The sequence below is a fragment of the Citrus sinensis genome, chromosome 4, assembly GCF_022201045.2.
Source record: "Citrus sinensis cultivar Valencia sweet orange chromosome 4, DVS_A1.0, whole genome shotgun sequence".
NCBI classification, from domain to species: Eukaryota; Viridiplantae; Streptophyta; class Magnoliopsida; order Sapindales; family Rutaceae; genus Citrus; species Citrus sinensis.
Genome location: NC_068559.1, coordinates 25,135,383 through 25,194,538, shown reverse-complemented (window position 1 = coordinate 25,194,538; position 59,156 = coordinate 25,135,383). Strand labels below are relative to the sequence as shown.

At 37.4% G+C, this 59,156-nt stretch overlaps 6 protein-coding genes and 1 non-coding gene across 22 annotated transcripts; 3 read left to right on the top strand and 4 right to left on the bottom strand.

The window, feature by feature from the left end:
* Positions 1 to 3,783: 3,783 nt before the first annotated feature.
* On the bottom strand, positions 3,784 to 10,766 carry LOC102610800 (YTH domain-containing protein ECT4). Of its 2 annotated transcripts, none has more exons than XM_006484046.4 (8): positions 10,354 to 10,766; positions 9,743 to 9,819; positions 9,518 to 9,650; positions 7,622 to 7,698; positions 7,023 to 7,526; positions 5,859 to 6,392; positions 4,988 to 5,200; positions 3,784 to 4,368 (listed from the first exon to the last, which is right to left on the bottom strand). In XM_006484046.4, exons 1-8 carry the CDS (start codon positions 10,388 to 10,390, stop codon positions 4,051 to 4,053), a joined length of 1,893 nt encoding a protein of 630 aa, XP_006484109.1. In that variant the 5' UTR covers positions 10,391 to 10,766; the 3' UTR covers positions 3,784 to 4,050. The 2 variants fall into 2 exon arrangements, with proteins under 2 accessions (XP_006484109.1, XP_024957001.1); XM_025101233.2 differs by lacking the exon at positions 10,354 to 10,766 and adding an exon at positions 9,914 to 10,207.
* Positions 10,767 to 20,136: 9,370 nt separating this feature from the next.
* LOC102611103 (ranBP2-type zinc finger protein At1g67325) lies at positions 20,137 to 25,752 on the top strand. Of its 4 annotated transcripts, XR_003066233.2 has the most exons (11): positions 20,137 to 20,302; positions 20,778 to 20,823; positions 21,469 to 21,584; positions 22,323 to 22,596; positions 22,915 to 22,988; positions 23,411 to 23,462; positions 23,568 to 23,677; positions 23,937 to 23,961; positions 24,037 to 24,188; positions 25,315 to 25,426; positions 25,569 to 25,752. XR_003066233.2 is itself a non-coding variant. In XM_025100472.2 (10 exons), the coding sequence occupies exons 1-10, from the start codon at positions 20,294 to 20,296 to the stop codon at positions 25,321 to 25,323; spliced, it is 867 nt and encodes a 288-aa protein (XP_024956240.1). In that variant the 5' UTR covers positions 20,137 to 20,293; the 3' UTR covers positions 25,324 to 25,752. The 4 variants fall into 4 exon arrangements, 3 of the variants coding, with proteins under 3 accessions (XP_024956240.1, XP_006484111.1, XP_052295195.1); XM_025100472.2 differs by having other exon boundaries at positions 25,315 to 25,752; XM_006484048.4 differs by lacking the exons at positions 25,315 to 25,426; positions 25,569 to 25,752 and adding an exon at positions 24,464 to 24,802.
* Positions 25,753 to 27,060: 1,308 nt separating this feature from the next.
* On the bottom strand, positions 27,061 to 33,369 carry LOC102611597 (squamosa promoter-binding-like protein 2). 9 transcript variants are annotated; one of them, XM_025100468.2, is made up of 7 exons: positions 33,200 to 33,369; positions 32,845 to 33,103; positions 30,661 to 31,418; positions 30,305 to 30,441; positions 29,324 to 29,593; positions 27,688 to 28,076; positions 27,061 to 27,346 (listed from the first exon to the last, which is right to left on the bottom strand). In XM_025100468.2, exons 3-6 carry the CDS (start codon positions 31,353 to 31,355, stop codon positions 27,736 to 27,738), a joined length of 1,443 nt encoding a protein of 480 aa, XP_024956236.1. In that variant the 5' UTR covers positions 31,356 to 31,418; positions 32,845 to 33,103; positions 33,200 to 33,369; the 3' UTR covers positions 27,061 to 27,346; positions 27,688 to 27,735. The 9 variants fall into 9 exon arrangements, with proteins under 9 accessions (XP_024956236.1, XP_006484119.1, XP_024956235.1 ...); XM_006484056.4 differs by lacking the exons at positions 32,845 to 33,103; positions 33,200 to 33,369 and adding an exon at positions 31,701 to 32,024 and having other exon boundaries at positions 30,661 to 30,868; positions 30,962 to 31,418; XM_025100467.2 differs by lacking the exons at positions 32,845 to 33,103; positions 33,200 to 33,369 and adding exons at positions 31,602 to 31,720; positions 31,871 to 32,018.
* A 2,230-nt stretch (positions 33,370 to 35,599) lies between these two features.
* LOC102624997 (4-coumarate--CoA ligase-like 1) lies at positions 35,600 to 38,103 on the bottom strand. Its single transcript, XM_006484281.3, has 6 exons — positions 37,514 to 38,103; positions 36,835 to 37,419; positions 36,536 to 36,734; positions 36,282 to 36,427; positions 36,041 to 36,108; positions 35,600 to 35,940 (listed from the first exon to the last, which is right to left on the bottom strand). The coding sequence occupies exons 1-6, from the start codon at positions 37,955 to 37,957 to the stop codon at positions 35,718 to 35,720; spliced, it is 1,665 nt and encodes a 554-aa protein (XP_006484344.1). The 5' UTR covers positions 37,958 to 38,103; the 3' UTR covers positions 35,600 to 35,717.
* Positions 38,104 to 47,939: 9,836 nt separating this feature from the next.
* On the top strand, positions 47,940 to 48,042 carry LOC112499103 (U6 spliceosomal RNA). The gene has a single exon (XR_003066629.1). It is a non-coding gene; the product is annotated as a U6 spliceosomal RNA (small nuclear RNA).
* A 4,489-nt stretch (positions 48,043 to 52,531) lies between these two features.
* On the top strand, positions 52,532 to 56,838 carry LOC102613477 (F-box only protein 6). 4 transcript variants are annotated; one of them, XM_052440041.1, is made up of 3 exons: positions 52,825 to 52,973; positions 53,524 to 53,609; positions 55,377 to 56,838. In XM_052440041.1, the coding sequence occupies exon 3, from the start codon at positions 55,432 to 55,434 to the stop codon at positions 56,620 to 56,622; it is 1,191 nt and encodes a 396-aa protein (XP_052296001.1). In that variant the 5' UTR covers positions 52,825 to 52,973; positions 53,524 to 53,609; positions 55,377 to 55,431; the 3' UTR covers positions 56,623 to 56,838. The 4 variants fall into 4 exon arrangements, with proteins under 4 accessions (XP_006484121.1, XP_052296001.1, XP_052296000.1 ...); XM_025101100.2 differs by lacking the exons at positions 52,825 to 52,973; positions 53,524 to 53,609 and adding exons at positions 53,642 to 53,887; positions 53,995 to 54,045; XM_006484058.4 differs by lacking the exon at positions 53,524 to 53,609 and having other exon boundaries at positions 52,532 to 52,973.
* A 670-nt stretch (positions 56,839 to 57,508) lies between these two features.
* Positions 57,509 to 58,792, bottom strand: LOC102613771 (uncharacterized). Its single transcript, XM_006484059.4, has 3 exons — positions 58,605 to 58,792; positions 58,043 to 58,199; positions 57,509 to 57,712 (listed from the first exon to the last, which is right to left on the bottom strand). The coding sequence occupies exons 1-3, from the start codon at positions 58,605 to 58,607 to the stop codon at positions 57,666 to 57,668; spliced, it is 207 nt and encodes a 68-aa protein (XP_006484122.1). The 5' UTR covers positions 58,608 to 58,792; the 3' UTR covers positions 57,509 to 57,665.
* Positions 58,793 to 59,156: the final 364 nt, after the last annotated feature.

The window sequence follows — 59,156 nt, the reverse complement described above, 5'->3', positions numbered from 1 at the left end:
CGTGTCGTTGAGCTTCCGGCTCTCGAATGCTATGGGGTGACCTTCTTGCATGAGTACTCCGCCTATGGCAAAGTCGGAGGCATCCGTTTGAACCTCAAATGGCTTTGTATGGTCTGGAAGTGCGAGGACGGGCTGTTCGGAGGTAGCCTTCTTCAATTCTCCGAAAGCGCGTTGGCATTCCTTGGACCAATGCCACGTGCGGTTCTTCTTCAGCAGCTCGGTCAAGGGTGCCGCTTTAGCCGAATACCCTTTGATGAAGCGGCGGTAATAGTTTACCAACCCAAGGAAAGACCGGAGTTCGGGTATATTGGTAGGAGGTTGCCACTCAAGTATAGCCTTTACTTTCGAGTCCTTCATCATAAGTTTCCCGTCCGCTATCTTGTGACCAAGAAACTCCACCTCTCGTTGGGCAAATGAGCACTTCTCCAGCTTGAGGTAGAGTTCATTGTTGCGTAGTACTTGGAGAACTTGCCGTAAGTGTTGGGCATGTTCCTCGAGTGTGGTGTTGTACACCACAATGTCATCCAAGTACACCACAACAAAGCGGTCGAGAAACGGTTGGAGGACTTTGTTCATGAGAGTGCAGAATGTCGCTGGTGCATTGGTGAGACCAAACGGCATAACAAGAAATTCGAAAGAGCCATACCTGGTCACGCACGTCGTCTTTGGTTCGTCACCCTTGGCGATGCGCACTTGGTAGTACCCGGATCGTAGGTCGAGCTTGGTGAAGTACCGCACGCTGCCAAGTTGATCGAACAAGTCCGCAATCAAGGGGATCGGATACTTGTTCTTGATTGTAATCTTGTTGAGCGCCCGATAGTCGATGCACATGCGTAGAGATCCATCCTTCTTCTTTTGAAAGAGCACTGGTGCACCGAATAGGGCCTTGGAAGGGCGGATGTAGCCCGCGTCGAGCAAGTCTTTGAGTTGCCTCCGCAACTCTTCTAACTCGGGTGGCGCCATGCGGTAAGGCGCTAAGGCTGGCGGCTTCGCGCCTTGCTCTAGCTCAATCTCATGTTCCACCTCTTGACTTGGTGGGAGTTTCTTCGGGAGCTTCAGAGGCATGACGTCCTTGAACTCGTCGAAGACGGCTTGAATGAGTGGAGGAGGTTGGCTTGACAAGTCTTCTCGACCTTCTTCATTATTCACCTCCCGGATGGAAACCAAGAAGCTAGGGTCCTTCCGAAAAGCCTTTTTGAACTGCATGGCGGAGAGCGCCTTGTCCGCGATCTTCGAGCGCTCGGCTGGAACCATGCACGCCATACTCCCATCGAGGATGCTTAGGGAGTTCGTGGCCGGCAGTGGAAACGCATGGACTCGGTCGAAGAACTCCATGCCGAGGACCATCTTGAAGTCGTCCATGGGCACGATCGAGAAGTCGAGCTTTCCGCTCCACGTGCCAAGAGTAACGCGCACTTCTTGTGTGGTGCCCGCAATGGGCTTGGCGGGTGAGTTTACCGCCTTTATTGTGCCTCCGTCCTTTGTCACCTTTAGGCCTAGGCGCTTAGCCTCTTCTTCCGAGATGAAGTTGTGGGTGGCTCCGGTGTCGAGCAATGCCCGAACAGCTTGCCCATTAACTGTGGCGTTCACATACATGAGTCCTTTCCTTGTGGCTGTGGGTGGATGGCTTTCAAGCGCTCCAAGGCGTTTGAGGGAACCCACTCTAGGTTGGGATTCTTCCGGTGTCGATGGAGAGTCGCCCTTGAGCTGAGCGGCGAGGGTGCTAAGCGACTTTTTCTCCGGACAGTCGCGCACCCAGTGAGGGCCATTGCAAATGAAACATGGGCTTCGAGGCTTTGGCGGCTGCTGTTTTTCTGTCTTGCCTTGCCCGCTCTTGCCGCTTGGAGGCTTTTTCTGTCCCCATTCCTTGCGGTTGCGGCCTTTGTCCTTTCGGCCCTCTCCCCCACCTTTGCCATGGCTAGGTCTCTTGTCTTTGGGCTGGGCGGAGTAATCGGAGAGTGATTCCGCAATGGCAATGGCGTCGTCGAGAGTTTTCACGCCACGCCTATCAAGCTCCGTCTTGGCCCAATCTTTAAGGCCGTCTTGAAAGTAGAAGAGAGAGTCCTTATCGGACATGTCGGGAATCTCAAGCATAAGGGTGGTGAAGTCATTGATGTAATCGCGGACGCTACCCGTTTGCTTGAGCCGACGTAACCACGCTCGTGCTTCCTTCTCCGCATTGCTTGGGGCAAAATGCTTGTGAAGTTCCTGCTGAAATTCGGCCCATGTGCTGATGGTGCAAATGCCCTTGCCCATCTCACCGTGTTTCCGCCGCCACTATAGCTGTGCGGAGCCTCGAAGGAATGTAGGCGCGGTGCCTACCTTTGACGCATCATCTCGGACACCCATCGCGTCGAAATATTGTTCTAGCCCAAACAGGAAGTTATCCACCACAATGGCGTTGCGTGCACCATCATAAGTATCAGGCTTGGGCACGTCTATGCGGTGCGTATCACTCGAGCTTGCGAGAACCGCAGCCGGGCTAGGCGTGAGTGTGCGCTTGTGCCAAGCCCAATCCGAGCGGACCTCGTCAACCTCCGCATGGACTGCACGCAACTCATTTTGCACAAAGGTACGCAAACTGAGCAGCTCGTCATGGAACGCTCGAAACTCCCCTCGGAGAGAGTCGGCTTGGTCTTGCATGAGGGCTTTGGTGGCTACTGTGAATTCGCCATATTCACCCTCAAGGCCATCGACTCGCTCCTCTAATGTATCAAGGGTGTCTTGGACAGCGGCCATTGACGTTTCAAGCATGGCAACACGAGGTTCCAATGCATCCATAGAAGGGGCTTTGGACTTACCTCGGGACTTTGGCTGTCCGCGTCCTCCCTCCTCGCGGCCACGAGCTTGCTCCTGTACCTCCGCACCGAGTGCGCCCTCTTGCAATGTGCTGGAAGGATTGGCCATCGTCTATGAGCTAGTTTGCGTGTGGGCGCAAACCGTAGCTCTGATACCACTTGTCACGGGGTGATAGTTTTGCGCAGCAAGTTCCCGTGCGGCACTTGAGCGACCTTAGCGTGTGAGTCGCCAAGTAAGCCTAGATTATTCCCTAAACAAGCCAAGCACACACACTTGGAGAAAATGTTAAGGGAAGTAAGAGTGGAATGGCCAAAGATGATTGTATTACACTTTGAATAATTACAAGAGTGTTTGTACAAGAGAGCTTGAGAGCTAGTGTGCTAGGTGTGTTGGTGGTTGTGTGAATGATGAGTGCTCACCCATATTTATAGGGGGTGGAATGCCTAAATCTAGAGAATTCTATTACAAGTGGCAAAACACTAAGGGACCCAAGTGGTGAGTCCTAGAAAGTTCTAGTGAATGGATAATATGTAGAGAGTTCTAGACCCTTGGGCCTTGGTTGACTTTGGGCCTTGGTGGGGGTTTTGCTAAGTGCACCCCAGCTAGTTAGTTGTCTTGGTGGCCCAATTTCTAAGTTAACCCCCACTTCTAAGTGTATCCCCCTTGAGTGCCAAGCGAGCCCGTGACATGTCGCTTGCTTAGCCTTAAGAAGAATTTTCGACATCTTAAAAGATTGTTTAATCGCGCCCCCAATAAAATTTTGAACACAAATTTTAATAACCAACATAAAGAAGTTTTAGAACACCATCGGATACGAAAAGATTATCGATAACACCCACACATATTCCTTCATGAAAGCCGAATTATTCAGGTCACAACATTTCACTTGAGTTTGCAAAGCCGTGCGGATATTTCCGGAGCAAATTACTAATATCTCAGTTCATTTGATATGGAGGCTTTGATTAACCACAGCAAGAAATTAACTGCTCTAAATAAAACACCTATGAATATGATATATAAACCTATGATTTTAATCTGAACAAGTTCTTATCAATATTAAGAAACATCGAAATGGATATCTGTGTAAACACCATTCAAACCTATGTATTAAGGCTATCATCTTAAGCAGAATCTTCCATAGAATTGGTGATAGATAAACCAGCAAAGAAAAATAGGAATATACGGATCATGGCAGCTAGATTCAGGTTCACTTCCTACCTATCTGCTTAGTTTGATTTAAAATTTTCCAGCTTAATCGCCGTGAGCCACAGCTGCGGTGGAGACAACATTCCTCACTGATGAATGTTCTTTCTGATGCTCAGTCAACAACACAGCTTCAGCGAAGCTCTTGGACATTGTCTTTATGAAATCGTTTGATAGTGAAACTTGATTCTGTTTTTCCCCGCCTACTGCTAACGGGGGAGCCACTCGGTTTGCTTGCTGTCCAGCCTTCCTTTCCTGCATTGCTTTCTGTCGCTGCTCGTAGAAGTGAAAGTCATCAAGAATGGATGAATAACTTTCATAGTTCTTAAATATGTTCAACATCTCAATACCCTGTTCCAATTCCACCTGCAAAATTGAGGCAGAATAGTCAATGTTAATGGAAAATTTTATCCCAAAAAGGAAAACAAAACTATACTAGGTTTTACTCATAACTAAGTGGAAAGATCTTTGATGTAGGGAAAAGGAAAACAAAACTAAACTAGGCTTTACTTATACTGAACTGGAAATTTCTTTGACGTAGGAAATCGACAAATAGCTTCATGCATCAGGCTCACACCTCTAAGAAAATTGCATGGAGTAGAATCCACTTACAAGCGACAAGTTTATTATGAAGATACCGATTTCAGGTGAGTAATAGAATATTAAACGATGGACCTATTCAGAAACCATAATTCAATAACCTTAGCTCACTCATGATGGGTCAACGCATTTACAGTCAAATTCTTTAGATTGTATAGATATTAAAAGCCAAAGGGAAGTCTCTACTTTGCATGCTTTAAAACAACAAACAAACTGAGAGTGAAGCAGATTGAGCTTGTCACGCGTAATCAATTAAATATAGCAGCAGATAAATACTAAGACCAAATGTGGTGCAAAGTTAAGAGCACATGCAAATCAGGACAGTATCAGTTTCCATCATTACTTGCCAACTGAGAGTAGATCATGAATCCCAATAAATTCTTACCTCTTGAGTATCTCTACTATTTGTAACTGGCTTGTTGTCGTTTTTTTCAAGTATAATGTGTCGAAATTGACTGTTGGGGACATCCTTAATTATGTGCCACTTGACTGGGAATTGTCCAGACCACTTATCCTGCAACCAATAATCGACACTCTTGTCAAAGTCTACTGGCCCTACCATCTCTGCCACCCCACAAAACTGGGCACTAGCATTTACCTGTGCACAATTGTAAACATCCAAAGATTAGCCCATACCTTCAAAGCTCTCATTTTTAGTTTTCAAATGAAGCTTCTCATGGATGATTAAACAAGTAAAACAAGAGATTGATCACAGAAGAAATGCAGGCGACATAATAGTGAGAACTTCCTTGCAAATGCTAGTATGACTGATCATCAACAAAAAAAAAAAAAAAGCTAACTCTTTTCTACGGAAGAGAACATGCAATTTATCAATAAGAGCAGTAATGTAAAAAAATAGACCATGTCCCATTGACCTAATTGCCTTCTTATGATAATAATCAGTAAAGGACAATGCATTTATCAATCAGAAGCTCTTATAATCTACATAAACACATATGTGCAAGTGCACTGTGTTACATGTCTGCAAGTTTGAGCCTGGCCAACCTACTACAAGAGTTGCAAACCACAATTGCAGGAGCTGCACCGACATGAACCCTGACAAATTAGAAAATATTATTGAGAAACACATGCAACATGACATCCATTCCTCTGCCCCAATTGCCATTCTTGTTAGGACTCATCTAATTGCTCAAATTAACAATCCTAGCAGACTCAATGAGATTTTAGTTTAAACTTATACCGACTCCTATGTAACTATGTACTCAACATTTGGATCATCAGACTGGATAAAGTACCGAAAACAACAGAAAGATCGGGCATGTCCCATGTTTCTCCTTTGCTTCGCGATAAGCAGCATCCAACTTTTTGTTGCCATTCGGGGTGCTTGCCCAGAGACCATACTTTATGCTTTTGTGAACATTATCTTCACTATAAGATTTGATGATGAAGAACTTTGCAACTTTATAGTTGGTGACAAAATCCAATTGGTTGTAAGACCCTTTAAGAATATCATCAAGGGTTCCATTCTTGCTATTATCAACAGCAAATCCATAAGCTGTTGTCCTAACTTTTGGCTTAAATGCCCTAGGTCCTCTATTGCGCTCACTTAGAGTATCAAGAGTGACAGTACAACTACATGAGAAGTTATTACATCTTCCTCCTTGTCTGGCTTCAGTGAGCGATGGCCAGTTCTGACCATCCATCTCCATACTAGAAGTGGAGACACATCCATATTCAGAGCCTTGATCACTTAGACAATGAGAGTAGCCCCTGTATCTGGAGCCTGTACAAGATCCAAACCCAAAAAATGATCCTCTCCACTGTGAAGCCTGCATAAGATTTCATTGTTAGCATCTCCATCACTTCCCATTGAATCAGGAATAATGCTCCAATACAGTATTAAGAAAGAGTTTAAAGCCAAACACATTTATCAGGTGGGTTCGGCTATGTTGGAGTTCACCTACAGTGGAGCACAAACTTCAGCCACACACACAAAGTGATAAATAATAAATAATGAGTTATAATGAGCTTTTTACTATTTATCACTTTGCATGTGTGGCTGAGATTCGTGCTCCACCGTATGTGAACTCCAACATAGCCATGGCCTTACTAGGTATAAGAGTCGTTATTAGATGACTCTGACTCAAGACAATGGACTTCTACATTTCTGCAGCACATCATCTGTAGATTAACCACTGGTATAAAATACAGTTTGTAATCAGGTATACAATATCATTATTAGATTACTCTGTGGAGATGTTGGTGTTGTGGGGCTGCTTGGCTTAAGTAAGCTTTCGGAAAAATACAATGATCAGTGTATACAAAGAGTTTATTGTCAGCAGAAGATCCTGAAACACAGTTTAACTGATTTAAATTTGAACTTGCACACCTTCTCTCTTTCCAGAAAAAGATTGATTCAAAGATGTGTGAACAAAAGAAGCATAGTTAAGCACTCTAACCATTTCAAAATCATCCCGAGAAAATTCAAGTGACCTAATTGGAGTAAGAGAAGCTGCTGCAGATGACAACTGAAGCAAGGAACTCTTTCCATTCAATGGTTTTGACCAATTTGACCATAATCCTCCAATTTCACATCCCTCAGAACCTTGATGGAAGAAATCAAGGCCATCAGAGTTTCCAAGAAAGTCACCTCCCTTACTGGTAGATCCCAATGAAGGTGCATAATTGGGCTTCAGACCAAATCTTTTGCTATCACCTTGCAGATCAATATGTGCTGGCAACTTTCCTTGAGAAACTGAAGTTGACGAAAGAATGCATGGTTTTTTTGGAGAAATGGGTTGCTGGAAACAAGACGGATCAGAGGCTGAAAACTGTTGTGCATGATACAAATGGCCATGACCCCTCACAGAAGGCAGCTGTGTTGTGATATAAGGTCTATGCAGCATTTGAGGGTTGTATCCATAACCATGTAAAGCAACAGATGGAGATTCATCCTGGATGCCCTGCATTAGTAAATATGTAAATGGACAAATCTACTAGCACCCACTAAGAGATGAAAATACAACAGCACTAGCAAAAGGTGAGGTAATTTACACACATGAGAACCATTTTCCAGGCTTTCGGCATTAGCATATGGAAGGCATGTAACCCCCTTACTAGTTGCATTATCATAACCTGAGTGACAAACAAGATAGGAAATAAACAATATAAGAACACAAATTCTGCTTGACAAAGCAGCAAAATGTAGAAAAATTCTTACTCCAAGAAACTGCCTAACTCCAAACCAACCACAGCCCACACAGTTCTAATCAGCAGGCTAAACTTCATATTCTTAAATTCCTTTAAATGTATTATTGAACTTCCATAAATTGCTTCTATCATTGAACCCCACCAAAAGCATAACTATTACTAACTAAAAGAATATAGCATAATTCTACAAGCAAAAAAAACATGAGTACTGAGTCAAAACCAAGGAGTCTACATAATCACAGTATGATGTCCATGCAGTGAATTTCACCATTTCAAGCAGAAACAAATGATAAACTATGGTAGTTAGCTTCTGTTTCATTTTTTTGATACATATATAAAGATAAACAATAAAAGGAGTAAAGATAAGGAATCTAACAAAGGTGGATTCTATCTGTGTTAATAATCTTGAATGTTGCCAAAAGCATGCCTATTCATTCCTCCAAAGTCATCAACCTTGTTTTGTCTCCAAAAACTCCAGTTCCCCAAATTTCCAACAAAACCACAAGGTCCAGAACTGGTTGGTATGACCCATCCACCACCGATAAGCTAATCACAAAACTAATAATTATGATGCCACTTACACAGTTTCCACATCTTCATTGCAAAGGTATACCTGCTAACAATAAATTTGCCTCTTTTGAAGAGTAGCAATCTCTACATAAAAATAAAAGCTCTCTGAGAGGCGGGAATAACCAAGGGAAAACTATTTTTCCTCATAAGTATACACAAAGTTATTTGACCTTAAGTGTTGTACTCGTTATATGTTATCATTCTGAAAACATTTGTATCCATCTCCCTCAGCCTTTATCTCTACAAAAGATCAAAAGAATCAATAGTATTGATTATTCCAGATCATTTATTGCTCTTACCAATTTGGGATTTCAATTAATCCTCCTTTTTTTGGGCAAAATAATTAATCATCTAATTGGAATAACAAAAGTAATCTGCAAAGACACGTTATTGTCTTCAGCTATACTACAGAGAATAGGAAACGCAATCATCAAAGGTCATCATCTATCTCAACCAACATAAAAACATGTTTAATACAGAAATTCCAGTCCGCGCCAACATGTTTAACAGTTTACTTTAACCCTTAATCTGCAACCCATCTCAAAAGGCTCTTTCAATAGCATAATGCCACAGCAGTTTACCAAGTAAAACCTATTACAAGATATTTCAACCACCACACCTATACTCCACATTTGAGAAGAGGAGAGTGAAGTACATCCCAATAGAAAATTTGATTTTTAACATATTCCTAAATGACATATGTAATTATGCCTACCCCTTCCAAACATTAGAAGGAGCAAAACAAAAAGTCTGTACGCAGCTTTTCCAACGACTTGATCATCATAACTGGAATGACAAATGTCAAAAAATAAATCAGCAGACTAGAGAACTTCTTTTTCCCTTTTTTTTTTTTTGGACGCATATCTTAACTCAAAACTGAACCCTTTATGGGGTTCAAATAGAGCCAACAATAAATTGTAAGTTGTTCATTATAATATCTTCCATACTGATAGACAACCAAACTGCACAATGTCCACCATCCTCTCAGCCAAAATAAAACAGTTACACTCTTTATGTTTTGAATTGACTGCAATAAGATATACAATTTGCAAAAGAGTTTTTTTTTTTTTTTTTTCTTTTGAGGGAAACCCATACAAGTACATACTTACGAAGTACACAAGTAATGTGCATCAATTACACCTCTTAAACGTCAACAGACATAAAAGGAACTAACCTCCTCCATTGTAAACTGATTGTGCCTGAGAGAAATAGGCATTGGACAAACAACCACTGTGATGGTATCCAACAGCATTTAAAGACCCCGGCTGATCTACATTATCCCTCCGAGGATCAATTATCACCTGATCCTGTGAAAAATGTCAAAGACATATACATTAATAGCCAAAAGGAACCAATAATTAAATTCAAGAACTCATAGATCGACAGAATTAGAAATTACCTGAGCATTCAGCATGCTAGGATTATTAGTCTTTTCCTCAGTATCCAGCATCAAGAGGTTCAAAGCTTCAGCAGTGTCTAAAAATTCATAAAATATGATCAATCGGCCAGCCTAACAAATAATTTAATTAAGAATAAAAATAAACAAATCAATGAAAATGTAAGCACGAACAAATGAGCAAATGATCACAGTCTTCCATTATCAGCAAAATCACACGAGTATCACGAAATCTTTAACAAAAACTTGAACCGAAAATTCTCAAAGTTGCGCATTTTATCGGGAGAAAAAAAAAACATAAACTGTGAATTGCAAGCCACGCAAAATGCACACAAATGCTCCATCATATTTTTAACTAAAAAGTAGATAAAGCTAATGAAATGGTCGACGCTTCTTTCCAATAAATAAATAAATGAATAACACGATATAAAATCAACGAATAAATGATCCTTACTCCATTATGAAACACAACCACTGGGATCGTCATATATTCATTAAAAAAATACAGTTCCATTTTTTTTTTAATAAACTAAAAATAGAAAAAAAAAATTTTAAAAAAGCTCAGATGACATCCATTATTCTATATAATTCTTTAGCGAATTTTATTTACATACCAGCAAATTTAAAGCGATCGGAGGTTGGCTGTGCCATTTTTTTTTTAATAAAGAAAAACAATGTAATGTGAATTTTATTATTGTATAGTAAGGTATGTTTATTCGCGATCAGTTTGGGCTCTGTTTGGGAAATAATGGTTGAAATTATGGTTAGATTTTTGGTGTGTGGATTTAATTTAAAACAAATTACAAATTATATGAAAATAATAAAATAAAAAACAGAACAGGACGGGAGGTGCGGCCGAGTGGTAGTGGGTAGAGTTGGAGTGGATAGAATTTAGAAAGAAGTCTCTGCAGCGTTGGGAGAAGTGAGACTGTGAGTGACAGTGTGCGAGGGGCAGAAAAATGGAAATGAGAAATAGAAATATCTGGTTCCAGAGAGCGAGAGCTTCATTTTTCGGTTTTGTCGAGTTGGCGGAACCTCACTCGTCCACCTGCTCTTCATGCACTCCCCCCCTGCCCCCCCCCCCCCCCCGGTTTCGCTTCTGCTGACGTGTATAATTTATTCATACGTTACGATCACGATCATGTGTGTGCCTTGTCTCTGATCGTTTCGTTTGAGTTCAAAAAAATTAAAAGGACTGAAACTCTTCTATGTTAATATTTACCGAGGAGTGTACGTCAATTTGATATAAATATTTAATATTCGTGATCGGTTTGGATTAAGCAAACCCCGCTGTTGAAAGTGATTGTGAGTTTTAAATAATTAGAATTATATATTTGGTAGATTTTATTAATATAGTATTAACACATAGTATATGGATTTAAAAATATTTTACAGTTTGCTTTTTTTGGTGATGTCTTTCTAAATTAAGTTTATGAAGTTGTCGGGAAACATTTTCTTTTTCTTTTTTAAACAAAGAAAATTATATGAAGTGAAATAAATAATTAGTTAATATGTAATAAATTTTATAATTTGTTAATATAAAATATGATAAAATTTATAATAGTATACATAAATCTAAATAAAATTAAGGGTCCAGCTATCGTACTCCTGCGATAAGGTACCTCGACTTTTTGACCTCATTTATAACAGTCGTTGGATTTCAACTTTTACAATACGAAGGCTATAATATTTTTTTTTTAATTCTGTTATACACAGATTGTTACTAATATTACATCAGATATTATAATTATAATATTTACAATCGTACTAAATAACTAAGACCACCGCCATACATTAACCCACTGAAACATTTGCCCAGATATTTTAAACCCTCTCTAATATTTGAGGAGTGTATTCCACTCATATTTCGTAAGGGAGAGACTGTTTTCACTTAATTAGTTGATAATTAAGGAAGAACTGAAACTAACCTCCATAATACTCTTATGGAGACTCAAACCCTTACAATCAACATTATAAGTGCAAAATTTCTCCCATTAGACCAAATGCCCATTGCTACGAAGACTACAATATTAAACGTGAAACACACAGTAAAAATGGGTTACTATTTGAGTCGGTTCGTTTAACGAGGACGAAGATAAATTCATAAAGAGGGTGAAAGAGTCAAAAGATGATGTATTATTGGTTGTTATTTGTTAGACACTCCAAAGTCAAAGATTAATTGAAAATGCACAAGAATAATTTTTATATTTAACTGAAGGAGATAGCAAGAATGGCTCCTAAAAAAGTCTGAAGTGGTTATCAGAATTGCAAATACGGACAAAAGATTGGAAATGTCCAGTGCAATTAAAATTTGGCCCGTACCAAACAAGACTTAATGAGTAACAACTAATAAAGTAAAAATTTGGAGACAACAAGGAAGCTTAAGCTTAAGCTTAACTACGGGTGGGCATTTCCATTTTCGATTTGGGTTGCAATCCATTCAGGATTAAGAATTCAACCCAAATAAGTTGAAAAATAATTTCAGTTTAGTTTTAGATTGTTAGTTCGGGTTTAAATATGGTTTAGATTATTAATTCGGGTTGGATTGTTAATTCGAGTTGCAACCTTCTTATTGTGTCTATAAGAAGAATACCCGCCTTTAATTACGTGAAACAAAAAATGGCTCTCTTAGATGTGGCTATGGCTAACCGATGCTCCACCAACTCATGAATCATATGCCCCTATTCAAACTAGATCATAATACATATAGCATTTCATTCTTATTTGCTCCCATCAATGATTTCTAGCTGGGACCAAGATTTTCCCCAGCATTCTTCTCAGCTTTGATCCTCAATTTCGCCACATGATTCCTTCTCTCATGAGCTGCTATGGTCGATTAAGGCTGTTGTGGTGCAGCTATGGTGCGACTGTTGTGGGCTGAAATGATGTTGATGTGAGACAGGAGAGATGAGAGCTATTGTGGCTGTTGGGGGCTATTTCATGGTGCTAAGCTGTGCTATTGTGCTTATATAGGGTGGCATGACGATAGCCATGCAGTAGCCAGCCGCTTTAAACTTGAAAAAAGAAAACTGAGGATTTGTTTTGAATTTGATTTTGGGAATCAATTTCACGCATGTGGATATGTTGCCACGTGGTTATTTAAACTTTTTTTAAATGTAACTTTTTTTTTTAATTATAACCTTATCGATCTTGTAAATTTAAACCGTTTGATTTAAAAAATTAACTTAAATTGAACCAAAAACTAAATTAAAATACAAATTCAATTTAGTTTAGGTTAATCCAAAATGAACGCCTCCAAACTTAACCATGAAAAACATATGGCTATCTATTATTTTGAGTGTTCGAGATTATATCGATTTAAAAAATTGAAGGCAAGACCTTAGTTTTTTTTTTTTTTTGGAGACAACCCTTGGGTTGCTGATGGGTTTGGGTTTTCCAAAAACTACATGTGGAAATTTGGCGCTCTTCCCGTCCCTCTCAACTCACCTCCATTAACTTGCTAAGCAACTTGAACTATAACTATTAATTTGGCTATACGTCAACAAGCTAACTTGCCAAACTAATTCATAAGCATTAGTTCATGATGATTTCAAGGAAACCGAGTTCTGAGACAACAAACAAATAATCGTTGAACTAAATTTCAATCTAATCGCTCATGATAGAAGCAATGTTAATTCTCCTTTAAATTATATTGGTTGAGTCTTAACATCAATGGGTTGCTTTAGAGTTGCTTTTTTTTAAAATTTTTTTTTTATTATAAACAATAGTCGTTGCTCCTAATAACGGATGACTTGTTGAGTCTCTTACATTTACTCTCATGCTGCACTTAAATACTTCTCACGAGTAATATTACAAACCATAAACTTGCTCTTTCTATCTTAATTATGGTTACGAGCTGTTAACCAGTTTCTTGCACTATCTAATGGATGATGTCTTGTTTTAAAACTTTTAACTGGATATTTACTAAACTTACAAATTAAGCTTGACTCTTACGTGTCAGTTTAATGGCCGTTTCATATCCTTTCATTTCAATTGACTGGTCTCTTTACCACAAGACCAATTAAGGGGTACAACACAGACTAATGGACGTGACTTAAAATTAAAAGTGATACATGTTTAATAAGGTGGCTACCTTAGATATGCTGTGAGGTACGGTCACCATTACACAGTAAAATGAAAAGTGAATCCCACTGAAGCCTATAGCCATTTTTGTGAGAGTGATATACCTTACAACATCTGTAAGTAGCATCCTTTCGTATTTTTTTTTTATTACATGAGACTATTGCTTAAATTACAACTTATATTATATGAGATTATAACTGATATTTATAAATCAGACTATTACTGAGACTAATTTATATCAATACTAATGAAGCGCTGCCCAAATTTTAACCTTTACAGATATTCAAAGAATGCCTACTCCTCATATTTAAATAAAAAAAAAGACTGACTTCACTCAAATTTAATTTAAAAAAAAAATAACCCCACAATGCATCCTCCCGTTTTTAAACTTTGTACAATAATATTTTTTAAAAATTTCATTACTTATAATAATCAGTATTGCTTTGTTGGGCCACGTCTAAGGTGTCCCTTGGGCACCGTACCCCTCGATTTGTCTTCTGGCAAGTGCGCCGCCGGAAGAATAACAAGATAAGCATGTGGTTGTAATAAGCACACGTGGCATGTAAAACAAACTGGTGATGTCGGCAAAAGTTTTTGTAGCAACAATGTAGTTGCAAGGAATGAGTCTTTTGTTGATCTATTGTAACAATAATAATTGTGAGGTGAAACAACATTATTCATGAATCAAATGATTTGTGAGAAAACAATAAACTTTACATTGAAAGCAATTTGTAAGTCGACTTGGCCAAACAGATGTTGTAGCACAAGAAAATTGGCTAATCTTTACAAAATTCAAGGCACTGGCAGCAAAGAAAGCCAAGACAATCTTGATTACTTGCAAAAAGCCAACAAGAAGCACCGTAGAGATCAACAACAACCCAAGAAATTAGTTGCCCCTGCTCCACCAATTGGCATGCAGCTAGCGTCACGAATATTGATTTTAAATATTTTGTTGACTCTCTGTCTCTTTTTTTTTCCCTTTCCCAGTTTAAATAAAAAGTCAGTTCATTTCTTTTTTTGTTTTAGGATTGTGGGATAGGTTTTCGATGCCGATAACAGTGCAGCAAACGATGGAGACAGTGGAGAGGATGATAGAGGACCGATCTCCATGGTAAGGCAAAGCTGGATCCGTTCGGACGACATCTATGTTGCCTGGCAGGCACAAGCACACTTCTCTGTCTTTTTCCAGAGCTACCAATAGTTAAAATTCCACATCTAATTTTGAGACGCGCGGCCGCATGAAGCAACCTGACCAGCGAGTAATGGGCCAGATAAAACATGTGTTAGTTATAATTTTGCAACCTCTACGTTGAAAATTTGCTATGAAAGCAAGTCATGGTTGGAAACTAATTTTGTATCATTGCAGGTGAGGGTGACTTAAATTTTAGAAATTATACAGCATTTTATTGTCTAAGTAGAATGTGGCCAAAACCCATACTTTGGTCCCAAATGTAATAATGCATATGCTAGCAACTAATAAGGCTATAGCCATTCATAACGAAAAATTAAATTGACCATAAAAGTTAACTACAATCTTTGATTATTTTTTTTAGAATAGAATAATATTGATTAATAAATGAATTAATAGTTTCAAAAAAAAAATTTGAAGCCGGTTTGAAGATTTGTACTTTCAGAGGGGGATTGTATGAGAGAAAAATATAGTACATCCAAATTTGGAAAAAAAGTGTTAATTTGGTATTCAAAGATAAAGAATGAATAATTGAAATGTTCAGGTATTCAAATAAAAAATTTTCAGTGTTATTAAACTATACATTTTCGTTTTGTTTAATATTTTATCCCTAAACGAATAAATTGCGGTTGTAACTTTTTGACTAAACAATTTCCTTTTTTAATATTAAAAACATTACAACCAATTGTACGATTAAGAGCCAACATTCCAAAGTCGAAACCTAAAATACACAATTGAAGCACATTGAAGTCAATATAAAAAAATTACTTATTTAATTATTGGGTTAGAAAATTACTCATATAACTATCGGAAAAAACTCGAATCCTCTGCATTAAAATACAGGAGAAGTGCGACTAGCTCAACCAAGGGATTGTTAACTCAATTAAATAAAATTTAAATATCTAAAAAATTAAAATATTTGGGTTTAATATAAAAACCATCATTTTATTTGATATCTTATATTTTGAACAAACGAATTATGTATTAATGTTTATGCCCAACCAAGTTTAAACCATATCTTAAAAAATCATTAATAAGATTTTTTTTAAAAGAAAAGAATTAATTTTGACCATTAGAATTCATCAAATTATATCCAGAACAACTCTATCAAAGCAAATGCACAAGAGCTCATCAAATTCAATAATCTCTCATCATTTGGCATCTCAAAAGTTATGAACTTAACAAAATCTCTCTCTCTCTCTCTCTCTCTCTTTTGAAGAATTTAACAAAATCTATCACAACATAAACAAGCAATCACTAATTTTTGGGCAAAAAATAAGCAACCCAAATAAACACACTTCAAGAACATTCAACATTATTATTTTTTGCTTCATTTACCTTTTTTTTTTTCTTTAATTTAACGAGAGATTATGTCTCTAACGACAATAAGATTGAACATGAAAATTCATCTTCAACTTCAAAAGAGTAAACAACCTCAAACTTGCTATTCGCCATCGCCGACTACTTCAACTCTTTTTTGTTACAGGACTTTTGTCAAACATAAGAAATTCACAGAATCTCAATGTAGTTGCAGAGAACATGAAGACATCACGAGAACCTAATTACAAAGAAAACAATTTCCTAAAACCAAAACCCACTACTCAAATCTCGCAAAAGTCATCAGAATTTAAGGACCCCACCAATCTCAAAAGAGAAAAATACGTCAAGACAAGAATAAAACACTTGACTATCGTTAAGCAAGCGATTATCCCAAGCACTGAGCAATGTTTCTCGATCTATTCTCTTTCTTCTTCAAAACATCCCATGCCAATGATTTCAAACACACATACCCGTACCCCATTAATCACGCTTTAATGCCATTGCGTTTTGTCGCCAACCAAAAATCACTTTTTTGATACCGCACGATTTCGACCCAAAATTGTACTGATATCGGAAAAGCTAGTAGCCCGTAATATTCTATTTCAACTATTCAATCTTAGCCGCTGGATAATATTAATTCCAATCCAAAGACAATTTCAGTAAAAGACAAAATCACGGGATTATTTACCAAACCATACAGTTCGTTGTGATTATCAACTTTTTTTTAAAATTTATTTTCTTCTACTCTTGGAATATCTAAAGTTCAAATTTAGGAGATTACACACCATAAAATATCAATTCATTGAAAGAAATCGTCACTTTACCATTCGGTAAAGCCAACCATAATGGTGAAAGTGATGTGAAAAAGCTAAGGAGAATCTTCGATAGGGCATAAATTCATATGGTGCACATTATTTATTAATAAGCTATTTTTTGCAAATGTGTGTCTCTTATGCATAAATTATTTATTAAAAATTTGAAGGTAGATTCGATTATTACTTTACCCAGGATATCGTTCGCCATTTTTGTCATTTTGTAGAAGAATCATTGGATTGTAACCAAGATCTAATGGCTGTAATTTTTTTTTTACAACTAATATTTCATCAGATATTTACATCGTACAATTCGATATATGATAATAATTATTAATATTTACAATCAAATAAATAATTGAGATTACAACTTTACATTAAATTATATTAAGCATTTGCCTAGACAAATGACCCTCATATAAAATATTCAAGGAATGTATCTCTGTTCTCGCATTTCTAATTAGACAAACAATTAGGATTACAACTTTACATTAAATTTTATAAAACACTTATCCAAACAAATAACATTTATAAATATTCGAGAGATGTATTTCTCCATTCGTATTTTACAAGCGAGAAAGACTATAAATTGATCCAATTCAATAATGCTTAATTAAAGGAGAATACTCAAACTGCTGCAGTTTGGCCGATTGGCTGTAATTTAAAACTGAAAAAAAAAAATTAGTTGTGGGCTATCGTCCGCGCTGACAATGGGGGATATTGACACTGACGGCTTAGGGTTTTAGCGATAGATTTTGTACGATTAATTCTGAAATTAATGGCACCTGCAGTTGGTGCCATTGTTGTGCTTGCAAGAAAGTTTGCGGACATCAATAAGTGGAATCGAAAGGACTGGCGTGGAGCTCGTAATTTTGTAAAAATCTGAAAGCTCCTCATTGCGCTAGAGAAGTGGGGGTAAGATGACAACAAAAATTTCAATTTCAATGTCGACAACTAATATTCAATTAACAAATGTAGCTCTAATTTATTACAAAATTAGATTATATTTTTTTTGGTCATGTAGGATGATGATAGCTTAAGATGGAAAGACATTTAGAGGAGAGACAAAGCTCTTGGCTGAATCTCTGGAATTGGAATTTTTTCTGTTTTTTTGCAGAGATTGCAATTTGAAGGTAATAAAAAGTAGGGGTTGATGAGATATATCGAAGGATTAAATGGGTCCAGCTATGGTACCATAGTGATGCCATACCACAGCTAGATTCAATAGCTATGGTACCACAGTGATACTATACCACAGCTGAATTCAGGCATTAGATCCAATTATAATGACAAATGTGGGCTGAATCCAGCTGTGGTATGGTACTACTTTGGTACCATAGTTTTGCCCGGATAAAATATGATTATTTTCATTATTTCCAATTGTCGCCGCCAAAAAAAATTGATAGTTACTTTATTATTATTATTAACTCACATTCACATTAAAGTTCGAACCTAAGACTTCAATTTAAAAAGACCGCTCCATACGACTATAAATAGATCTTAACTTTGAGATTGATAGTTGAAACATATAATTACACATACCTAGTAGTCATTGACCTTCCTTGTCCTACAGGGAGTTGTCATCAACTTAACAAATAATAAGTTAAAATAACAATGATTCGTATGCCACACAAACATCCTTACTCTCATTTAAACTCTTTATTAAAGAGTATTTGATGCAGAGCAAGAAATTGAAGAAATCCTAATTATATTTAAATGTATAATATTTAGGAATATTTTAATTAATTTGTATTCTAGTTTAATTTGGTTTCCTATTTAGAGTCTTATTGTTTAGGTATTGCTTATTTGGGTAATATTCCTAATTTAGACATAAGTCTTATTAAAATAGGTTTTCTAATTATATTAGGATAAGTCTTACTTAGTATAAATAAGTGTCTTTTGTAGCTTTTACAAGGAGAGATTTTTGAGTTTAATAATATTTCAATTTTCAAATCTCTTTGTGAGTATTTGAACAGTTAATTCTCGGTATTCTGCGGAATCAACGAGTCTTAATCCCTAAATTCGCGGTATTCTTTTGAATCAACGTGAATTTAGTTGTTCTTTTGTTCCGGTATTCTCTAAAATCAACGGAATATTTTAAACATTAAACTTCCGCTGCATCAGTATTAGACATTAATTTTAAAAAAATTACAACATTATGCTCCCACATATTAATCAGAAATTTCATTTCACCTAATTCACTTACCTAAATTCAGTGCTACCACTTTTCATCTCATGTGAAGCAGATAATGCTTTTAACTTACTACGTCAATGATATATTTATTCAATCTTCCTCATTGATTTTTTCCCTAAAGATACCTCATTAAACCATAAATTAAAATTATTTTTAAATTTATCTCTAAGAATTTTTTTTGGTAATATAGCCAAAATCTATGGTAAAATGACTTGTTTACATTGTTTGGGATTTGGACTAAATTTAACTGACTGACAATATCTCATTGATATTGGCAAGACATTTGAAATGTTTTATCGAACTATACTTTACAAGTTAATCAACAAAAATTTATTGACATACGACAAAAATTAGAACCCCAACAATCTTCATAAATTTATTGTCTTATATTTTATAATCACGTGCATTAAAGTTAAGACCATACATCAGTTTTTGAGCATATGAATTTAATAAGTATTCATCCTAAAACTGTTGGATAAATCGATACATGCATGGGTGCGCCGCGCGCGGTTGTTACCCATTTGCTCTATGTTTTAACTGAATAGTTGTCTGTCAACCGTGAACCGGTACATTACGGACTTAGCAAGTTATTTCTCAAGTTGCTGTCGTGTGTCATCCTGATTCGTTGGATAATATCCGACGGTCATTTAGCGTCAGGACAAACTATGTCAAATCTCAAAGAATCAATATCCAACCGTTCCGTCGCAGGGGGCCCACAATCTTCAGATGGACCGTCCTTATTCATCAAAACGGTGTGCCGCGTGGATTAACCAACTCAGACACGAACTAGTGTATAAAAACAACCGATCCCTTCCTTCATCACCTTTTTAATCGCGCCTCCACTTTTTAGCCTGTCACTTGCCTTTAATTACCAGTGGCACCTTAAAACAATCTCTCTTTTCGAACCCAAGAGAGAAAGCTCTCGCATCGCCGTTTCTCCGTTGCTTGTAGCCGCTATGTCTCAGGTAGTTCATATTACAATTCGTTCGATTTGTTATTCTGTCTTCTCAACTCATTTTGAGTGCCTGTTGCCCTATTTGAACTCTAATGGAATGGATCTGAGTAGCTCCTCAGTATATCATTGTTCGATTCGATTGAATTTTCTTAGCTAGGGTTTTTTCGAAATCTCTACTTAATTATTGCATTCCGTTCCGTTATTTAATTTTCTTAGCTAGGGTTTTGTCGAAATCTCTATTTAATTATTACATTCCGTTCCGTTTTCTACATCGTCTTTTTACGAATTAAGCTGTCGATTTATGAATTTGTTGAAAATTTTGTTCGTTCGGAATTTACTCTTCTTCATAGATCGTCAATTTTGGTGCGCCATTTTAGTATGTAAATTTTGCTACCTTATTTCATTGTTTCCTCATATATGTCTATGAGTTTATTTAGTGGTTTGCAAATGATTAACTGCTCTTTTTTTTTTTTTTTCATATTTAGGTTGATAACAGAAACTCTTCTGCTGCCAAGCGTGCTAGAACTGATGGTATGCATTTTCTTTTTTGTTTTCTTCATTGCTGTAAGTAATTACCGCCCGTTTGGATTTCTTGAACGAATTCACAACTATGTATATATTCTGAATTTTGTTGTATTTTCTTGTGCATGTCTCAGTATTGACCCATTTGTACGAGTACTAGGATGTTTAGGTTGCTTACATTTACACTAGGAGCATGCCAGTCTGCAATGGAGTAGACCCAAGATTAAATAATCACTAGTCTAAATTTTATTTGATCAATAGTTTTTGCGATGAAAGTATCATGTACAATTTGATTGCTTTTGATTCCCAAAGGTGAATACTGAGAGACTATTTCATCAACAAGATGATTGTATTGGTTATTTGATCTTTGCTAAAGTGCAATTGCAAACTTAATAAATCCTGCTTCCAATTTGGTCTTTTAATGACTTGAGTGGTTCCACAAACATTCTGATAAATTAAACATATGAAGAAGGTTCCACTGTCTTTGATTCTTTCTAAAAGGAAATGCATGCTTTGTTGTGCATGACTACTGCGTGCCATGTAGTTATATTGTATTAGACATTGAATATATTACTCCACAGGACCAAGATTTGATGTTTCTGATATTTTAGTTATGACATCAAGACTTGATAATCGAATTCTTGGTAACCGTAGGTAGTCGGAGGGAAGATGATTGGACCTGTCCAAGCTGTGGCAATGTCAACTTTTCATTCAGGATGACTTGCAATATGCGTAATTGCACTCAACCCCGACCAGCGGATCATAATTCCGTAAGTAATCAACTGTGTTTATGATATCTTGATTAATTTGATGCCTTTTTTTTTCTTTTTTTAAGAAAAGAATGCACTTGTTGCAAGCATAAATTGATGGAGATTCAATTTTCTGTGCACATTATGATTTTGATTTATATTTCATTGTTGAGATTGAGTCTGACAGGGTATTTTCTTTGAATTTCAAGAGTGCGGAAATAGTGGAAGCATAAATTAACATATTAGTTCTTAACCTGAGAAAACTGGTCAGAAGCAAGTGGATGTCAGTTGGTTCGATTCTGTATTTGAAGGTTTTCTTTCGTTCTTAAAACACACTTATTTTGTAAGCATTATTGGTCCCAGGGGATTGCATAATGGGTTAGTCTGCTTTCAGTGTAACTAGAGGTCTGGGATTAATTCCTTTCACACCAACCTTGGCGAGGGATTAGGTTTAAACTGTGTTTTTGCATGGGTTGGGATGAGGTGGGGTATGTGCTTAGTTAAAAATAATGTAACTCTGGTCATGTTAAATGCTTGCAGTAGCCTCTGATTTTGCCGTACTTATTGCAGTTATCCATCTAATTTATGATTAGACTCAACTACATTTGTTGATCAAGTTTTTGTTTTGTGTTTTCTATTGATTACCACTATTTGACTGATAACTACTGATTTTCCTGTTCTTTTTTGTTTCTTGTGGCTGCTTTTAAAGTAGTTCTCTTAAACAATTTCTCAATGTACAAGAACATTTTTTTTTCACAGAAACCTGCAGCAAAGCCCTTGCAAGCCCCACAGAATTACTCATCATCTGCTCCTTATGTTGGTTCTGGTGCACCCTCTTCTATGTACCTGGGCATGCCGCCGTATGGTTCTTCCCTCTTCAATGGGTCATCTATTCCTCCATACGATGTTCCATTTTCTGGGGGATCAGCCTATCATTACAACTATGGAAGTCGTCTCTCTGCTGGAAGCCCTTACCGACCGCTACATATGTCTGGACCACCTCCTTATTCTGGTGGTTCTATGATGGGAAATGGTTTTACCTTGCATCTTTCCCTTTATTGTTTTTTGCTTTTCCTTTTTCCGTCATAATAACTTGATAAGGTTCTTGTTCATGTTTGTTTGTTGTGTTAATTATTTACTTATTTTTTCTATTAGTATTTGCAATTTCTCGGTGTTCTCCCTGCTTTTTCAATTTCTATCATATGCATACCTATACTTGGTCGTATGTACCAATTGCAAACTTTTTAATAATCTTCTTAGACAGTGCACATTATTTCAGCAGCTTGTGCATGCTAGTATACGTCTTCTAGTTTAGCATTACCGTAGTGATCACTTTTTCATTTTCTTGCAGGTGGAATTTATGGCATGCCACCTCCCTTGATGGACCGATATGGCTTAGGTCTGCCAATGGGCCCTGCTGCTATGGTACTTTAAGATCTTGCCTCATATTATGATGATTTGATCTTATTGTTATCATTTGAAAATTAGACCAATGTGCAGGATTCATGTTTGTTTCTCTCATATGATACAATATTAATTTCTGAGTTTCTTATGGTAGTGTTTTACGCTTTTGCAGTTGATAAATCTGGTGTATTTCTGTTAATTCAAATTAAATGAAGTAAATATGTCTCTAATCAATATATATCCTGTCCTCTCAGTCTATCTTTCCTGGTCTTGTGTATTTGCTTGCATGGACATTCATCTGGAAGCTAGCAAAGCAGTAATTACATTTGGGAATTGATTATTCTCGCTTTCTATAGGAAATATTCCTTTCTTATATTCAGCTTTGGTTAGAGTTCCCTCTTTCATATCTGAGGTAAAATTTATGAGTGCACTTTCCTGCACAGGGTCCAAGACCTGGATTTTTCCCAGATGACAAATCTCAGAGAAAGGGTGCAGGTCTGGAATATTTCTGCCACTTAAAAAACAACCATCAATTGCATTGCCCTATGGCAACTTTGTTTGTTTACCAACTTTGATGTTTCCATTCTTCTGATCTGCCAGATGCAACACGTGATAATGACTGGACATGCCCAAAATGTGGAAATATCAACTTTTCTTTTAGGACTGTTTGTAACATGAGGAAATGTAATACGCCAAAGCCTGGATCCCAGGTTTGTTCCTCTTTCTCTGTTCTGAAACTGAATTTTTTCCTTTAAATTATGCTCAAACTAATTTTTCAAATGTAAGTGTTAGTGCACTCTATTGTGTTTCACTAAGACTTATTTGTTTAATTAATCTTTGCATCATCGTTTCGTTTCTTTTTTTTTTTTTTGTGGGGGGGGGGGGTTGTTGTTGGGGGGGGGTAGTTAAGCATGTTTTTAAAATCATCTAGTCTTTAGTATTACTTACTTTATTTTCCTGCAAATGCAGGCGGCGAAATCTGACAAAAATTCAAGTAAGTCCTCTTAAATCTGCAAACATGGTTATGGTCATTTGATAAGTGGATACTTATATGTTCTATCCCTCTCAGAACAAAAGATGCCCGAGGGTAGCTGGAAGTGTGAGAAATGTAACAACATAAACTACCCATTTAGGACCAAATGCAACAGACAGAATTGTGGAGCTGATAAACCTGCTGAGTCAAAGAAGTCTCTCTCACCAACTACAGAAGAAAATGAGCAGGTCTGTTGTGTGATTCATTTCTTTTGTGCTCCAGCTTGTTGTTCGAAATTGTTGTTTTTATCAATCATATTTGTGCACGTTAAAAACTCAATTAGAAATAAACTTCACAAACAATCTATGGTATCACTGCAAAACATCACTTTCCCTCCCCCTCTTCTCTCTACCCCCGCAATTTCTCTTATCCTCATGTTGATTAGATCTTGCAAAGCATCTTGTTAATTGTCTTTTGTTTTTCTCCTTTTCATCCATTGATTTACAATTGTCTACTGTTCCAGTGAGTACTAGGACATGTTTGAGGGTTGAGAAGGTCCAGGGTTTTCTTCCAGCATTGCTCAATATGGGTGTCTGAAAGTCAGTCTTGTCGTCCTCATGTTGCAGCGGTTGTCGAGTTACTCTACCTTCTCATGATTCGTGTCAACTTGTTGTATTAAATTTGATGGTATTTGTGGTCTTTATGGATCCTTTGATACATAAAGTGTCAGCCAGCTTGTTCTGGCAAGATTCTACAGGTTGGTTCTGATTTCTATTAGTTAGGCTTTGTACTTTTGGAAATCAACTCATCTGTTCTAGTTTGTTACCTTTAAACTTTAGATATGTTAGTGGCTTCTGAACCACTCTGGTTTTCATTTGGTTTTGAATTGTCTACATAGCATTGAAGCATCATCGTCATAGAGATGCTTCTTTCATATTTTGGAGTTCCCAACTTGCACACCATAGGTCGCATGTTATTTATAAAATGGGGGCTGGAAAATGCGTCTGATAACTGGTCAGTTGCTTTAGAACCATGGCAAGACTATTTTCTTTCTCATTGTTTGACCATGACATGGTGGGCTTCTTGCAAGGATCTGGTTTTGTTGCTTTGCAAAGTTATTAGTGGCATGGTAAAGTTAAGGATTTGTTTGTCGATTGTTAAATCTGATCCAATGAAGATTCAGCTGTTAGTCCCTTGCATGCTTTGTTTAGAGTGAAATACCGATAGCATAGAGCCATGCATTAAAGGCCATGTTTAAATGTAACTTCATTTATCATTATTATCCCTTTATTTTTCTCCATTTTTAGCTGTTGGTAGTGAGTTTTTGCATTTGATGTTTGGTGGGGAGGAGTTTTTGCATTTGTTGTGTGGCAGGGAGGATGATATGAGATTTATTTGACGAATGCTCAAGAGGTTGAAGGTAGATAAATAATTAGAAGCACACTGGTCCGCGGTGCTGTGATTTGTCCTTAAAATTTGTTGTTAGGTATGTTCACTAGTTTGGATATGTGTAAATCCTGGAAACTGGCTCCGTGCATGGTGGATCCATCTGCACACCCAGCCAGTGGTGCCCAGGATTTAGGCACAGCTGCAGGCAGGTGATTTTGTTAAATTTTACATTTTTTCAGATACTGCTGATAACACAGTTTTATCAAAGAGTAATGGGCAATATAAGCAGAAAAACATTAGCAGTAGTTGACTTGAAAGTCCGAAATATTTATATTTTGGATTCAATTTGCTGTCACTGTAAATTTTAAATGTGTATATGACAATCAAAGTTGGTTATAAGCTGCAAGATACGGTTGCAAGTAAGATCAAGAGATCTTATGTACACGATGGAAGAAGTGTTTGTTTGAGCGCACTGAGGAACATTGGTAGGACATGTTTGGAACCATGATGAAGTATTTGGACTCAAAAGAGTCAGATTAGTAGCCAATACCTATAGCAGTTTAAACTGAGAGTTGAATTTAAAGAGCAATTAAAATTCATTTCATGATTCTATTCTGAAACTGATCTTAGATTGAGTTCAGATAAGAATTATCCATTGCTTGGTAACAATCGGAAAGGGCAAGCAATTTTCAACCTCGGAATGGGACTGGAATTTTAAATTTTGTAAAGATTTTTATGCGACAATTTAATATTATTTTAGATTTAAAAAAAAAATATTATTTTAATAGTGATGTATTAACAGGAGATGGTGAAACAAGTATGCATTGCCCTCCAAATAGCATCTGAATTGCAAATTCTGTATTAAGCACTAAAGTACTGAGGTTTTAAGCACTAAAAGTATTGTAAATATAACGGCAAGTTTTGATTTGATAATCACAATTGCCTAGTGAGAAACAATTTATATGTTTATTATTTTTATCAAAATTATTCTTTAAAATTATATTTATTACATATTATTATTAATTTTTATTTTAGTATTTTATATAAATACGCGTGCCTGTATAATTTTTTTCCTCCCCACGTAGAAGTGGCGGTTTTAAAAGGTTTTTGTATCTTAATATTATTTCTCAATACTAAGGACTTGAGATATCATATTGCTGCTGCATTTTTTAAATGATAAGAGCGCCACGAGACGTTGGATTATGCACTCACAACGAAATCTGGAGTAAAGTAACTGCCTCGAGGAAACGTCCTATAATGAGAAATTGTTATCCAGGTTCTAGACGTAACGTTGTGCAGTCACCGCCTCGTGAAAAGCTACTCTGGATGAATTTTCCGTTGAGCCTCCCCAATTATCCAAAAACACAGAAAACACGAACAGCATACTAATCCACTTGATGGCATTAAAATTTGGAAACGTGGAATGCAAGCAAGTACACCTTTCACAGGGTAGTGTCAAATGCTAATACAAGCAAGGTCACATTTTTCTTGAATAGTACAAACAAGATAATGCCATCATGAAAGAGAGAGACAAACTCCAAAGTTTTTAAGTGGGAGAAGATGGGCTAGCAGATAGCCTTTGATGGCACTGCCAAATTGGAATTACTGCCTCCTGAGTGAACCTAATCCTAAGACTTGAAGACTGAAGAATATATAGTTTTGACATCTTCCAGTTTTGTAGCCTGTCTAAGTTTACTCAGAGATTGATGTCTAAGCATTCAGCTCATGTACTTAAGAGAAAAAATCATAGATATAAAATAAATACTTCATAGTGTCTTGGATAAGATGCTACAGAGTCAGGACACTGATAAGATTTTCTACCATAAAAGTAATAATACTAAAGCTCCATCAACCTTTGTTGTTTATAGCATGTACCTACTAAGAATAAGTTAAGACTGGTGGAATAATATGGGTAATGAAGCATGTTTACAAGAAAACAGCTCGTAGAATTTGACGTGACTGATATCTGATATCTGGGAACTTGTTGGTTCCAGAAAGTGGGCACTAAGAAAACTTCCTGGAGATGATGAAACAAAGTCAGAAACTGAGGACATTGCAAGTAAAGGTTACGGACAAAATCACAGAACAGCATGAGAAGGGACTAGCATGCTCCGTTTGCAATTTTGCAGGACATTATTATAACCTTTAAGCACAGGATTCTAACAATGCAACTAATAAAAAATGGAAAAAAACATAATTTGAAGTCTAGTCTATGCAACAGAAGAATGGACTCCAGATGGTCCTCTCTAGCAAACACCTTTATAAGGAATTACTAATCACCAAAAACTTTAGCTGAATGAAAAGACACCAAGCAAAGAACATGTAAAGTTGGTTAGCTGTAAATAGAAAATAACTCACCTCAGCAGGTAAATTATTAGGCTAAAGTGATTGATTGGCCATAACCAGTCAGTCCACAGTGGGATAAAAGTCGCTCTCATATGGTGCCCTGTACAGCTGGATCTCTTGAATATAATTTCCTTCATCTTGGTGAAAAGATGAGGCATGCACTTGGAATTCAGTGGACAGTTTTCCAATTTGCCTGTATTCTGATGAAGCAAATGGAGAACCTTGGGCCATTGCAGGCATGACAGCGTGAGGTATGTTGGTAAGACTTGTACTTGTGGGGTGCTGCTGCGAAACCTTTTTTGGCTCACATATCCCCCAAGAAGTTTTTGACAGAAGAGAGAGAGCACTATGACAATCTTGTGTCGCACCCAGATCGAAAGAAATCATGGATTCTTCAGGACCTGCGAAATTAGACGTAACATAAGTTCATGCATCTATTTATCTAGTGATTAACATGAAAGCTCAACTGCAACTCAATTTTGTTTACTTATATTTTAACCGTTTCTACATGATGGCTTCCGAAAACCAAACTTTCCTTGAGTTTGATATATCTTGAAAATTATTACACCAGTTACCTAGAGCTGCTTCAGTTTTCCCTAGGATGGCACTAATCCACACCTGAGAAGTGCCAGCACTTCTGCTGATAGACATTATAGTTCTCATTGTTACTCCTTTTCCACCAGTCTCTTAGCTTAAGTATCTCTTGTCATATGCTTTTCAAAGCAAAGAACAAAATCACGACAGGAAATTCCTTCTTTACCCCAACTTCTCTACTCTCCTAAGAGATTAGATTTTCTTGATTACTTCTAAATTTAGGTGAACTAATTGAGAAAAGATTTTCCTGGGCAGAATAACTAGTAAAAGGTAATTTTGGAATCAACCAACAATGTGCATATTGCTTCTTTTTACTGAAATAGTGCAGGTGATTTTACTTCTCAAATCTATTTGTTCCTACTCATGCAAAATTTCTAGACACACAGGCCTTCAATTTAATTTTGCATTCAATGCTCACGAACTTAAAATTTGACAGCAAACCGAATTCTAGGTTTTTATTATGCCAGCAAAAGCAACTTACAATTTCACAGCAAAGTAAATTCCGGGTTTTTATTATGCAAGCAAAAGCTGCATTGGCAGAGTAGTGTGGTCTAAATAAATAGGTGGGTCCGGGGTTGGATTTTTCATTTTCTACAGTACAAGAAGAAAACTTGAAAAAAAGAAAAAAAAAGGAGGTTATCTTCTGTTTGCTTTACACATGCCCATAGCAAATTTTACAGATGGCAATTAATAATAAAAGGTAATTTTGGAATCAATCAACCATTATTCTTTGAAAAAAAAACAAAAACAAATAAAAATAAATAAAAAGAGCAATTGGGTTGAGCTAAATCATCTGTCCCATGAATGGTGTCTGCCAACATTCTAACCTAGAAAGTCTAACTACTCACTCAGCTGTGACAGCAAAATTTCATTCTCTCTTCAACATATAGCATATGAAAACCTTTGTTTTGGTTCATTAGCATGAATGGGAATATCAAACACTATGCAGGCCATGTTGGGAGACCAAAGACTAAGGATAGTTGTAATAAGCCGGATAGTTGCCTTAAAAATCAAAATTTGAATGCAATGATCTCCTATTTTAAGCAAAACAAACCTTGGTCAAGAACCTCAGCCATAGTAACCTTGGCCTTGGATAGCAAGAGCCCATTGGAATCATCACGACGTGCAGGGACTGAGTTTGGCGGCTGATTGCCATGTAATTGCAGAAGCACATCAGTGCCTTCCCCTTTGGCTGACTTTGATGCATATCCTTTTGTTTGAGTGGACTTGGAGACACAGGTTCCTTCCCAAGTGAAAGTTTCAGTAGGATTTTTGTGTACAAATGGGACACTATTCCAAACTAAAGTCATCTGTTGCTTCCCATCTGAACAAGTAGATTCAGATCATATCAAACTTCATGCAACGGTATGGTGAAATACCATTACCAAAATTTTGGGTGGAAATTGACACATAGTTGTTGGACTCAATTGTGGTGGCACTTTGTTACAGAAAAAACTTACTTGTATACAGAATAGACTTGGTAATTGGCTCTCAAATAGTGACGTATACCTCAAACTGAATGATTTGAAATTATTGAAATGTTTGATTTAAAAATCATATTAAACAAATTCTCAACAAAAGGACAAATTTATTTGACTCCTAATGATGACGTCATATGAGAAAAAAATGCATAATTTTGTCTGTGATTGCTTGAAAAATCAATAATATTTTACGAATCTTTAATTTTTGCAATCATACAGCACCTATAATTTGTTAAAAAATTTCAGTCATTAATTCCCCATCACTATATTAACATTGCATTTGTCTCCTTATATGGTTTATTAATTGCAAATATGTAGTAATACAGAAAACATAATGTGACATATAAAACTTCTATTAGCCAAACAGTTTGACTTGAGACCTAAAATTAAAATTAAACTTTCCGCAAAATTATTGTAGGCGCAATTCGTTTCAGAGTTTGTGAGAAATTAAGAAGACTATATCATGATTGCAGCTTGATATTTAAAAAGTTGGTGCAGTTGAGCTCCACAATAGCTGCAAAAAGGAATGAGAAATCTGAGTTTAAAACCAGTACCATAGAGTGAGGAAGACAGCCTTGCTGGATTCAATCGGACTGCTTCTGGTTGTGATTTTCGGCGCCTAGCATTGTGATCAGAAAGACGCCTACGACAGCTCCGCTTCTTTTCATCAAACTCTGATAGACCATGGAACCTTTGACATCATGGTGAAAGTGAAAATCAGATCAAATATCAAATTTCATCAGGATGAATAGGAAGGATTTCAAGCAATTTCTAATACAACAAATTTTGAATAAAGAGAGATGAAAGCATTAATCAAGATATTCCCATGCAGCGGAACAAGCACAAAAAGAAATCCTTTGCAGGTTTTATTGGCATCCATCAAACAATCTGCAAAGGATAGAAGCTTTACCTGCTGCACTGTTGACAGAACCGACGTTCCAGACCACCAACAATGACCTTTGGGCTCTTCGAATGATTTTCACAAACTCTATGTTTGCGATGGTAATCTTTAGCTGATGAAAGATCTAGGCCACAGCCTTCAACTTGGCAAAGTGCGGCCTGTGTGGTCTGGGGGTTGGACCTGGATCTTTTTGCTGAAGTAGAATATGATCCACAAACTGCAGGAAAAGATGAATTCTTACCATTGCCTCCAGCAGAAATATCTTCAAAGTACATTCGTTTACCAAGCTTTAAACCAAGCAATGGTTCACCAGATCCAACTGAAGCTTCAAGTGTTGGGGAACCGCCTGTTGGCTCAGCCTTGGCAAATTCTTTCTTTAAGTCAAAATCTTCAAGAACATCATCGGAAGCCTCCAACCTAAATTTTGATGTTTTTGTTTCCCCCATTGATGATGAATTATTGGACGCTGATTTTGAGCTCTTTGACAAAGAAGCAAGTCCCATATCAGAAATGGAACCACCACTGCCATCACCACCCCCTGATGAAAAGAAAGACGTAGAGTCGATTCCCCCATCTCCATCAATCTCCCACTCTATTTGTCGCGTCTTCCTTGGATTTTCAGCAGCCGTTGCATTGAACATGATAAGATTCTCCCAGTCCCACTGTAAGGGGGTTTTTCCATTCCATTCCATCATTGAACTCATAGCTTTACTTCACGGTAAGAGATTCTTCTCCATAAAAGGCAATAGCAACTGAAGCATCAGACCCTGCACATCAAAAACATCAGGGGCATGCATGAATAGTCAGGAAAAGACAGGAAGAAATTTGGATTGAAATCAGGAAAGAATCCAAGAATCTGTTATGCAGCAGATAACCCAGAGCATACATCAACACCAAATCTCACATGAACAAAAGGCAGACTATATATTTTCTAAGATTCATATGATTACTTATATAAACGAGAGGCAAATCTTTGATCCCCTTAAATAGAACTCTGCTTGTTACCCAAATTTGAACAAAACAGCTGGACAGAAGCAGCTTAAATCTACCTAACACCAGAGTACAAAGTCTGCAGAGAAAGCATCAGAGATATCAGCATAAAGGAAACACATCTCAGCCCAAGGAAGTCTCCTGAACATCTTAATTTGCATTCCTGAAAACTCAATAAATTAAATCAAAATCTTCAGCTAACATCAAACTAATTGGGTAAATTCCAGACCTGGAGAAACCCAAACAATAACCGTGTCTAAGACAAAGAAGATTTATAAGGACAGTAGTTGCTAATCACCACCAACAAGTTTTATAAGGACAGTAATTGACCCCAAGTCTCATGCAACTGCTGCAGTGATTTCGACTCTAAAATCCAGTCAAATTCCTAAAACTTACACTGTAAGTGCAACATTACCTCAAAAACTTACCTTCATCTTAAATTAACCATCCTCGACTTCTGGGAAAAAAACATAATGACTCAAGAGATTCAAGTCCTCTTCTCTCTCTCCAATTATTAATTCCCACAAACTGTAACTGTTTTGGATAGGAATTTTTCACATTTTACATTTTTACTTTAACCTTAATAATTCTCTCTTACCTCAAGACTATTGAATGAGGTCCACAACAACTGTTTCCAATATAAACTAAAGCCCAAATGCCCCCATCAAACCAGGGAATCAACAAAAGCTACTGTTGAAAAAAAAAACAAAAAATAGTCTCTGCGGTATATGACCAATTCCAACGACCTCTTTTCTTAATGAATTAAGGAAAAGATTAAATACCCAATCAACAGACACCATCAATCACCGGACTAAGCTCTACAACTTCCTTAAAGACAACCCCCCCCCCCCCCCCCCCCCCCCCCAAAAAAAAGAGAATTGGCAACATATCAAGTTTAGATTTTTTAATTTTTGTACTTTTTCAATATAAGAAATGAACTTTTATATAAACACACAAACATGACTAAGTTTTAAGAAAATGACTTTTCCCAATTTAGGGTTTCCTACGTTTCCACAGTTTCAACAGCCAACAGAAGGTAGAATTTTTTTTTTTTGGGGGGGGGGAAGGGATTTCCGGCAAAAATCTTCAGGTTGCAAGCACATACGAGGTCATTTTTGGGTATCATTTTGCTAAGAAAAGAAACGGGAAGGAAATGAAAAGAAAGAAAAAAGGATCTTTTTTTTATCTTTTTGACCACCTTACTTAGTTTCCTTTTATGAAGTGCAGACAAACAGAGAAAGCAGCGAGCGGCTAACAGAGAAAATGATGTTTCAACCTAAGCCGCAAAAAACCAATTCACTGCAGCTCGCTTAGGCCTCTGTTTCTCCAAATTTAGGAGGATATTTTTGAGCTTCACCTGCTGCCTCCCGGGGGCGATACCTCTCATTATTACTTTCTTCTTTTAACTTCAATCACTTCATGCCAAAAGGAAACCACTTCACGCAAATCCCAAGGTGGGATCCTTTTTAACAGTCAGTGAGTTAAGCTGATTGAGTGGAATTGGAAGCAAGCCAGAAACCAAAATTCAAAAATTAAAAAATATATAAGAAAAGTGTACCTGAAGAAATTTGAGAGTGAATCCAAGTGCGAGCTGCTAGGCTGGAGAGAGAGAGAGAGAGAGAGATTAGAGCATTATAATAACAATGGAACTATACTTTGAAGAGATGGATGGATGGTTATGGATAGTGGCCGGTGGGGGCTTTGGAATCAAGTCATTTCATAAGAGTTAAAAAAAAAAAAGAAAAATGGTCATTTCATTAGAAGCATTCATATCATACATAATTCGCTAATGTTAAGTTATATGTATCTTACACCTCTCTTATATGAATAATAAATAATGTGAATTCACTTATTATTTATGTGAGAGGATTGTAAGATATATTCAGATAACTTAAAAGTAATCCAATTCATTATTGGTTGGGGCACAACGAAAAATTTAAAAAATAAAAATAACGAAAGGGACAGCTGCAGAGACCACTTGGTCCTAACACACTTTTCACAGCTTTGCCCCTTTTTTTTTAATGGACCTTTCTTCGTTTCTTGCTCGACGCCAAAAAAACAGATGGGGCTTACTTGTCAGAACAGGACACACAAGGATTTGATGTCTGGCTCGGGCTGAGTCGACTCGCCCCTCCACGCCGACTGTGCTGACTGTACATATTTGGTCAACTTCATCACTCTCTCTCTCTCTCTCTCTTTCTTTTTTCTTACAAAACTGGTAATATCTTATCTTTTACACTCCGTGCATGCATGAATGCGGTAACTATCCTGGTCTTGTATTCTGCCATTACTCTCTTTCTCAAATTATCTTTTCACTTATTATTATTATTATTTTAATATACTCCAATCCCGTTCTAGAAGAATTAAATAAAAAAATTTTGAACATATTTTTTACATAGTGAAATGCTTGTAGTTTAGTGATACGAATGTTTTTTTTTATTTTTTATTTTGGAGACTTCATTCAAATCTCAATACCCATATAATTTTATTTCTTTAGATATTTGATTCTCACTTAGATATTGGTTCTCAAAAACTCAAATTCTGTTATTTTATCTTAAATTTTAAAAATAATAATAATAAATTATTTATTTTAAATGTTGGACCTCATTGTGAACATTAAAAAATAAGTACTCTGAACTAAAAATTTTTAAACTAACATTTCCTAATTTAAGTTTATGGGTCTACCACTACTTGATTGATCATTATTTAGGACAAAACTGTGGTACCAATGGCTGGACCCCATTATTCAACATGTCCTTTTAACATATTATACGTTATCTGACATCATCAAAACTATAGTATATCAGTCATAATTTACCATATTATCTTATTTCCGCATTATGATTTCATTGATTTGTATGAATGGTCTAAATGAAGAATTGCTTATGAGTACTGTCACTTAATGAGCAAACCCTTAGAGATAAATTAATGGTCATTTCAAAATAGAAACTTTACAAAGTTTTTGAGATAATAGTATCCCTTAAATTATGTTCTATAAGATCAGTTGTACCGAGAGTCATTAGCAATCAATCGAATGTGCAAGAAATCTTTGACAACAAAATCCTCGCGTCAATTTAGTAGTCCAAGAGAGCTTTAATAAAGTTTAGTTGTTTATATTTCTTTTCATCTTGAATTTTAGGAAGGTTTTGAGCGTCAAAATGTGGGAAGTACTTTTTTTTTTTTTTTCTTTCAAACAGTCAAAAGGAAACATTCATTCATTTATTTAATTACAATTTCAAAATTTACAGTAACCTTGCGTGTTATTGGGTCTGACTTCTGAGATACTAAATCTAAACATTATGTTAATTTATTTATGAAATCATGCATCACAACAGGGGACTAATAGACATTATGATGCTAACAAAATGAATGGAAGCCCTAATTGTTGGGATAATAATTAACAAAAACAATTAACATCAACAACACCGGAATATCATCACCATGATCGAAATCATTAAAATATATATATATATACATTCCAATGATAAAATCAACATGGGATATGATAAAAAGGCATAAAATTATAAAATTGAGTATCAGATTTAGACGATTTGTTGAGAGACGCGTGGACAGTGAAATGTGGGTCATTCAGATATTGTAAAGTTAAAAAAAACGATAAATTTATTAATGGGGCTACCAACTTGTTTATATTAAAAATAAATATATATTGTGTGCCTGTGCGGACTGAAGTAGGCACTACTTTAATTTAATCAGCTTGAAATTATCAATTGAGACTTCTCAAGATCTCATGCTTGTGATTAACGCAGGAGACCCACGTGAGGGGCTGAATTAGGCAATAGCTCAATGATGGCGTCGCCTAGCCTTTACTGGCTCTTTCTTTGAATATGCTTTGTGGACCACTAGCCTTCAGTTTTTGTTTTTGTTGTTGTTTTTTTTTTCTTTCATGAAATATGACAAAGAGGCGAGTGAGAGAAGCAGCAAATGAGGTAGCCCAAAGTATTTAAGTGTCTTTTCAAATTATCGAAGGACACAAAGTTAACACATAGAGCGATGAATGTTAAGCATCCAACAAGTGATCAAAGGGGAGAAAATTAATAAGCCGGCTGCGTCAGATTTCACTTTCGCATCTTCTCAAGCATCTTGTCTTTGAGAATCCTTCTCATTATTTTCCCGGAGTGAGACTTTGGGATGCCATCCACAAAGTGCAAGACTCTCACTTTCTTATAAGTTGCAACGTTGGAGGCCACGAAGTCCATAATATCATCTTCACTTTCTTTGGCATTTGGGTTCATCACGACACAGGCGGCCGGGATTTCCCCTGCCTCTTCATCAGGCAGCCTGCAATATTACATTTTAAAAAAAAAACACACACACATTTTGCAATTTAATTTGCATTATTCTAAACTTCAAATAGTAATAACAGTGCTATTACACTTACGACACAACCGCAGCATCTTCAACCGAGGGATGAGTTAAAAGGATGGCTTCAAGCTCAGCCGGGGCTACCTGTTAACCAAACCCATCATTTTATTTAGCCACGTTTATTACATCCAATAAAAATAAAATCCCGGGGTCCTTTCTTTCATTGCAATTAAATAATTGTGGTCCTGTGCTTTCTTTTGCCACAGTATATGTTAAAAAGAAATTAAGCCAAGGGAAGCTGCAACTTTTGGTCTTACTTGAAACCCCTTGTACTTGATTAACTCTTTGATGCGATCAACAATAAAAATATCTCCGTCATCATCTATGTATCCAATGTCACCGGTATGTAGCCACCCATTCTTGTCAATGGTCCTTGCAGTTTCCTCTTCATTGTTATAGTAACCTGTTTAAGAAATTTTAAACATTGACCAATGTCTTGATTTGAGCTTAATGTTCATCAGAAACAAAAATTATGTGGTCATTATGATTTGATGAAAATAATAACTTGTACCTTGCATTACACATTGACTTCTGACGCAAAGCTCACCAGGAGTGTTACTGGGGAGAGATTTACCAGTTTCAGGATTAATGAACTTCACTTCTAAATTTGGGAGAATGAATCCCACCGAGTTTTTCTTTGAACCGGCACTGGGATTTGCAGGGTCTCCGTATGTGAGTGTGATGCAACTGTGCTCAGTCAGTCCATAGGCCTAGTGTCAATGCAAAGTGCTCAATTATAACTAAGGCGGATTAGAGAGTGTTTTTATAATAAGTACTTCTTCAGCAAGTAGGGTCGTTGAGCTTAATTACCTCTTGGACTTGGACACCGGGGAATTTCTTCTCGAAGGAAGAGAGGAGGTCAGGGGCAAGTGGAGCAGCAGCAGTCATTACTGCTCTAAGCTGAAGTTTACTAAGGTCAAATTCATCGACAATAGGATCCTTAACCAACGACAAGATTATTGGTGGCACAATTGGTGCGAACGTGACCTCATGTGTGATCAATGCATCCAAAAAAGCCCTAAGTTCAAATCTATTCATCATCACAACTTTGCCCTTGTTCCTCAACGTGGCACAACAAATTCCAGTGATCCCATAAATGTGAAAGAATGGAATCAGGCCAAGTGTGGTCACTTGGCCTATCATTTCAGGGACTACACTGAAGAGCGTGGAGCATAGATTTGCCACCAAATTTCTGTGTGTTAGCATCACACCTTTCGAAATCCCTGTGGTGCCTGATGAGAATGGGAGGGCACACAGATCGGTTTGCTTTACATCATCGTCGTTGGAAAAGTTGTTGCCTGCTTTGTCAGCTGCTTCAAGAAGCTCGCTCCAATTTATGGCACTTTCAATGCGTTCTTCACCAAGTACAATTATTGGTAGCCCCAGGCCTTTTACCTGAATAAATGTGATTTTGGTACTATTAGAATGTACAAAGTGCTTTTAAAACTCGCTCTAATAACAATATAATTGAGATTGATAGTGGCATCACCTTTTCATAAATTGGTGCATACGATACAATCAACTTGGCATCAGCAGCATCTACTTGCTTCTTAAGTTCAGAAGCATGTGCTGTTGGATTAGCGCCCGAAAAGACACCACCAGCAGCCATGATCCCAAGTGCAACAATGCCATACTCAGCAACATTAGGTAGCACTACAATCACTACTTGCCCCTTTCTCAACCCAAGAGACCTCAAAGCCTTTGCAAATCTTCTGGTGTCCCGTGCCACTTGGGCATAAGTGTATGCTTTTCCACTCACGGCTTCCACAAAAGCAACCTTGTCCGCGTACAACTCAGCATCTTGGAGCACGAAATCAGGCAGCGTCACGTTTTCGAGCACTGGCACTGCAGGATGTCTGCTACGAAAGATGTGCTCTTCATCGTGTGCTGCTGCTAATGGCACGGGAACTGAGAACGAGTTAGGCATTGCCATGGTGGAAATGTGAATGAGATGTGAAGATTTGGCTTCAGATTTAAAGGGAGGTGAAATTGTTCGTACATCAGTGATCACATCTTGTGCATGGCACTAATGGTCGGTGGTGATTCGTTGAGTCATGTTTGAGTCGGGGGCTAACAACATTGTTTCTACAGTTAGATATGAAAACCAACTTTACTTTGAAAATGTATTCGAGAATTGTCTGTATTTTGATGAATGGAGTAACAACGTTCTTTGCATGTGAAATCTTAAATTGAATTCATTTTTTGTCCTCGAACCAATTGTGACTCGTCTTGTAATTTTTCTTTTTTTGGGACTCTTTATGTATCTTGAAAATATAATGTTAAGGGTAACAAGTTGAGAAGAACACAAGATTATCACAAAACAGATCATTTCATTTTTGTTAAGCTTCCTTACGAGGAATTAACTATTTCACAAACGGCAAGTAGTACAAAATTTTACAATTTGTACAACGTGTCGTAATATTTTTGAGTATGTTTTACGACATAAAACGACAATACGTACGATAAATCGTAAAATTTTTTACTCTGGAATGCAAAATATAAGACAAATCGTACACACATATTAGATATAAATATTGTTTGTCATTATAACATTAAAGTATCATAATACCTGATTGATTACTGGAAACAGCACCTTCTACATTTGGTTTCCTTGCGTAGAAAGAATCCTAATGCTAAACAAAGTATTATATTATATGCTGCTTTGAAGAAAAGCCAACTCCTTTGGGGTTCGCTCGCCATCAAAAAGCAAGAAGAACAGAACATGTTATGGTGAAGTACGTGGCGTTGTTATACCAGAACTACAACAGTTAAAACTGTTCTTTGGACCAGTAGTCCGCAAGCTCGGGTTTCCAGCCGATATACCTCGTGATCAAAAACCTTTAAAACATTTTTCATCTCGGGTTATATAACCCAAAACAGACTTTCCTTTAGTCTAAAACAGGGTACCAAACCAGAGAAGAAATGATCAAAAGTTTTCTGATGCACAGGATCCTTACTGGAAGACAAGTGCAGAGCATACTTCCTTAGGTTTTCAAAATGAACAAATTTAATTCTTTATTCTTTTTCTTTCTTAGAGCTTCATTTGCAGAGAGAGAGAAGAGTTTTAGGGATTCATGTTGTAAGAGAAAAACACGAGTTTATTTCTTTCAAACTTCTATATATTACAAAGGAGGGGAGAACTCTTTATATAGGAGAATTCTCAGGGAAGTGGCGTTGTTATACCAGAACTACAACAGTTAAAACTGTTCTTTGGACCAGTAGTCCGCAAGCTCGGGTTTCCAGCCGATATACCTCGTGATCAAAAACCTTTAAAACATTTTTCATCTCGGGTTATATAACCCAAAACAGACTTTCCTTTAGTCTAAAACAGGGTACCAAACCAGAGAAGAAATGATCAAAAGTTTTCTTATGCACAGGATCCTTACTGGAAGGCAAGTGCAGAGCATACTTCCTTAGGTTTTCAAAATGAACAAATTTAATTCTTTATTCTTTTTCTTTCTTAGAGCTTCATTTGCAGAGAGAGAGAAGAGTTTTAGGGATTCATGTTGTAAGAGAAAAACACGAGTTTATTTCTTTCAAACTTCTATATATTACAAAGGAGGGGAGAACTCTTTATATAGGAGAATTCTCAGGGAAGATAGGACAGGACCCCTATCTTGTTTTTCAAAAGCAAAAGTAAAGATACGACAGCCGAGATCATGACTTCTTAAGTGATCATGACCGATAGCACACCTTTTGAGAAAGCCAAGCCCACCGATCAAGACTTTGACAAATGGACAAAAGCTAAAGCATGCGTACAAAGACTTTTACAAGTGGCAAAAGCCAAAGCGTAAGGCAAGCCAAGACAAAACCATAAAGTAAAACGTAATTATTACAACAAGACAAACTACTTTATTGAAAGCAACAAGACAAACAACTTTATGGAGAGCGGAGATTCATGTACTCGTCTTCGGATGAGCTTTCGGTCTCATCTGGGTCCGTGTCACCAGAGTGAGGATGCTTTTGGAAGAAAGTTTTGGAGAGCTTTGGATGCTTACAGGAGGGACCACGGCATGGTGGATAAGGGCAATTATAGTCTCTGGGAGTACATTTCGGAGTATACTTAGGGGAAGTTTGGGTGGCTTTGTCAACTTTGGATGGTTGAGCTGGTCGTTTGGAAGATTGGGTTGAGGGTCCTGGTACGGAGGGGCCAGGTTCATCCATTGTTGGTTGGGAAAATTGGTGGAGATGTTGGCTCAGAGGAAGAAAATCTTCCCATGGATCTTGTGAGTCTTGGTAAAGGAAGTCAGTGTAGTCTGGTCGTTCTTCTTTGATGATGATGCCAGTGGACTTAGGTTTAGATATAGCAGATGGAGTGGGTATCATGAGAAGGTCATGTTGTGGACCTAAGGAGGTGTGAGAGATATCTTTAAGTGGCGGAGGTTGGTGGTTTAATTGGCAAAGGTAATTGTGCAGGACGTCTTGTATGTCATTTTCAATCACAGCTATATGTGGTGCAGTGAACCATTCATATACCTGATCTTGAGTCCAAAAGAGATGGGTGTCTGGATGTTGGAAGTATGGCCTGTGAATAATAAAAACTGATGTGAACATTTGTGCTTCAGGGGCAGGCATACGGTCAAGGTTGTAAATTTCGGACAGTTGTTGCAGTTTCTTTCTCCACCATGGGATGGGGGAGAACCATTCAAGTAGGATCCAGGTAAGGGAGGTGGCGTTATCTGGATTAAGGAGGTGGTCCAGAGTGGGAGAAATGGGGAGGACTAACTTGGTTGCGTAAAGGACTGTTAGGCACCAGATGTACCATAACACGTCTTCAGTGGTGTCCCTGGCCGGATCAAGGGTTAAACCGGTAAGGAACAGATTTTCTGGGTGGAAAGTGGAAAAAGGAAAAGGGTCGGTGACAAGGTAGGCTTTCATGAAAAAGCGAAAGAGAGCTTTTCTAGCAAATTCTTGGATGGCGAAAACAGAAGAGAAGGTTTTGTTGAAGGGAAAAGTTTTCTTGGTGAGAGCTTCTGGGGGTAGTGAGGTAGCCATGGAGATAATTGGAAAATGGTAGGTGGTGGAAAACAGGGTGAGAGGGTCTTGTGGTTTAGAGAGTCTGGAGAGCATATCAGGGATGAGGTTCTGGGATCCCTTTATATGCTTGACTGAAAAGTCATATTTGGAAAACCAATCTTTTAATCTGAGTAACATTTTTTCGGGAACAGTTTTACCTTTGAAATGAAAGATATTGGGGAAGGCTGAGCTGTCCATTCGGATGAGAAAATGGTGTCCAATCAGATGATACTCAAACTTTTTGATGCCATTCTTTACCGCCAAGATTTCTTTAAACACGCTATGGTAGTGCTTCTGTGTTTCAGAAAAATGTCCACTAGCGTGAGCGATAAAGTGTTCCTTGTCATTGAGTTCTTCGAGGAGGATGGCACCCCATGATTCATCACTTGCGTCTGTCTGTAATATGCGCTTGCCATCAGTAATCAACTTTAAAGGAGGCGGATTTTGCGCAATCTGCTTGAGAGTAGTGACAGCACGTGTGTGGTCAGCATTCCATTCTGGGGGCTTCTTTTTCAATAAAGCCGAGAGATGATGAGTGTGATGGTCCACATGTGGGAGGAAATCACGGATGTAATTGATAATGCCGAGAAACTGTTGGATTTGCCTTTTGGAAAGTTGCTGATCTGGAAAGTGAAGCAATTCTTGGGCAATGTGCTTTCCTGGCTGGTAGTGTCCATCTTTAATGATCATACCAAGGAATTCAATATTATCTGTAGCAATGGTGCTTTTCTTGGCCGATAACATGATTCCATGACTTTGGATAATATCATAGAATTGGGACAATAGGTGGCGATGTTCTTCATGCGATCCTGAAAAAAGTAAAATATCGTCAATGTAAATCAATGCATGATGCAAAATGGGCTGGAAGATTTGGACCATGAATTTTTGGAAAATGGAGGGGGCAGTTTTGAGGCCAAAGGGTAGGACGGTCCATTGGAAATGGGCATTGGGAATACAAAAAGCGGTTTTGTAACGTTCGGAGGGTTCAATGCCTAGTTGCCAAAAACCAGATTTTAAATCAAATTTTGAAAAGATCCGGGCATTTTTGAGAAAAGTGAACATGCTTTGTCGGCGAGGTAAAGGGAATTTGTCATCTTGTAAAAACATGTTTAATGGCTGGTAGTCAATGACTAGGCGTTTCTTTCCTCGGACAATTTCAGAATGCTTTTCAACATAAAAGGCTTGGCAAGCCCATTGGGAACTTGTGGGCTCGATTAAACCTTGAGCTAACAATTGTGAACATTCTTGTTGGGCTAGGAGTAAGTCAGGAGGACTCATTCCTGGATGGGTAGCTTTAGTTGGGTTAATGTCTTCATTGAGTTTGAAGGGTAACTTAATGAAGAAAGACTTATTTTTCCACAATGGATTTGGATGGGTGAACTCAGAATGGGACTCTGGACAGAAATTCAAAAGTTTGGTTGAAATATCCTGGTAAGACTGGGGAGTTTCAGACAAATTGTAGAGTTTCAGAATGTTTGTGAATGGTTTGAACATGGACTTGACTCGGATTCCAGTGGGAATGATTTGGAGGTGTTTGATTTGGTGAAGGATGTCAAATCCTAATAAGATATCCTTATTAGGAAGAGTGGAACCAATAACCTTGGTCCAAATGACACAATTTGGGAAGAGTTGAATACCAATGGATTTTTTGGTAATCAAAGAAGTGGTGAAGAGTTTGCCATTGACAGCTTTGAAATGTTCTTCAGACTGGGTCCAATATTCTGGTGGAAGAATATGGGGGTTCAACATGCTTCGTTGGGCACCAGTATCTATAAGACCAATTGCTGGAATGGGCCTTTGGAATTTTGAGGGCAAGATCTGGAGTTTGATGGATGGGATAGGAACTGTAGTATCAAGGGAGAGTAACTGTTGGTGGAAAATCACTTGAGACTGGTCACTATCTGAGTCAGAGGAATTTTGTAGTGCGAACACTGTTTCATCGTTGGGTTCATCTTGTTCAGAGAAATAGAATTCCAATTCATCTTTGGCAGGAGAGTAGGCTGTAGTTGCTTGAAGATGCTCAACCAACCGGATGACCTTTTCTCTTTTGTTGGGACAATCTTTGGCATAGTGGCCTTTGCTCTTGCAGATGAAACATCTGCTTGATTGCTTTCGTTTGAATTCTCTGGAGGAGGAAGATTTCTTTCTGAAGAACCGGTAGGGCTTTCGGGATCTGCGAGGTTTGGATGAAAATTCTGGAGTTTTGAATTTCCGAAAATGCCGTTTTTTCTTTGAACTGCAATCGCAATCCTTTTTCTTGTGGCATTTGATCTGCAAATAAGGCTTTTTGCAAGCACTGCGGAAAGGTTCTTTGTCTTTCAACAGTTCTTTGAAAAACTGTTTTTGCTCGCAAAGTTTGTCAAGACAGGTTTTGGCAAGCTGGAAGATTTTGCCAAGGGTGATGTTGTCTAGGGAAAGATTGGATGCTGTAAGTTGTCTCTGGATGTCAGGTTGGAGTTCTTCGGGGAGGGAAGCCAGAAAGACATGCTTTAATGTCGGCTCATTGAATCCATTAAGCTTATAGAACAGCAGGGACATTCGCTTATAATGGAAGTCAAGATCCTTAGCATTGAGGGAGCAGCATTTCATGTTGAGGTAGTCTCGTCTGGCAGCTTCAAAGACTGCAGAAGGGTCGCCAAGGAATTGATCATGAAGTACAGCAAGAGCACTTGAAACTTCTGGAAGGTCAACAAACTGTAACTGGCGATATTGTCCTAACGAATCAAACCAATCTCTTAGAGCACCCGTAAAACGAGTAGCAAATTCTCTAAGGACTGATTGAGTTGTTGCTCCTGTTCTTAGCATCTGCAGGTCAATCCAGGCAGACATTTCATTGAGTCGGTCACGCCATTTATGAGATGGAAGATCATCAAATGTGAACCATGGACCATTTGACGATTTTTGACTGGGTGGATTGGGCTGGGCTGGAGAAGGTTGGTTTGTGGCAGAAGATTCAGGCATTTCTTCTTCAACTTCGGAGGGAATATCAACATATGGTTCTGTATGAGAGGTTTGGCCTTGATCAGGTTGAGCCATCAGGATTTTGGTAATATCAGCATAGGACTTTTCAGAGTCACTGGTGGATGCTGAAGATTCTGAGTCGGATTCGGTATGGCTATCTGAAACAGCTAAATTTGAATCAGAAGTTTGATCGTCAGTAGATGAATGGCTGACTGCGTGAGCAGTAAATTGGTTCATGGGTTCTTTATCTTTTGATTGGGCAGGGACTGATAAAGGAGCTGGTGGTGATGTCGGTGTAAAAGTAGGAGATGGTTGGCCAGGGATGGTCAGAGAGGAAGGATGGAGAGGGGGAGGTCGAGGCTGCGGTCTAGGTTTGGGTTTAGGTTTAGGTGGCGGTGGCAAAGGATTGTCTCTGAAAAGAGTATGAGTCATGCCAAATAACTTGAAAGGGTCATATTGTTTAATAGGAGAGAGCATAGAGGCAAAAGGATGGTAAGTTGGACCGATAGAAGGAATAAGAGGTGAACTGGTGAAAAGGGTAGGTCTCTGTTTTTCAGATTCAATCTGAGCAAGTTCAGCCTTTAATCGCCTGATTTCCCTCTCTTTTTGGTCAAATTCGGGACCATTGTATCTATGGGCTAGCATGGCTCGTAACTCTGAATCGAGTTGGCCAATTCGGGAGTGAAGATTTTGGTGGATCTGCTGCATCTGTGCAGTGATGGAATCAACTTTTGTCTCAATCTGTTCAGTTCGCAAACTGATGTTCTCAACTTTTGAATTGAGATGCAACAAAGAATCATTTTGGGCCCTGGCATTTTGAGTGTGCCAGTTGAGGACTGATTCAAAAGGTTTAGGGGGCTCCAGGTGGCCAGTGGAGGTAATAGGTGAAGGGATAAAGGGTTTGGACACAACATTTCGTTGAGAATCTGTATGGGGTTCCAAAGGAGGAAAGGAAGAAGAGTAATCTGAAGAAGTAGAGGAAAACATCATACAAGCCAGTGGTTGGACGATAGGTGTTGGGTGTGAGAGTGGTGATGGAATCTCAGATTTGCAATGTTTGGCAATCCATGTGAGTTCTTTTCGGTAGATGGGTAATGGAGCCGGTGGAGGTGGAGGATCTGATGGTGGTTTAGGGTCACAGTGGTGACATGGGACAGGAGGTTTTTTCTTCTTGGGTTTCTTTTTCCTTGTGGTTGCGTAATCATCGTCTTCTTCCCAATCATCCCAGCAGGGACAATTTGGGTCACACATGCCGGAACCAGGGGCATCCCATAGGAAATGGCCATTATGTTTGGCTGGATAAACAGGGTAGCCTTGAGAATTAAACCCTGTAATGGGCAGATCTTCCTGCGCTGTCTGAACAGCTGTGATCATTGAAGAATAGGTAAAGGAGAGCCTAGGAGGCTCTTGGGGAGCACTGGGAGGTGGTTTAAAAGTCATTCTGACGGTTCCATCTTGTCGTCTTTCAAACATGCTTTCAGAGGTCTGAATTGGTGAAGTACGTGGCATTGCACAAATTAATTATGCGTTACAGTTTTAATTAATTACCTGATGAATTTTTATGTTATTCGTTCTTTTGGTAAATGATTAACATAAACAGTTTACTTTTTGGCTTCAGTGGCTATCATAAGCAAGAAATTATATAAAGAAAATGTTGTCCATCCATTGATCATCAGTTTATTAAACCGTGGATCTTCTGTGTTAGGGTATGTACCAGATCATATTGCTCCCAACCAGGGCCGGCTCAACCATTTTTGGGGCCTTAGGCAATGATTTTAATTAATTCTTCTTCAAATTTAGGATTATATATGTGTGTGTGTGTGTATTATTTGTTGAAAATTAATTCTTTAAACACTTTAAAATGTAAAATTACTAAATAAAATTATATTCTATTGTTGCTAATTCATGAAATTTTAATTCAATTATAGCATTTCCACTTTTTTTTTAACTCAAATTATATCTTTTTTTACTACTCCTTTTCTAAATTAACCTAATTTTTCTATTCTTCTATTCTCTAAAGTTTTTCTATATAATTTTATTTCAAAATAGATAAAACAAGCACACACACAAAAAGTAGATGAATAAAAGAATATATTAAAAAGAAATCAGAATAAATAAATAACACAATTAATTAAGAGAATAATGAAAAGATAAATCTGAAATTTGAGATGAAATAATAAATTAACTTATATTTATATTAATTGTTTGAGGATTTGAGTAATGACCAATAGTCATAGAGAATAAAGAAAACTATTAAATTTTTTCTTTTTCTTCTTAAGTGGAAAATAGAGGAAGCATGATTTTTTTCCATCTCTCTCTTTCTTTCTCTCAAACACAAAGAACATATCATGTCTTGATTGTTGGAGGAAAAATTTAATGGATAAGTAATAAAATGTGGGGCTTTTATAGAGGTTTAAAATGAATATAAAACTTTTGAAATATAATATATTAATTCTAACAATGAAATAGAGATTTGTAGGATTGAAACTATTAATTTATCGGTTTTGTAGAAATTAAAACTACTAACTTTTGAAATATAACATATTAATTCTAACAATGAAATATAGAATTTGTAACAATGAAATATAGAATTTGTAGGATTGAAACTATTAATTTATTGATTTTGTAGAAATTAAAACTACTGAGTACTACATTAAATAAACTTTATAGGAATTTAATAGTTTATTTAAAAAAAGATAATAATAATACTAAATAAAATGAATAATAATGATTTTTAAATTCACTTTTCTATTTTATATACAAAATAATTGTCTCGTGAGACATTCATGTAAACCAGGGCCTTAGACAACTGCCTAAGTTGACTAGAGGTCGAGTCGCTACTACTCCCAACACTCAAATCTTCTTTTTCTCTATGGAAGTTTCCCAGTGAATTGCTTAAGGACCATAAATGATGAACGTACAAGTTATGCGTGACTTTGCTACTTGTTGCTCGTACTTTGCTTTGAAAAATAAGGCAGAAAGGAATGTGAAATCTAGAGAGCTCAAACTGCAAACAATGAGCTTTAATTGGAACTTGAACGCCGAGTCGTCAAACAACAACGTTGCATGTGCTGTTATTTCTACCCTATCTCACGTTAAGAACTTGTATTCAATCAATTTTGCGGTCGTATTATTTTCAATGCATCAGTTAAATACGGATGGATCCGTTCGAAATTCATGGGATGCAGGGGCTGGTGGTGTTATTCGTGACTCTGTTGGCTATTGGATTTCGGGATTTTGTATGAATATTAGGGAGTGTTCGGTGGTTATGGCTGAGTTATGGGGTCTATATCAAGGGTTAATCCTGGCGTGGGATGTTGGCATAAAACGGCTGTTGGTTGAAGTAGATAGCTTATGTATTTCACAGATGATTTCTAAGCAGGTGGTCGTGCCTAATGTTTTCTATGCTGTAGTCGTTGTTGTGCGGGATCTTTTAAGTAGGAACTGACAAGTTTCCCTCACCCACATCTTTCGTGAAGCGAATTCAGCTACAGATTTCATGGCTAATATGGCTCATTCAATCTCTCATGGGTTACATTTATTTACTAGCCTACATGTGTGTATTTATTCAAGTTTATTGCAAGACATGTTTGGGGTTGCTAAACTCCGTATTGTTCCGGTTTAGCTCGCTTTATTGAGCCCATCTTAATAAAAAAAAAAAAAAGACTTCCTTCTATGATTTTAGGGAAAATTACTATAATATTATCCATAAGAGTAAATTTTGGACCTACGCGTGCAGATATGTACATATATTTTTTAATAAAAACAATTACTGCATGGACTGGACTTCGTAGCATCTTTTTTGGGCTCAGGAAGGGCCTAAAGTTATGATAGCCAGACAGACGTCATGTGGTTCGGTTCAAATTGAACTAAATCCCACATCGTCTAGTTGCGCTTCGTTGAGAGTCTTAATATAATCATAACCAACCAGTGCGATTGTCTCTTCGGAGACATCCGATAAAATTGGAACGATACAGAGAAGATTAGCATGGCCCCTGCGCAAGGATGACACGCACAAATCGAGAAATGGTCCAAATTTTTTTTTTTCCCATTTCGAAATTTCAGATGGATAGATCGTGCGCATCTGCTTTCAAAATCATGCTGAATTTCTACAATGTTTTTTCAATTTTATATTATTTGTTTCTTCTATTTGATGTGATACTGTTGCTCATCTGCCTTAAGAATTATGTTGAAATCCAGCAATGTTTCTTCCACATCGCCTGAACTGGTGGAAATTAGTAGAGGCAGTGAACTCGAGCAAACTAGATTTGCCCCCTCTGTTACTTTTCCTTTATCGACCTTCATTATTTGATTATCATTATAAATTTTTTGAGTAATTATTTGTTCTCGGCTGACTCACTCGTGCCTTTTTCTGTTCATAATAAACTACAAAGAACGCGTCTTTCCTCTTTAATTTGCTGTTCGCTTTCACTTTCTCTTGACAATTGATACAGTGTTAGATGCCTGTGCCCATGAAGATTTGATTCTCTCAAGACCCTGCAACTACTGAATGCATCTTCTGTGTCATGCAACGGAAATAAAATTTTGCTTTGAAAAGCCAATTCTTTTCAAGTTTGGTATCATAATCAAGAAGAAAATCAAGATTTGCAATTACTAACAGTATGTTTATTATGGTTATTTTGCTATGTGCTGAATAGAAAATTTTTCTCTCCTCCCCAGCTGATTTGCATTAATTTGCATGTTGCATTCTGATAGAAGACATGCACGAAGAAATCTATACCATACCATATGTAGATCAATTAATTGTTTGCTATTTGGTAACCTGTTTGCGTAAATTTGCCAAAGACAGTATGACTAAGCAGAAATTGGGGTGGAAAATGCTAGCCAGGTGGAGATGTTTGCTTTTGAAACCTGCAGCCTTTGCAAACTTCAGTGTACTTAGTGTTGCTATCATAATATTGGTCTGCATTCCCATCACTCGGCCTTGCTCCTCTTTCTCCGCCAGATACAAGTGTTTGCTGAATTTAATTTACTATCATGATGGCATGATCCGTTAGATAGCTGAATCATGATTTTTTTTTTCTCTTTTTTAAGCTTTATCTTAAAATATTTGGACTATCCATCACAACAACCAATACAACTACACTGTGACAATAAAATTATACAAGATATTGCTCATAACCCAATTCAACACGATCGAACAAAACACGTTAAGGTAGATAGATTTTTCATCAAGGAAAAATTAGATGAAAAAATCTTAGAACTGCCGAAAATTTGATCAAAAAATCAACTTGCAGATATTTTAACAATGGCCATTTCAAGTAGAGCATTTACAAAATTCCTAAATAAGCTAGGCATGCAAGACATCTATGCACCAGCTTGAGGGAGAGTGTTGAGAATATCAAATAAAACGGTATTGAAGGGAGCTATCAAAGATATGATCCGCACTTGTCAAAGACACGATCTGCACCAAACAGATTGTCACATTTTCCTTCCATAATCGCATATTTAATCTTTGAAAAAATGTAACCTCTGCATCCATAAATATGCTCAATGTATATTGTTTTATTTGAGAAATGAAAAACAAGTTTCCTCATGAAGATCAGAGTTGGTGCTTCTAAATAATTTTCCTCACCGCCTCAATTCTTGATCTATGGTATAGAATCGGAGACCTGTAGCTGTAATCATCAAAAATTTTATACAACAAATTATGCTTTGTTGTGACTTATGAGATGGCTTTCCACAATCCTTCGAGATACTGATACGGGCTGCTATCTGGCCCATTATTGGGCTCTGAAATTCAAATTGGATCTGAATTGCATGGCTTCTGCCGTATGTTGGCATTTTGCACAGCATGTTTTGCTTTTGTTGCCGCCTTCAAATCATGTCAACTGAGCAAAATCTCATGGAATCCGATAGTTTGCAGTATCGCGAAGAAGAAAATTGAACCAAAATCAAAATCAGAAAAAGATTCATAAAGCTATCAGGAACACCACACTCGTAAAAGTAAATGCACTCGTAAAAGAAGATAATCCATGATAACGCTGATGATGATGATGATCATAATGAATCATGATGGTAGATCAAATTATATAGAATTACCCACTACTAAAATCAATTCAAAGCTTGTCTTCCCCAGACCAAATGAAATGATTACACACCGCATCACATCCTCGTGGTCTTCACAAAACCTAATCATCATAAATTATACCTTCCCTACTAACCTTAACTTTAGCCTCTCCATATCATCATTACTCTTTACCTTTCCAAATTATCCAACTCTCCCTCTCTCTCTCGCCCTTCCCCCCATCTCTCAAATTGCATTTTAAACCATCTATTCATTTTCCTTTCATTCTTTCTCTGTCAATAAGATTATCTTTAGTAAATTAAGAAAAAGAAAAAATCAGTAACAATATGCTTACTAATTATCATAAATTGATGTAGCGTCATCATATATTGTTGCGTGCTCTCTTATATTATAATTTCACTCTCATATAGTAATTTATGCGAAAACTACATGCATGTCACATTTGTGTTACCAAGAAAAAGTGATTTTACTTCTCATTCATCAACTTATTCTCTAATCATGTTGAGAAATTGAAGCTAACCTAAAATCTACCTTACATTTCACTGAATTCTCGTTTTCATAATCATGAGAAAAAGCAAGATTGAATCTAAAGTTTAGACAATGAAGTGAATGCTTCAAGCTCTACTTTGAAGCAAACACGGATTAGTTACATATAGATGCCGTAAAACTGTAAATATGGTTTATCGGATCATTTTGCCGCACGGCTTCGAGGTTGAGGCTGGCTGCGACAGTTTACCTGTAACTGTTTATTAGGTAACCCACAACCGAATCGTTAGATCATGGAAACTTTCAAGTCACTACACCGTCACCAATTTGTTCGAGAAGGTCCAATTGCACCAACCCATGTGTCCACCAACCAGCTTCCTCTATAATTTCTAGTAATTGGAATAGAATATTTGATCCACCGATGGTATTGCAGATTTTACAATATTTATTGTCACTGTGCTGGCTACGTGGCAGGCCAACCCACGGGATTTGTGTATGCTCTCGATTACTACTTGGCCGTGCGCGTTCAAAACACTTATGATGGTTTTGGTCATAATATAAGCATAGGTGGGCAAGAGGTTGATGGTTCATGATTGTACTCATTTCAATCCTCGGTGGGTTTATCCCCAATTTTCTAATTGGTTTCATGGTTTGGTTTCGTCCGAATCTTGTTTCATAACTTGTGTTTTGCAATTTGCAATATCGATGTTATATCTAGATTCTAGTGGTTGTAGTTTGGTCAATATCAGACAGACCTTATTGTTCATACAAGAACTGGAGTCGGAAACCTATCTTAACAATATTTCATTTGGACTCTAGAAGCACTTTCCCATTAGAAGCACTTCCATCACTTCGACATTAAACTTATGGAAATCATTTATTAGTTTGGTGACAAATCACGTGCTTTTCTTTACATATATATATATATGGCTTTGGCTAAGTTACGTTTAACGTAACTTAGCCGGCTCCTATATATATATATGGGTCGAGATTTTAATGTAATAATTTAGAGATAGATTCGACCTCTTTTAAAATTGAGATTTAAAAATAATATTGAAGAAGGATCTCAATAGATTTTTAGTTGTATATTAAATTATATAATTTATGTTAAATTGAGAAAATTTTTTCTTTTCCAATTATTTGGAGGTAAATTTATTTTTTATAGGTCTCGAAATTTAACTGTATTCTAAGTACAATCATGATAGATTTCTAATTATAGATTAGGACTACACAAGTTATAGCTTTAATTATTAGTAGGTCCGTACAATTTATAAAACATAATTACAGAAGTCAATTGTGTTCGTATTTTATCTAATAATATTACTGTTATGAAAGAAATAATGAATAATGCTAGTTCTTTTTGTTTGGTGGGAAATAATAATAATAATACGTGAATGGAGGGGGCACAATTGAGAATTGAGGGCAAGGGTCGTCAATAGGTACTTCCGTTATTCTAACAAAATCATGATAAATGGAAAAGTGGTGGGACAATCATGCCGTGTGCGTGGAATGAACAATGCAGAGTGAGGGAAGAAAAGAGCCTTGAGGTAAGTAATCACCGCCGTTGATCTTTGTAAAGTTTAGAGGATTCAAAAAAGGCCTTCGGTCTCCTTGACCATTACGAGCCCCGCGTTCACACACGTGGAATTCCGGTCGAGTAAATATTCCACTTTGTGGAGGCAATCGTATGCCCACGTCGCGAGCTCTCATCCTTTTTACATAAATACCCTTCCCTAATTCAAATTTAGCCCTTTTATTGGAGTTTCAAAAAAAAGAAAAACTCCAATAAAAAGCTAAATTACCAAAAAATGCTAAATTTTAATTTCTATTTTTGACATAAAAAAGTTATAAATGTAAGTAATATTGACACATATTTCTCTAGGGTTTTTCTAATATATCTCACACGACACCCTTAGTTCACTCAACAAACACGAACACAAATTAAACCGTAACTTGAAAAGAACAGTTAGGGCAAAAAAGGCAAACGACGATGGCATTTCGGGAAGCCAGAATTTGGTAACACGTAGCCGTAAATATCAGAGTAGGGGAATTATCACCAGGACAAAGTAGCGTGCGGGTGAGAAAGAAGAAATAGCGAGAAATGATTGTAATGGGCCAGCTGACGTGGAAAAAGACGAGTGGGTAAAGAAGGCAGGCAACAATAAGAGAGAGAGAGAGAGAGAGAGAACACAAACAAACACCAACACGGAGAAAGAAAGGGTGGGGGGTGGGGTGTTGTGTGGGTTTTTGGCTTTCCGTCCGTCAGAGTCCGGGGCATGGGAGAGCTGGCCATGCTTAGGCAGCTCATCGGTCAGCTTCAGCAGTTCCTCCAACTCTACGGTTCTTTTCCTCCTCATAATACCGATTCCTGTTTCCTCTATTTTCACTCTCATCAACATCAACAACTGCCCGAAGAACAAACGCACCAGCTTCACAGGTTTTTCTTGTTTCTCCCTCTAGATCTCTTTCAATTTCCGATTTTCTTTTTCTAATTTCTCTGTCATTGATTCCATTTTATGTTTAATCTTTATTTTTTATTTTTTTTACTCGTTGTGTGCTCCGTTTTTGTTTCTTTCGGTTAATTAAGCTTGGTGGTTTTAGGTTTTATTTCTTCCCATGATTGTAACAGGAAAATTTTATTTTCATTGTTTGCACTTGCAGAATTGATGTCCTCCTTTTTTACTTTTTTGGCGTTAATTAATTGATTTCTAGCACTTGTCTTCCATTGTGTTTTTCTTCGTCATTCTACATCTATTTATTGACAAATTCACAGCTATCCTTTAACTTTGCTAGTGGTTTCATTCTAGTGAATGCGCATTTCGTTTCATTTTTTTTTTAAATTTTAATTAATAGATTTATGACCTTGTTATAGCTCATTGGATAGAGTTGTACGTAGATTTCAATCATTTGTTCCCTTTCCCTCTGGACAGAAGGGTTCAAATGTGATGTATGCTTTAGTTACTGTTTACTTGTAAACTTCACCACAGATGATGCAGTGCAGTTGCCCCCACGGGCCCATACTCACTTGTGATGAACTTGCAGGAACATGCAACATTTGTCCCTTTGGACCATGGTATGGTCCCTTTAGTTTATGGTCAATGAATTGCTGATGCTTCTAATTCCAAGATTCTCTCTTGTTTTATGGCTGTAGTATTAAAGTACATTTATAGGTTCGTGTCCATGATAGTCAAAGTGAAGTGCAAGGTCAGTTTCCTCTTGACATTTACACTTATCTATTTGAGCCAGATTATGTATTTCTGGCACTTTCATCATTTTACAGAATTTCAGAAGGATCATTGGTGTTTGTCAATTCTCATAGGTGGGGATAGACATGCTTACAATCGTAATAATGTAAGCAGTAACACATATTTTTACTGCATGGATACAATTAGATGAAATAGGAAATCATTACAGCTTTAAAATAATAGTTATATATTTTTATTTTTATTTTTTTCAAGTTTTGAGGAGCCATGATTTTACCATGGATTACCTGGAAGTTCTCAAGAAAGGTACAATGGTTGCATGGGTTATTTTGTTTGACGACTTTTCTACATTACTCATGTAGTTGGTCAATTTTTTCCAGTTGATGCCAACTTTGATGGCTAGTGTGATAATGTGCTTAATACTTTGATATAACTAAGTCCAAGGTTTAGACCTTCTTCCCTGAATTGTTGTTGCCTTTTGAATTTCTAGAAAAACTGAATTTCCTGAAGTGCCTGAAGTTTGTGAACAAAATAAAATTTGCTTTTGAAATAGCATGTCTCAGGGCCACAAAACCTTTTGTTAATGCATTCATCTCTTTCAGTCTATTCATGTAACAAATGTGACATAGAGATGATGGTTTTGAACTTGAAGCCCAACCTGCAAAGGTGTTAATCACTCAACTTCAAGACTAGCATTTCTTTAGCTTTGTTTACTGCCATTTGGAAAGTTCATGAGCTGCTGCCTTTTCTTCTTCCCCCCCCCCCCCCTTCTTAAAGGTATATTTAGTTTGAATGACTATATCTAATTTTTCACATGTCATGGTTAGTGTGAAAGAGACAAATTTTGTTGTGTGGAAGCAATAGCTGAATGGTTGTTTTATCAATCTCTAGAGTACCTAAAAAAATGGCTTTTTTTGGTGGTATTTTTATGAGCAAACCAACCATGAGACTCACCAAGTGTCCTGCGAAAATTATGTTAAGGCTAGTTTAGACTTGTGCTAAATGCAGTCTCAGATTTCTTTCTTAGAAAAATTTAAACGTGAAAGAATATTGCTTATTATTATAACCTCAAAACTAATTCTAAGCTATCACACAATATCTTGTGTTACGATGGTGGTTTTTGTTGAGATTTACAGGTGGCTTGTTCAAATTTTGTGAACAGCTTTCTCACTTAATGTAAATCTCTCTTTCTATTAATTCATTCATGGTTTCTTATGAAAAAGAAAGAAGTTACAGCCTACAGGAATTTTCCTGGTTAAGTCACTGTCTCGCTACCACCGTCTCACTGCTTTGTTTAACTAATTTCTGCTATTGGATGAGCTTAACTGTCAGAATTTGGAATTGAGTATATCTGCTATTAAATAGATAAGATGTTAAAGTATATGCTTTCTTGACCTTGTGTACTTACATAAGTGACAGCTTGATGTATAAATCTGAAGGAAATAATCTTTATATCGTTCAGTTTGACATTCTAAATCTGATGAATTAGGGTGAGGCATTTGCATCGTTGATGAATGTGTACATTTTTTTTTTAATATTTGCCTACATTTGTGCAAAATTGTTATATGCATGAGAAATAATTACAGAAAAGTTCTTATTAGCAAATAAGAAGTTAACCGTTACTTGCTTTTGCACAGATGGTGCTTGCCCGAAGTCGATGACGGTGCTGCGGATGATTATTACGGTTTTGTGATGGCAGCTGGAAAATCTGGAAGCTGTAAGATGTTGGAGCCTGTCAAACCTCCTCCTTCTAAGAGATCTCGAAAGGAGCGGAACCGAGGAAAATTGGCTGGATCCACCAGTACAGCTGAGGCTATGGAACAAGAAATTTGGAAAGAGTTCCCAGAAGACCTTTATGAAGCTGTCATTGCACGACTTCCTATTGCCACCTTCTTTCGCTTCCGTTCAGTTTGCCAGAAATGGAATTCCTTACTGAAATCACATAGTTTCTCTCAGCATTGTGCCCAAGTCCCGCAAGGAATTCCCTGGTTTTATACCATTACTCATGAAAATGTGAATTCTGGAGCCATGTATGATCCTTCCCTAAAGAAATGGCACCATCCTACTATATCTTCTCTGCCTACAAAGATGATCATCTTGCCAGTTGCTTCGGCTGGGGGTCTAGTTTGCTTTCTTGACATTGGTCATCGGAACTTCTATGTATGCAACCCTTTAACTCAATCATTCAAAGAATTGCCAGCTAGGTCAGTTAAGGTCTGGTCCCGTGTTGCTGTGGGGATGACTTTGAATGGAAATTCAACTAGTAGTGGTTACAAGATTTTATGGGTCGGATGTGATGGCGAGTATGAAATCTATGACTCGCTAAGGAACTCTTGGACACGACCTGGAAGCATGCCCTCAAACATAAAGCTGCCACTATCATTGAACTTCCGTTCACAAGCAGTCTCAGTTGACGGCATACTTTATTTCATGCGTTCAGACCCTGAAGGGATTGTGTCCTACAATATGGTTACTGGGGTTTGGAAGCAGTTCATAATCCCAGCCCCACTGCATTTGAACGACCACACACTCGCTGAGTGTGGGGGGCGGATCATGCTCGTGGGCTTGCTGACAAAGAATGCTGCCACATGTGTGTGCATATGGGAGCTGCAGAAGATGACTCTTTTGTGGAAGGAGGTTGACAGAATGCCAAATATATGGTGCTTGGACTTTTATGGGAAGCACGTTAGAATGACTTGCTTGGGCAACAAAGGTTTGCTCATGTTGTCATTGAGATCAAGACAGATGAACCGACTAGTAACTTACAATGTGATGAGCAGGGAATGGCTAAAGGTTCCAGGGTGTGTGGTGCCCCGTGGGAGAAAGCGGCAGTGGATCGCCTGCGGAACTGCCTTTCACCCATGCCTCACGGCAACAGCTTAACTCGGCTTTTACGTTCGAGACAGTGGTTTTCTCCATCTGATAATTATTTATGCTTGGTTGTCCGCAAGTTTTTGCTGCTGGTTTGTCTGTTGCGCAAATTAGCCTGTTATAATGAAACAATTGATACAGTGGGATGTATGGTTTTGTCCTTTTCCTTTCCATGTACAAACTTCTTGATGAATAACTTTGATCTAAGAAGACATTCACGCTTGTTCATTCTTGAAGAGCCGATCAGAGTCCTTTAACTTGTTTTCAGGGTATTTGAGAGTGGAAAATTGGAGACTCACTTGACCCTCAGCCTGGCAGGGAGCCTTATGCACTTGTCAAAGTAATTATTCCGAGTATTATCAATTATATCCACCATATCGACTCGAGAATCTTTTGTAAACAGAAACTCTTTTAAGAGTTTAAGACTGGCAACACTGCTATTTATCTTGTCGGGAGGTTACGTGACAAAAGCTGCAACATGTAAGAATTTGGCTTTGCAGTTGCCTTACAAATTCGTTTCTATAGTATGCACAACCATTCACTGGTTGAATGAAGGCTGGATGAATCAATAAATATTTTCCAAAATGTCAGGGTGCTTCCCTACAAAATCCGCGAAGGCTTCTCTCATAAAGAAAGAAGGGGATTTTCCCTTAGCCCAAGACCAATAAGACAGAGCTCACGAACCAAATTGTAACAACAAACAGAAATCTCATGAATACCAACAGCAGCCTTGGTAACCAACAATGCTTAGTAAGAATTACAAAATTTTGACGAAACAAATAAAAAGACTAAAAACTCCAAAGCGTTAATATAGTAAACTAGTTCACGCTCCACACAAGTGGAACTCAGCATTAACGTGCACAATTATCCATCCGCATGAACAAGGAAACCAAAAAGATAAAAGAACAATGATCTTATTCAAAATCTGAGTTCTCCATAACACATAATGAACACTGGACTTGTAGAAGTATCATCAGGTATTTCTACAAACTAAAAAAAGAAAAGTAAATAACGTTTCAGGCCATTTCCTGCTACTTCTCCGTATTGATGGATAATTAGGCCATCCCTCCACTAGTTGCGGTCCTGATGATCTGGAAAAGAGCTGTTGGAAACAATAATAAAACCAAAAAAAAAAAAATGTGATCAGCATTCGGCAATTGGCATACCATAAAAATGACTGAGTGAATTGGGAGAGATGTAAACTTATATTAGGATCGCTAGATAGACCAAGAAAATTCTTCCATTGGATTTTCAGGACATATGCCCTAAACCCTAACTAACATTCCAGAGGAAACCAATTATTTGTGCTAGAAGAATTTTCACCGCCTAGTTTAAGCACTAAATCCACGTTCCACTAAGGTTATAGAAGCAGTGATTTCATAAGTTCAATGACATTCCATGCGAAATAACCTGTCCATTTGACAAAACTTACATGATCCAATGACAACAAATACGAAGAAGCCAAGCAGAACAGGGCCAACGGGATAGTCCTTGCCCTTTTTGGTGGTGGTTTCAGGCACGGCGCCTCTCTTCATAATGTTCTTCTCAAATTTGTCCACCTTCCTCACTGCAAGACGCTTTGACGTTGTCTGCGCATCCAACATCATAATCAATGACAACATTAACAGGCACAAACTACTCTTTCGTAAATTCAGCTGAGATACAATCACTAGTATACAGTAACGTGCTATATTGCTCATAATTAGAAAACTAATTTTAATAAACAATACGAAACCTCCGGATCTAATGACATCCGATTGCAAACGCATCTTTTTAGAATATCCAATGGATTACAAATATATAAAGCTAGCATTTCAGATCAATTTATAAGTTACCAGCTGAAATAAATATCAAGGCACAAAAATTAACAGATCTGATCAGAGAAACAAGAAGAAATGAAAGGAACGAGACAGATCCGCGACAAACCGGGAGCCGACTATGAAGGTGCAGAAATTCAATTGAGAAAAAAAGAATAGACAAGGTCCGTAAATTACCATGATGACGGAGAGATCCGGTAGCCAGGAACGGATGTATCAAGAAAGAAATCGTAGGCGAAACACAGGCTATTGCTTCTCTTAACCCTTCCGGCGAAGACGACTTCCGATTCGGGTCGGTTCTCCCCTTTCTATACTCTCCCTCGCAAAACCGTCTGGTACGTTTTATATGAGATCAGCTCAGGGAAGATATTGATAGCCTCCCCGGGTATCGCGTCACAGGCTCACGGCCTATTTATTGATTGGTTACACCACGTAGTGTTGGACACGCGGCCCTATTTTATTGGTTTACTTGGTGCACGTAACACTTTTTATAGAGCTCGTCGAGGTTTGTGTCAACGCGGCCACTCGTATGTTTATCCAAGAATTAGTAAAAACGCGTGGATTATCATTTTCTTCATTTTTAGTTTGAAAAATAAAAATATCAAACTTGGAGTATAACCGTGCGTCTCTCTTGTTGTCCTATATTTGGATAATTATGCTTTTTCTTTCTTTTGAATTACAAATTAAACTCCTTTTTTTTTTAACTTGAACAAACTAATTAATATCAAA

Bases quoted from the DNA above. Each gene is read 5' to 3' on its own strand.
- LOC102613771 (XM_006484059.4), bottom strand. The intron at 57,713-58,042 runs GTAAGTTTTGTC...TGTTTCCAACAG, and splicing joins ATTTGTTGTCATTGGATCAT to CTCTTTTCCAGATCATCAGG.
- LOC102613477 (XM_006484058.4), top strand. From the start codon at position 52,813: ATGGGAGAGCTGGCCATGCTTAGGCAGCTCATCGGTCAGCTTCAGCAG. The intron at 52,974-55,376 runs GTTTTTCTTGTT...GCTTTTGCACAG, and splicing joins CAAACGCACCAGCTTCACAG to ATGGTGCTTGCCCGAAGTCG.
- LOC102624997 (XM_006484281.3), bottom strand. From the start codon at position 37,957: ATGGCAATGCCTAACTCGTTCTCAGTTCCCGTGCCATTAGCAGCAGCA. The intron at 37,420-37,513 runs GTGATGCCACTA...ACATTTATTCAG, and splicing joins ATGCACCAATTTATGAAAAG to GTAAAAGGCCTGGGGCTACC. The intron at 36,428-36,535 runs GTACAAGTTATT...TTTCTTAAACAG, and splicing joins AAGTCAATGTGTAATGCAAG to GTTACTATAACAATGAAGAG.
- LOC102610800 (XM_006484046.4), bottom strand. From the start codon at position 10,390: ATGGCACAGCCAACCTCCGATCGCTTTAAATTTGCTG. The intron at 6,393-7,022 runs GTTAGAGTGCTT...AATCTTATGCAG, and splicing joins CTCGGGATGATTTTGAAATG to GCTTCACAGTGGAGAGGATC. The intron at 5,201-5,858 runs GTACTTTATCCA...AATTGTGCACAG, and splicing joins CGATCTTTCTGTTGTTTTCG to GTAAATGCTAGTGCCCAGTT.
- LOC102611597 (XM_025100468.2), bottom strand. From the start codon at position 31,355: ATGAGTTCAATGATGGAATGGAATGGAAAAACCCCCTTACAGTGGGAC. The intron at 30,442-30,660 runs GTAAAGCTTCTA...ATGATGTCAAAG, and splicing joins TTCTGTCAACAGTGCAGCAG to GTTCCATGGTCTATCAGAGT. The intron at 29,594-30,304 runs GTACTGGTTTTA...CTACTTGTTCAG, and splicing joins GCTGTCTTCCTCACTCTATG to ATGGGAAGCAACAGATGACT.
- LOC102611103 (XM_052439235.1), top strand. The intron at 21,585-22,322 runs GTAAGTAATCAA...TTTTTTTCACAG, and splicing joins GACCAGCGGATCATAATTCC to AAACCTGCAGCAAAGCCCTT. The intron at 22,989-23,410 runs GTACTTTAAGAT...TTTCCTGCACAG, and splicing joins CAATGGGCCCTGCTGCTATG to GGTCCAAGACCTGGATTTTT.